Genomic DNA, 62,688 nt, shown 5'->3' with positions numbered 1-62,688 from the left:
ATATATATAATAAACGTATGGAATAATTATGTATTGTGTAGAAATTGTTACTTGTAAATATCATGTTTATGCAGATTGATTACTGATAAATGTAGGTAAGTAATGACAATGGAAAAGATGTTCACCCAAAACTTAAACTCAAAAGAATTATATCCACTATACCTTCTATCTAGAAAGCACGGGTTTTTGAATATATTTGTATATTTGTAAGCAAAGGCTATGGAAAAATATAGTTTGTCTTTATTTCGAAAATATTATTGTTTTGCTCGTTAATTTTCCTGTTGCAACAGTGTAGATTGACCGTGAAGTTTTGGTACCTATCTACCTTTGGCCACCCCTCAGTTTACATTTGTTATTGCCTGCCGTATTGTTGTGGTTTAACGACTCAACAATAGACATATGAAGTACAACACTCTGGATTACCCATAATTCCAAGTCATAGTGTGAAAAACAAAAATACTCAAATACATCGTTCTTTTAAGATCTTTATTGCAGTTTGAAACATATTATATGAGTGTATTTTTTACCAACCGTCTAATGAACTATACACAGTTATTAACATAGTAATTATAAGTACCACTGTCGGTTTTGCTATTGGTGTCGTGTTTAAACGGCTCCCCATCATGTTGAAATCTGCTATGTGTTGGGGTATAGATACGGTTCCGGTCAGTTATCACAGTATCAGGTGAGTTTAGGAGGACTTTTTTTGCACCATTACATCTGCAATCAGACGTCCTGGTCCACAATCGTGAAGGGGGCCTTCCAGGTGTTTGTGACGGGGCCCTAAGTGGTTGGGGGCCTGTAAGCAACTGCAGTCTCTGCTTACCGATATTTATGCCATTGACAGTATATACACAAAACATTTAAAAGCTCTTTCAAATCCACAGAACCTTTTGAAGCATTTATACACTCTGAACTATTATAAATAATGTTGCTTATCTGCAAAGTTATTGTTATCATTATTATTATGTTTCATAAAACAATAAAAAGTGGCGTGTAAGAGGTAAACAAGCACAGGTTTGTTTAGATCTTCCCACAGCTGGGGTGATTGCTTAGGGGGTGTGGTCCCTTGGTATTTTAGAAGATAGGAGTGTGCCCCACAGGCAGTTGGGTGAGAAGGTTTTGTCAAACTTTTCTGTTGACCGTCGTCAGTTGTAACTTTTTGGAAAATAAATACAGCTCACCAAACTTCTCTGCCAGCAGCGGCTCTGTTGTTGGATCGAAGTCTCTACATGGTGTCTGCTAAGTGATGATGGCAGGAGCATGACAGTGTAGGAGGATCCACGAGGCCCTTTGCTGGGTTCTGGAAGGTTTAGATCAGATGGAGGGTTTTTACAATTACAAAAAAGTTACCCCTTACTCTTAAACCCCTATAGCCTGGTACATTGACCATTTATTCTGAGAAGCATGCCTGAAAGAGGCATGACAACTCTGGAGGAACGGCAGAGATCCATCAGGTGGAGGAAAGAATCAACAGAACAACCAAGCTTTTTTATCCCTCATACTAGCCATAAAAAGTCCTATGTGTAGTTCTCACAAACAATTATTATGGGGGAAATTTTGCTCCTTTCAGATTAATCAAACCCTTTGGAGGAAAGTTAGCATTTTACATGTTGGAAAAAGTGTTATTAATATCTTTTATGAACTCCGAAATACCCCAAGGAGCAGCTGGATCAAAGTAAGGCCTTGTGACCTTCATAGCAGGCATTTTATCTCTATGACCTGGAGGAACAAACAAGGCTGTGACTGTTAACTGTAATATTGTTTTACTTTGATACATCGGGCCAACGAGCATATTTCAGCTGGAGGAGAAAGAGAGAGCTAACAATATTAGAAAGAATCTTTTTTCTGTATTAGTTTAGTCCATCTGAACTTAACACTCCCATGGTTAAACATAGAGGAAGCAGTATAATTATGTAGGGAGGCTTCTGTTCAGCAGGATTTGGTAGGATCATCAGGGTTTAGATGATGACTATTTATCTGTATTTTTAGCTTTTAAAATAAGGAGAAACACAGAACACAAAACACAGGGCACAGATGAGGCATTGATTTAGTTCTGTAGGATAACATTTAACGTAAAAGAAAGAATAAAATGCATAATTTCCTAATAAGAATAACATATTTCTTGTTCTTGTAATGCCATTCTGTTCAATTCAATTCAGTTTATTTATATAGCGCCAATTCACAGCACATGTCATCTAAAGGCACTTTACAGTTCACCAGATCATACAGTCAAACTGTTTCAAAGTTTTACACTAAGAAAAACCAGTTGATGGCATCAACTCATTGACTCAAATGCAATCCCTCACACTAAGCATGCTTGTAGCGACAGTGGAGAGGAAAAACTCACTTTTAACAGGAAGAAACCTCCAGCAGAACCAGTTGTAAAAAAGGAATATTGATAATAATAAAGCTTCTAAAGCTGGTTATTGTTAGTATACCACATTACCTGGTTCTTCATATAATTCCAGGGTCCTTGTAAAGGGTCCAAAGAGCGAAATGCAGCTCCAGCACCAGGTGGCAGACCCCTATGTTAGGATGAGCCACTCAAAGTCTGTTGTCCTTAGTCTCCGTTGAGTCAGACTAAGATTTCCACTGAATTGATGAGCTATGAGGGGAAGTTACATTTGACACTCCCAGCAGAAAACAGTGGGGTACTCATTATGTGTACATATTGAGCCTGGGTTGGCCCTCACAGAGGATTCTTCCAACCCAATGACCTTAGAGAGGAAGAGTCAAAGCCTCAGTTCACTATATGCACAAAAAAGGATGTGGGCTATTTTATGCTTCACAAAAAGTGGTGACCTGCAGATGTACATTTAGCAGGTTCTCATAGGTGCTCACAAGGTGCTATGCTTAAATAATCTTATAAGAAACATAAAAAAGACAGCTTCCAAAAATTACAATCTTTATATTCTCATCGTCTGCTTTCTTTGTGTTGATTGGAGCCACCTTAGGATATGGCTACACAGTGAAACTACAGTACTACCACACATCCGCACACACACACACACACACACACCTGGTGTGGCCCAGAAACACACATTTACACACATGCGCTGTAATTACTGCGGAAGCTGAGCGCCTCGTCTCCGCCCCCCTGGGCCACTTGGCAGGGCGTTGCTAGGCAACAAGGTCTTTTTCGATAAAGGGGTGTCGTTTGCATGTGGTGGCGGTTGATGGAAGGAGGTGTGGTGTACAGACGTCTCTGGTCCGTTACCGCTACTGATACGTGAGCAGCTTATTTTGTTTTTTTTTTTGTATAATTTGCTCTAACATCACTGTGAAAGCTAGACTTTCACAATAATGTATGATTTTATCTCCATAGTTAATGTTATAAGTGATGCTGCAGCAGAGAGGGGAAATCTAAGCGGAACCAAATGCGGTCAAGTTCCTCTTTAGAAAACACACCATGCTGAACCTTCTTTTGTCTATTTGCTTTGATTGCCACTAGATGGCGCCATTGCCCAGAGTTGCTTGAAAGTTGCATTTGCTTCCTGTAGATGCCATAACAAATAACAATGAATGTTGTTAAATTGTTAAATGTTGAATTTCTTCCTTATAATGATAATTAAATATCGTGATTATTTTTCACTATCTTTAGCCAACGTTTTTATTTAGAATATGTTTTCACATGTTTAAACTAAGTATGCAACAAATTGAATAATAATGCTTTATATAACTACACAATGTTGCAGCTGGTAAACACCTTTTCCTTAATTGTTTAGTGTATCTATTTTCTGCCTGTGCTTAACATGTTACTATCACAGTCGCACATGATGCAGCTCCTTAACTTTGATTATTTTCATAATCTTTGTGCCAAAGTCCTTTGAATGTGGGGTATTTAAAATGTGTTTTTTTTTTTAAAACATTTTTAAATGCTTCTTTTAATGATTGAATGTATGTGTTATTATTGTTAATATTATTATTTCTGTTCTTATTGTTTGATTAGAACCAGTATACGTCCCTTGTTGACCTGCACTGCTACTAGTTCTTCACATTGTGTTACCCTGCACTTTCACTAGACAGAATCAGAAAAAAAATCTGAATAATTGATGATCTTAAAATAAAAAAAATATTACCCATAGCACTGAACAAAATTAAGGATAATTATTACCTATTTCCTTTCCTCAACACCACCACCTGCACTTTCAATCAATCCCAGCCTATTTTCATGGGTTGGGCCCATCGCTGTAGTCATCTTTATTCAGTTATATATTACCTCAAATTCCCTGCTTCTCTGCAATTTTCCTTAGCTTCATAAATTAATGTATCACAAACCTTGAGTGACAATTGGACTAATCTGTCAAAGTTGTTTTATAAAAACATACAAAAAGTTGCCTTTGAATTATTTTCAGGAACAATGAAATGTATTGGAAGCATTGTTGTTTGATAACAAATTTGATTAAAAAAACTATTGTCAGTGGTTTCTTATTGTTAAAAGAGGACTTCAAGCTCTAGCCTGACATCCCATTTACAAAATGTTCAAATCATTGGTATTTCCAGCTAATTTAAATCTGTTAGTAAACAACAGTACATGGCGGGAGGTAAGGAGTTATATTAAAAGTCCTTCGTGCAAATACTCATACAAGAGAACAGCTGTTAATTTGCTCTCTACTCTAGTTACCACTGTGGTAAAAGCTTAATCTGTTTGGTTTTAATGTTTTTTTCCAAGTTTAAAAGATTTAAATAAAATCTATTGTAGCTGTGGTTTTGCTAGCCAGGTTGTGCTAACCAAAACACCTGTCTCTCAAAAAGCTTAAAAAAAGAAAGACTTTTGTATCTGTTGAACAACCTATGTATAAGCATGAGTAATTAAATTAATATTTCCTATATTTTTAAACCCTTTATGCTTTTGAATTTTCTATAAACTAATATTTTATATTTTTATCTTACTTGCTTTTTAACTTTTCCATTTAAATTATTATAAACATTTCACTTTTATTAATTTACAATAAAAATAATTCTCTACAGGCATTTTCTGGTAAGCGTACATCAAAAAGATATTCTATCTAAAGTTAAGCTTCTAATTTCACAATATTTTTTAATGTGATAATCCCTTAAATTCTTAGAAAAGATATGACACTAAATTAAAAGTTTAAAAGCACTCATTATGTGCATGAAATCATATAATTTGGTCTTTCATTAATGCATTTAAGCTCCCTTTTAATTAGAGGTAACTGTAGAAAACACTACCCTGATAAATTATACAACATAAATTATTGACATGTTTTTGAATTTACTCTGGATTTTTTCCTAATTTACTCAGGGTCATAATTATACAGAAATGCTTAGTGTCTAAAGTACAGACATGGTGCCATTTGTGACCCTTGAAATTATGTTTGGATTTATTTTTGAGCGGCACTTAAGTGTAAAGCCTTCAAAAATATGCATTAAAATCTTAAAAAATTGAAATAATGTAAAAATCGAAATATAAACCTATTATGAAGCATTAATTTGCCAAAATGTAACATCAAGTGACTGAGCTTTACCTGTTATCAAATCTACTAGTCATCAAGCTAAAAAGCAACATTGACCCATACTCTAACACTAATGATGAGAATGAAATCCACACCAGGAAAATTATACCCAATTTGCAACCAAAGCATAAGACACCACTGCTTAAATGTTCTCACCAAATAATAGAGTTCTTCCTCTGACAGTTGCATGGGAGCCGCCCTCTTCCTATAGCTTGCAGTGTGCATCTGTCATACCTCTGACAGAATTTGAATTAGTCTTTCTATCAGAAATGGTTAATTTTCTTTCACAGACCCACTTTAGAGCATTGTCCATATATTTCTGCTATGGGTCTTCAAGAAAACCTTCTCAAATGTTTACTGTTTGCCTATTTGACAAATTCTGAAATTAGTTTTGATGTTTACTAGGGTGATTTCTCATCTGTCAACACGCCTAGCTGTGGAAAAGTTTCAAACTCGCTGTTTTTGAGGTATTTTGTAAGGAATATAGAGGACTTCATGACTCCTCTATATATTATGGTATGAAATTTGGACACAGTTGTGTGATCAGTTAGGCTTTCTGAATGACCTCAACAAAGCCCTGACCTTAACCCAAGATGACTTAGATTTAGATAAACTTTATTGTAAATGAAATTTCAATGTATACAGCTTTTCAACAGTGAGTGAGCAGCTTAGCATTGAAATGAACATTTCCATTTATAAATTGCAGCAGTGATCAAAATGTAAACAGTGTAGGAGAGACATGGTGCAAAAAGCTTTGATGTGGAAGGTTCAGAGCAGTGCAAAAATTATATGAATAATAAACATGGTGCAAAATGCATTAGAACACTAAGCTTAATTCTTTTTATAGGGATTTGAAAATTTGCCATGTATTGCAAGTATGATGTCATCAGTGTGATGCAGATTCTTGATTTCTGACTTGATTAGATTTTTCAACAGTTCAATAATCAAAATAGCAGCGGGGAAAAAGCTGTTGCAGAACCTGCTGGTTCTGCATAGAGTAAGTAAAGAATAGAGGACAAGTCAAATATCCGACTACAAATGATCCTTTTTTTGTTAGGGTTACAACTACCTTGACTAAATAGGAAATTGTAGGTTTAGTTTAGGCCTTGTGGATTAGAGAAAACCAACAATAGATTAAAACTTGTGTAACCAGTTCTTGTTTTTAAAAATCTTTCTAATTGTTGCCTGCATCATTCTTCCACCTCATTAAAAACAAAAATATAATTTGACATTCACGCTGATGACTGGTGCATGCAAACATGACAAAAACTAGAAGCAAATCCACCTTTACAACAAACAGCTACTGAGGGCCTCATTTCACTGCTTTCTAATGGACGTTCATTTAGAGTTTACTCGCTGCTGGTTTGTTGTCTTTCGTAAATCTAAATCCTGAACAGAATTTAAGGGCTTACAATACTGGATAAATGCATGAGAGTGCATTGCAATTTCCTTTAGCCCTGTGATTGCGTGCAGTTGTCCTTCTTTGGGTGTTATCCTCAGACTCTCTGCTCAAACGTAAGCATAGGTGTGTATCTGTCACCTGCTGCCTTGGCGTCAGGAAGTCTCCGTCTCCCAAAGGTTATGCTATAAACGTGAAAAGATTAATGACTTCTGCTGGCAAATACTCATGCTCTGGCATTTGGCTCTGTTGTTCACATTTTGTTTGCGTGAGTTTGTGTGCGGAGGAGACAGTAATGGAGGTTGTCACGAACAACTGATAACTGATTCCATAGTATCACGTCACTGTTTAATAATGAAAGACAAGCTATTACAGATAGATGGATGAGTATACAGCCAGGGGTTACAGCTGGCTGTATACTCATCGCTTAACATATGTCTCATCATTATGACATTATTTTGGATGTTTAGCTATTGGCTCTTTTTCTACCGTGTGTCCTTTAGTTATAAATCTTTGGAAACGATTCAGTGAAATTTGTCTGACTCACAACTCTTACAAATTTGACATATAGCATATAAGACTGATCTGGATTAACAGGAAACTTCAGAAAAAATCTGCTAGAGTTGAACTTTAATGATGTTTGTTGACAGATGCTTTTAGCTGTCTGGATAAAGTGGAAAACAACCGGTGTGTCACAGGCTAACACTCTGCCAGCTCAGGGTGTGTTTCGGCATCATCCTGCTCTTCAGTTGGGGGAATTGTTGTTCAAATAACTTTTCATATGTAATGAATGTTAACACAACGATTAGGAAAATTAATCTGTTGACATTGTTGACATTGTGCATACTTTTCAAACCTGAGCTTTGTTGCTTTTTTTTTTTTCCACCTGTATTTCAATGGCGAGTTGTCAAACTGGTTAATGTCGTCATTCCTTTGCTATGGAACTGCTGCTTGATGTGGAAAGTTGCACAAATTTTAACGTCTCTTTGGTCTTGCCCAGTTCAATTCCAAAGGTGGATTATCGCACAGTTTTCTGTCACACTCATAAATTCTGCCATTGATCCCGTTTACTCGTATACATTCCTTTGGTTATTAAGTATTTCCAACGAAGGCGGTGCAACATGCTTTTACAAACTATTTTGAATGTCAAGAAAAGACTTCCTGAATGTTGTTCGCATAACTAGATGACTTTTCTGTTGACATTTATAATTGCTTTCAAAGTGCCTGGAGCAACAGTGGCGTAGAATGTAGGAGTGGCGTAGGATGCAGGAGCTCTTCCTGCAACTGGAGGGGTTTCTTGTTCAAGCCCCAGCTCTGAACATCTTATTTGTTGGGTAAGACACTTCCCCACATTGCAAACTATTGGTGGTCAGCCTTAGCTGTAGCTTACTAAAGTGCTAAAGTATCTAAAGTGCTTTGGGGTCTTGATAAAGCACAACACAAGTACAGACTGTTTACTTCGCTAAGTGGCAAAAATAAATTGTAGCATGCAAATTTTTTACAATTAAAACACAAGAGCTCATATGTTTTGATGCTCCAATGACAGCTTTAAGTCAGTTGCTCAAATTCAATGGATGGAAATGTGACAAATTTTATTTGCAAAAATCTGGAGCCCAGTCAGATTGGACTGAAAGTACCTGTGAACTTCAGCTCACAAAGACAACCACATGTTCTCTGCTGTACGCAGGTCTGGACTTTGTATTGGGCATTCTGATAGAATACATTTTGTGACCCAAACCTTTCCTGTGCATTTCTGGACATAAGTACAGTATGTTCATGGCCATTGTAAACGTCTAGCTCAGTCTTAACATTAAGCGGTTTATAACAGATTACAGAACGGCTTTCCCGTTTCTCTGACCAATCTTTGACTGAATAAAATGGTTTCTAAATCCTGACACTGTCATCACCCTGGTTCCAAAGTTATTTTTTTCCTGTCTTTTTCAATTACATTGTGTTTTTGTAAAGAAGAAAGCCAATGAAATCCATTCTGTGTGAATTTAACTAGGGCTTTTTGGGGATCTGAGCAAAGACCAGGAAAAGATGCCCTGGCTAGATATCAAAATTAAACTTTAAGGCCAACCTTTAAACCACCTTCTGTTGCAGAAACATATCACTGCTCATAACCCTGAACAACCCATAACGGAGGCATTATTTAGTGGGGATACTCCTTTTAAGCAGGCAAATTGATCTGAAGCTTAACACAGGGAAATCTTAGAAGTAAACCTTTGAGGGGCTGTAGAAGGCATGGACATGACTTTATAGTTCACTTAACTGTCAATAATGACCTTAAAATCTCAGCATATTCATGTGTTTGAATAGACATAATCAAATTTCAGAGGCAGATGAAATTGAGAAACTGTAACATAACTAAATAAATGCTGTTCACAGATGCTATTGTTCAGTCTGGCTCAAATCTGACTATTTTTGCAAAATGTACAAAATGATGTGATGAGTGGCATCTTCTGAAACTATCTATATAGGGGATGAAGCAAATACACACATTGTACTTTCAGGTTTTTATTTACAGAAAATACTGGAATACATACATGATTTTCCGTCTTCAGCTAATACTGTACTTTGTGCTGAGCTGTTAGAGAAAATCCCAGAGCTTTTAAATGAAGTGCACTTATGTGATTTCACTACTTGAAAGTAATCTTTAGTGGGCCTCGTTGAGCTTAAACAATTTTCTTTACATTGATTAACTATGTATGTTTGTGTTTGTTACAAAATAATCCTCATAATAAGCAGCAAGTTATGTCCTGAAATTGCAATAGTGTCAACTTTTACTGCTCCGCTGCTACCCTTCTGTCTGGCAACGACCCTTAGGCCCAAACGGCCCAAACTATGAATGAGCAGAATGTACAGAATGTGTGTGCTGGTGACATGCTGTTGAGTAATAAAGTCCACCTCGGTGTCATACCTTCATCTATCTACGAAGCTGTTTAAATACATGAACTTTTCTTATCCCTAACTTACAGGTCAAACTGTTTCCTTTTGCTTCTTTTTTTCATGTATTCAAAATTTACACTAAAGACATTAACCTGCGGGTTTAACAGACACCAAGAGGTCACAGGTCATAAGGACCAAAAAAGCCACTGTCGTACAGGTTGAAGGCGGAAGGGGGACCTTGAGCTTAGATGTGGATAAAAATATGAGAATTATTGAATAAAATACCTATTGTTAGAGTAATGCTAAGCTATATTTCTTGCGTAAGGTCACAATTTATAAACAATCAGAATCAGAGATCTAAGATCTAAAGTCAAAGTTGCAGAGTTAAGATGAACCAAAAGTCTGTTAAGAGGACGGGACCCCTGCTGCGCCGCTTTCAGACTGCAAGCAAGTATGTGTTCAAACAGTCTCTTTGAAGCTAAATTCGAAATGATTAAGCTCGCTTAGAAGTCTGCATGGATCGTTGTTGTGTGTTGCCCAGTGCGTGCATGTACCTCTTTGAAGATGGTACTCTAGAATAAGGCAGAGGAAGACCTTTACTGCCAGCACTAAGTGGAGGGTGCAGTACTCTATAAAGATCCAAGATAACTATGTCAAGTGTGTGTGTGCGTGTGTGTGTGTGTGTGTGTGTTTTCACGAAAGTGCGTATTTCAGGCAAGACAAGACATGACTTGCAGACCTGGTAGAACTGACGCCAACTTCAACTTTCTGAATGTCTGTGTATGTCAATGACAGCCCAGAGGCAGTGGATGTCTATGTGGTTAGCAAGGGAAAGAAACGTTTCATGTTTGACTGGAACCATAAAAGAAGCCATGGAATTATTGTGGAAACCACCTGAACCCGCCTGGTCTCAGAAAATGTGCAGGGAGTTGCATATTAGCCTGAGAAAGAGGACGTTTCATACAACTAGAGGAGGAATACTGACCAAACGCATTTTAAAACCCTCAGCTTACCCTGTTTGATAATCCTGCTAAGTTAGGTCTGAGTATTTTTCTTTTCAGACACATGACTGTCACATGCACAGAAAAATGCAACGTTTTTCAGCCTGTTTTGCATTTCTTTTTGGAATAAATTAACAATTTGTTGCACTGGCAATTAGCATGAAAATGCAAGAGACTTAATTCCAGTCAATTTAACATAAAAACCATGTCTCTGTGCTTTTCTTAACCCCCTCACCTCCTCTGTGCCCCCATCCCCTTAATTTTAGGGCAGGCATTGTGGAGAGGTGAAGCGCAATGAGAGGGAGGAGCAGTTGTTAAGCAGGAACACAGAGTAAAATGCGCATTTATTCAAGAGAGTGCATGTCTAAGAAATTACATAGGTGATATATCCAGGGCAGCAGACTTTTTATTTTCCTCTAATGATAATCTCACCCAAAATGAACCGAACAGCATTTAGTAGAAAACCAGATCAGGTCACGGTCTTTTTTTATGCCTTTATATGATTTCCAAAATCAAAGCTTAAAGACGTTATCTAATGCTTTCAGCTACCTTCAGAGATTTGCAGCGGGAAATACAGATTCATTATTAACAACATTAGCATTCTGACTTTTTTTTAGCTTTCAGTCTAAATTGCCACCATTGGCTCCAACTTCATCTTTATAAATCCAATGATAAATCCTGATGAGGCTCAACCCAATCAATTTCTAATGAGTCCTGATAAATTTGGGAAATTTAACAAAACAACACCAAACATTCCTAAAGTTCTTTAATTTATTGGGTCCATATCCTTTAAAATGTGCTCTGGACAGAGAGTGCCATAACTACAAAAAAAAAATAAAAATAAAGATACAGGACATCATGACCATCTGTGACAGATGAAATTGTCCAGTGAGCTGTTTCCAAACGAAATTTCTTTTTGTTTTACACTTGTGTAAACAAAATGACAAATAAAATCTGTCTTAATCTGTCTGTCTGTGATTTAACTATCACTGTAGGCAAAGTGAAAATCAAACAACATAAAGTATTAAACATTAAACCATCATAATAGCTGTATCATTACAATTTTATTTTACAAGCACTGATATGTCATCTGAAGTTGTGTGTGCACGTCTGTCGAGTGTTTCATGTCTACAAGCTCTGGCAAACACTCAAGACCTTTTAAAAAGTGTGTTTCAAGCTTTACTTTAGGAAGTGTGCGGCTGCCTCTGTGTTATCTAACGGATTTTACAACTTAATGTTACTGAAATGTACACAAGCAGCAGCATATCATGTAATTTAAAGAAAACTGCTTACTGTTGCCATTGTTTATTATCAGAGGGGGTCTTTTTAATCAAACTGGCAACAAAACAGATGGCTTAATGGTCAGTAATTCACAATACAAAACCAGTATGGACACGCCCACTGGTTGACCTGGACCCTGCACTGATCGGTGCCGGAGTCAATTCATCAGTTCTGAAAGTGAAAAATGATGCTTGGAAGTGTATGATTAGGCTCCTGGGCTTCTAGGCATCAATCAAAGGACACACCTACATTAAGTACAGGAGAGACACAAAAACCCTGAAAAATGAACAGCAGTAAATTAATCTGTTCGTTTGAAAGCAGTGTGTGGCTGTGTGTGTGGAGCCAGAGAGAGATGAATGTGAGAGTAGGATATAATCAAGGACACAGAGTCAGAATAAGTTACCTGAATTTGGGTTTAGTGGAGGTTGCTACACTATATTGCCAAAAGTATTTGCTCACCTGCCTTGACTCACATATGAGCTTAAGTGACATCCCGTTCCTAATCCATAGGGTTCAATATGACGTCGGTCCACCCTTTGCAGCTAGAACAGCTTCAACTCTTCTGGGAAGGCTGTCCACAAGGTTTAGGAGTGTGTTTATGGGAATTTTTGACCATTCTTCCAGAAGCGCATTTGTGAGGTCGCACACTGATGTTGGACGAGAAGGCCTGGCTCTCAGTCTCCGCTCTAATTCATCCCAAAGGTGTTCTATCGGGTTGAGGTCAGGACTCTGTGCAGGCCAGTCAAGTTCATCCACACCAGACTCTGTCATCCATGTCTTTATGGACCTTGCTTTGTGCACTGGTGCACAGTCATGTTGGAAGAGGAAGGGGCCAGCTCCAAACTGTTCCCACAAAGTTGGGAGCATGGAATTGTCCAAAATGTCTTGGTATGCTGAAGCATTCAGAGTTCCTTTCACTGGAACTAAGGGGCCAAGCCCAGCTCCTGAAAAACAACCCCACACCATAATCCCCCCTTCACCAAACTTTACACTTGGCACAATGCAGTCAGACAAGTACCGTTCTCCTGGCAACCGCCAAACCCAGACCCGTCCATCAGATTGCCAGATGGAGAAGCGCGATTCGTCACTCCAGAGAACGCGTCTCCACTGCTCTAGAGTCCAGTGGCGGCGTGCTTTACACCACCGCATCCGACGCTTTGCATTGCACTTGGTGATGTATGGCTTGGATGCAGCTGCTCGACCATGGAAACCCATTCCATGAAGCTCTCTGCGCACTGTTCTTGAGCTAATCTGAAGGCCACATGAAGTTTGGAGGTCTGTAGTGATTGACTCTGCAGAAAGTTGGCGACCTCTTCGCACTATGCGCTTCAGCATCCGCTGACCCCGCTCCGTCAGTTTACGTGGCCTACCACTTCGTGGCTGAGTTGCTGTCGTTCCCAAACACTTCCATTTTCTTATAATACAGCTGACAGTTGACTGTGGAATATTTAGGAGCGAGGAAATTTCACGACTGGATTTGTTGCACAGGTGGGATCCTATCACAGTTCCACGCTGGAATTCACTGAGCTCCTGAGAGCGACCCATTCTTTCACAAATGTTTGTAAAAACAGTCTGCATGCCTAGGTGCTTGAATTTATACACCTGTGGCCATGGAAGTGATTGGAACACCTGATTCCAATAATTTGGATGGGTGAGCAAATACTTTTGGCAATATAGTGTATCTTCAGCGGTCAGAGTTGAATCATCTTACTCATTTTTAGCTTGTATAAAAATGAGTATAATAAAATAAAGTATAACAAAATCTTTAATAGTTTTAATAGAACCAACAAATATAGATGTGTTTATTGTAACACTGGATTATCTCTTGCTCTATTGATTCTCTTCTTTGTCCTGTTTTTTGTTTTATAAATGCATTTGTTTTCTTGTTCTTTTGTTGTTTAGCCAAAAAATAATATTAGAATAAAAACAAGGCGTAGAGGAATAGGTCTTCCGTAGAGGATAACACAGAGACTTGGTTGCGCATCATCCTACCCAAAAAAAAAAAAAAAAAAAGAGAAATAACCTGTCAGGTGGATCCTAAAGAAGTTCTTCATTCCTGTTTAGTACTTTAAGAAAATATGGCTGTTAATTCTGTAGTTGTCTACTGTAATTTGCAATGTTCAGTTTTTTTCTTTAACAGGAATTGTTAAAACTTAACTTAAATTGTATTGTTCTTAACTAAACAGAGATTAGGTCACAAGGCCATTCAGGGTTTCCTTTACTCTATTTATATTTCAATAGAGCACCTTAGATGTAGGCAAACTTAAAAGAGAAACTTTTACTTTGGTTATTAAGAAAAAAGCATTTTTTTACTCATTTTTAGCTTGTATAAAAATGAGTATAATAAAATAAAGTATAACAAAATCTTTAATAGTTTTAATAGAACCAACAAATATAGATGTGTTTATTGTAACACTGGATTATCTCTTGCTCTATTGATTCTCTTCTTTGTCCTGTTTTTTGTTTTATAAATGCATTTGTTTTCTTGTTCTTTTGTTGTTTAGCCAAAACATAATATTAGAATAAAAACAAGGCGTAGAGGAATAGGTCTTCCGTAGAGGATAACACAGAGACTTGGTTGCGCATCATCCTACCCAAAAAAAAAAAAAAAAAAGAGAAATAACCTGTCAGGTGGATCCTAAAGAAGTTCTTCATTCCTGTTTAGTACTTTAAGAAAATATGGCTGTTAATTCTGTAGTTGTCTACTGTAATTTGCAATGTTCAGTTTTTTTCTTTAACAGGAATTGTTAAAACTTAACTTAAATTTTATTGTTCTTAACTAAACAGAGATTAGGTCACACGGCCATTCAGGGTTTCCTTTACTCTATTTATATTTCAATAGAGCACCTTAGATGTAGGCAAACTTAAAAGAGAAACTTTTACTTTGGTTATTAAGAAAAAAGCATTTTTTTTAAACTTTTAAAGCATTTAACAGATCAATATTTTTTTTCTTTTTACAGTTTTGCCAAATGTTGTTCATTAGAGTAGCAGATGTGTGTTTGGGGATCACAGGACTAACTACAGAACTATTTAAATTTCAGAAGGTTTTTTTTTTCCCAAACACAAAATATCTGTTTGAGGTATCACAATGCCATTAGGGTAAGATAAGAGTCCAGACTTTGACTAGGCCACTCTGAAGTTTCTGATTAATCTCTTGCTTTTGTCGTTTGAATCATTTTCCAGCAGCACTTGCTCAGTTTTACACACTGAACTCTGGAAACATTTGTTTTAGTTAGTTATAATTTTCTGCCAGAGAGGGACATTTATAGTTCCTGCAACAGAGATGGGAAATGTGGAGTCAACAAGTCATCTCCATGTCATACATTTGATCTACCGACCCACTGAAGCAGGTGAGTCCAATATTCACAGTGAATCAACCTGTGCAGATTGGACTCACCTGGCTAATTGGCTGGTTAGATTAAATACATGACATAGAGATGACTTGTTGACTCCACATTTCCCATCTCTGTCCTGCAATTACAGCAGGTTGTCAAGATTGTGAAGAAGCAAAGAAAGCCCAGAATCATCATACCACACTAAATCTAATTTCTTTTTCTTCTCTTTGTGAATTCTTAGTTGTGAATTAAAAAAAAACAACAGATGTTTGCTTTGTGGCAAATAAAATTTACAAGATATATATTTACAGTTTTATTCTTAGAAATTAAATCATAATTGTCTGAGAGGGATTAGTGTATTTATCTTTTCTCTCCTTAGGTGTATTAAGATACAGTATATGAACAGTACCACTTTAAGGCTATTGATGTAATGCAAAAAACAATACAGAATTAAGAATGAAAGCATATCCATCCATCCATCCATCCATCCATCCATCCATCCATCCATCCATCCATCCATCCATCCATCCATCCATCCATCCATCCATCCATCCATCCATCCATCCATCCATCCATTCATTTTCTGACATGCCCATCCCAAGTGGGGTCGTGAGGGGTGCTGGTGCCTATCTCCAGCTGTCTACAGGCGAGAGGCGGGATAATGAAAATATTATAATATAAAATATACAAATTTGTGGCACAACTGTGTATTTGTGTGTATGTGTGTGGTAGAAACTGAATGGAAACCTTTCATCCACTCCCCGTACTAATCACAGTCTCATTCTCTCTGGCCCTGCATAATTCTACTCCTCATCTTTATAAATCTTGCTTCACACTCCACCTCTTCCTCTACTTCTACGGGCAAAGAGAGCAGATGTGTTGGCAGCTTAAATGACCTCTGTGATGTATGACTTAACAAACCAAAAGCATCCATCAACAACAACCAAAGTGTGTGCTTAAGTGTTGGAAAAAAGGCCCACTGCTACTAAAGCGCAGTTTGAATTCAGGTCCAGCCTCTAATTTGCAAAGGTTTTAATTCTACATTTTTTCTCTCATCTTTTCCTCTTTTTCCATGATTGGGTTCATAGGTATGTGCTGCATACATGAATGTGAATGAAGCGATCCAGGGATGTAAATGAATTGGCCTCACGTCCTCATAGATGAATGAGAGATGCAGTACATCACCATTATAGGTATGTGCATCTGTGAGCAGCTACTAATAAGAGCAAAATATCAACAAATAAACATATTGCTGCAAAAAAAAAATCCTTTACCTCAAATTGTTGACCACAATAATTAATAAAATGCTGCAAAAATTCCCTTTTTTCCCTCCTTATTTTAGATTTTAAATGAATGGGAATCCATGGTTTCATCTGAGCAACCACTGTCGCAGTCGTCCATCAGCTCTTTGCTGACAGAGCCCTCTCAGGGAAGTAATTACAGGAAGCAAAAGAGGAGCTGCTTCAGGCACATCCTGGGACTATCTTCACCTGGAAGACTTCCTTCAACTGTTAAACAAGATCAGTTTGTTTTAAGGGTTACAAGTTAGGAGAAATGAAAAGACAAATTAGACAAACCGGAAGTACCTCTTCAATCAATATTTCACACCCAGCAGCTAAACATTAGTTGTCATTAGTGGGTTAAAGACGCTTAAATAATAATACTTCATAAAGGTACCTGGCTGTATATTTATACTGATATGTACATAGAAAAAGTGTTGTTTTTAACCATCCATTCCTTTCTTTTTACTTGCTTGCTACTCGCAGGGTCATGGAATCAATGTCTGTATCCAGACTGGGCGTGCTACACTCTGGATAGGTCACATGTGTCATCTCAGGGCAACCCAAACCAGTCAAACTAACATGCATGCGCTTGGATCCACTTAGGACCGAAATTATCACCTGGAGAAAACCTGAGGGCTTCCCCCTGTGATTCAACAGTGCTATAAAATGTTCCCCTATACAACACCTTTACAAAGTAGCTCAATGTGAGTCACCATGACAGCACCATCTGATTCTTAAAACAATCTTTAATTTAGGTCTGGGCTTTGACTTTGCTATTCTCAGTTAGGTCTGATGTATACCGTACAGTTGTAGCTCTGGTAGTTACAGTAGTTAAATGCATTTCTATGCAAAAGTTAGCGTCACTCTTTTTCATAGGATTTCCTCCGGGGTTGACTTGTGTTTAGCTCAAAACAGCTTCCCTGCCCCTCTCAAAGAAAAGCATCCGCACAGCAGGATTCTTCATACACCGTATTTCACCTTGAATATGGAGAGCTCCAATAGTGTGCAACATTTTATGAATCAAATAGGGTCTTATACACACACACACAAGTTATGTTTTCTGACTACACAAACTTCTTCTACAATATTTTATGACATTTGACAGACTTCAAATGGTGTTTCCTCTATCTGCTATTAATTTTCTTTTTCTAATAACAGAACTAAGCTATGTATCAGAATGCATATATTTCTAGGTGCAGCCAAAGGCCAAGTGGTTTTCTGGTTTGCGGACCAGCGGATTTAATCCCTGGGGTCAGCAGTGTCAGAATTCTCAATATCAGGCAGAGGTTTTTGATCTGATAAAGTTGATCTACAATGGAAGTTTTATATGAAGTGAAAATATAACCCTGGGTTAAATTATGATGTAATCTGGCTTCAGTTCCCTTTAGTCACTATCTGTGTCGCCAATTTCCCCTCTCTCCAAAATGTGCGTACCCTCTATGGGTGGGTCAGAGATGATATGAGGGACCGCACATTCTTCCACCAAGTTTTTTTTGGCGTGAAAATCCCCTTTATTAATGAGATTCCTTGCATTTTAAGAAGATTGACTGAACAGTAGGCCATCGGGTTTGCTAAACTTGGAGTATTCTTGTAATAGCAAACCCTGCTTTAAAAAAAACAACCCAAAACTAACCAATCTGCTGTGTTCCATGGACTTTATGATACAGCTTGTTCTCTGATGCTCTCTAACAAACCTCTGAACTTAACTCATTAATTCACTGACTGATCAAAGCAGTTGGTTGCACTTGATTTTTTAAGGGTTTCAGTGAAAATGCAAGCTTTGACTTTCTTTTTATGCATTGATCTATCACAGAAAAGGCGGGTAAAATGCATAAAGGTTAAGGTTGTAATGTGACATGTGAAGCACCTCACCTAAGAAAAGCACTGTAACCCCCCTTTTTTTAATCCCCCAACCATAATGCATTGGACCAAACACCTGACCACCCTGAATATTTTTATGTTGAGCTGAACAGATTGTCTTTTGACTCTTCTGATTCCCCTGCTAATTGTCTCAGCAGGACAGCCAATCAGGATAGCAGCAAAAAGTAACCCAAGGGACCAGGACAGTAGGACGGGGGGAGGTAACAAGAGGAAATAAAATACTTTACCACCCCTCTCCCTGAGAAGTGCCAGATCTTTATTTCACTCTTTTCTCTCTGCTCTTTCTGTCTCAGCACCAACAAAGTGATTGGAAAGCTCCCAACAACCTTTTTTGTCAATGTTCGATGGCGCGTGATAATGTGGTCATTATCATCGCCAAAGGAACAGGTTGAGGCTTTAGACAGGGTTTCATTGGGTGCCCTTTAGGCGCACACATGCATGGTCTCACATGCACACACACTTTCAGTGTGGGAAAAGAATGCTTCCAAAAGAGAGGGACAGCTGTTGGGCTAGCTTTTCAGGATGGCGATCAGGTTAAAGGGATGATGGCCTACAGTAAACTCCACCTGTGCACACAGCCATGCCTCAGGCTGAGAAGGACAGCAGGCGCCAGAGTCAGGGCCTCTCATTTTGACAGAAAAGTAGACCTTCTAAGAGTTTCTCCTTGTAAGAATTATTCATTTTTGTACATTTTTATACAATCTCTTATCATAACCAGTTGCATTTAGCCAACTATTTGGATACACTGAAAAGAAAAAAGATTATTTAAAGAAGCTAAAACAACAGTTAATGCTCAGAAGAAGCAGACTTGCTTTGTCACATTGCGTACAGCACTGTGCTACTATAACAGCTTCTAGAATCAAGAATTTTAATAATGTAATCAAATAAAAACTATGGCAAAGACTGCTTAGAATGTGCAAAATTTATGCAATAAAATGTTTGTAAGAAAATAGAAAACAGAAGATACTAAACTTCTTCATACTTAAAAAATATGGGATCTAGTTTGCAGTATGCACAATGGGTTGTAGCATGTAGTGTGTGCATAAAGTGCAGCTAGTTCCAGTCCACTTAATAAGATGGGCTGATAGTCTGTTTGATTGCGTGTGGTATGTTTGAAGGTGGGTGTGGGTTCTAATGTTAATATTTTACTTTCTTTCTCTGTCCAGTTGTTGAAGTTGGACATAACAGCTAATGTTTAGTGTGTTTTAAGCAGAACAAAATTGGAAGCAAGCAGCTGCAGCACCAGGGAAGCTTGAGTGGATGCTACAACCAACCTTTAAAAATGTATTAGAGGCAATCTGTGGTCATAGTCAACCAGACATATTTACTTTGGTGTTTTCCCAACCCTCTGCTGCTGCTGTTCTCAACAACCCAACCCTGATTGGTTGGTTCTGGGTGCAGAGCAATCAATTAACATGCTTTTATTAAGTGAGCATGACATTTATAAAATAAAAAAATGAGCCTCTCCAGTAAAAGGGACTGAAACCAAAAGGTTTTTTTTTTTTAATCACTCAAGAGGTTTTATACTGTAGCCTCATTTACCAACACATTAATATACAGATCAGCAGGCAAGAAAAGCACTTTAACCGAAATGCTGCAGTAGTTGTTTGTGTGGTTTATGGTAAAACATAGCTTGCATCTCTAGACTTCAGTCTGTGCAAATAATTAAAGAAGGGAGTTTCTAAGAGGTGATGTCATCTTCTATACCACCAATTTTCAGTCTGTTCTGTGCAGATCGATCTCTGTCTGGTTTGACTCATCTACAAAACAGAACAGGTCCAAACTGCATGCAACAGATAAATATGCAGAGAGGGTGATTAGGCGCAGATTTACTGCAGGTCCAGGGTGAAAAAAAAGATAAACTGACGTCTCTGCCAACTCAATGAACACCTGAAAACCAGGGTTGTCACACACTCTGCTATACAATATTTAAGACTGATCACACTTCTAGAACTTGTCTTTAGCTTACAAAAAACAGGATGAGATGCTCACTTGCACATACTGTTATTATCATGTTTTTAAATTGTCATATTATTTCTATATTGCAAGGTTGTTCAAGCTGTTGTTTTTTGATGAGACATTTAGACTTAGCAACTTTTATTGTATATTTTTATTTCATTTTATACAGCTTTTCAACACAAGCAAGTTCCTGTTTAGGAACACAAACCTGGCCGCTTGATTTTGATGCTGATTCTGAGATTCTGTTGCGCTTTTAGGTTTTAATGTATCATTTAAAAAATAAAAAATAATCCTTGTGGCTCACTTGGCTCTTTTCAGCCAGCCTCTCAAGACTTAAACAAGAGTTAAAGTAATAATAATGACAACAAAAAAAATAATAATAATCTACCTCACACAGGACTGCAGTGGAAAATCCAAATGAAGTTTTATGTGTAATATCAAGCTAACAGAGCATCCTGGTGTTGAAATGGTCTTTTTCAATTAAAAGCCTTTTAGATAGGTTTACACAGTGAACTAAAAATCCTCTTACAATGGTAAGAAAAAAGCTTGGAAGACATTCAGAAGACCTGAATAAGCATCCCGCCTTCTTAAAAGGAGAACAGGGAGAAGAAATATTTAAAAAAGACATTTACCTGGTAATAACATTACCTGTAGGTAACTGTAGGTAACTATCAAACAGCATCACAGGATTCAGGTGATACCTGCCCTTTTTTATATGATATAAAGAGTCTATATGAAATAAAAGTTTTGATCATGTAAGCTTTATTCTACAATAGATATACAATAACTGACTTACTGACACAATATTAGTCTGTCTGAATTGACTGAGGCAGAGAACAGACCAGAAAAACAGAAATACCTTGGTAAAATCTTCATTATGTATTATTAAATTAATATAATTCAGTGTGTTTCTCTGGGTTGTTGGTGCTGAAATCTAGTTAACTGTGTCCAATTTAAGAATGTGATTACCCATTTATCCATCCATATCCATAATAAAACGCATAATTCTGCGTGGCCTGTCATAAAAAAAAACATATTGGGTTTTAGCTTTTTAGAATTTCCTGACGAAGCCAACCACCTACAAATCAAAACAAACCAAAAACACACATGAAAAGAAAAACTTTAAAATACAACACCATCAACAGTTTTTTATTCATAGGTTAAAAACATAACTCTTAATGTAATATATAGATTAGACCAGACAAAGCTCGCTTATAAAGGTTCTATTGTACAGGGCGTCTTAAAATAAGCTCAGTTTTCAGCATGAACGTAATCATATTTAGTTACTTTAACACTTTTTTTGTATGTCTCACCCTGCTAACATGAAATAATTGTGCAAAGTAACTAAATATGATTAAGTAAATGCCAAACACATTTGCATAATTTTTTTTTAGGAAAGATTTACAATGCTTGGTAGAAATACCAGGTTCTTTGAATGTTGTGTATAAACATTATAAAAGTTTTTCTACCTTCAATGGGAAATTCAATGTTCTTTGATTGAAACAGAAACATTTATTGGTGAAAGGCATTAAATAAATCAAATTTGCATGGTTCCATTTCTTCTCTATTTGAGCTGAAAAAAAAATATCTAGTTTCCTTGCAGGGGGTGTAATGTGACGTGGATTAAAATCACCCAAAGTCATTGTTTATCAGGTCAAGCTGTCCCTCAAAGCTCCTCCTGAGTATGACAAAAATAAAAATAAAACTTTGATGAAACTCAAAACCTCTAGAAATGTTCAGTATTATGCATCGTTATTGATTAAACTCTTTCCTGGTATTTTAACTTTGAGGCTGAATTATAGACTTATTCTTATAATCCCTTTTTTATTTATTTTACCTAACATAATCTGTAATTTAAAATGATTATCAATGTCACCAATTCTTCCTAGGAAAACTAATCAATGGATAAATATATTTTCCAGTTTCAATCACCTGCTTTTTACATTTAAATTGCTCACTGGTGCAGAAAGCATTCCTCCTCAAAACTTATTTTTTTATAGTTTTGTTTTTAAATATTAAAGGCCAGATGTTTTTCTTTATATAAAGGAGTAATAAAAAATGACTTTAATCTCAGAATTCTGACTTTTTTCCCAGAATTCTGACTTTAATCTCAGAATTCTGAGTTTATTCTCAGAATTCTGACTTTAATCTCAGAATTCTGGATTGTAATGTAGATGGGCACCATGAAGGAAGAAATGTGGGAGCACTCAGCTTCACTGGTGCCGGGTCCCTGGTGATGCTATTTCATTTATCGAGGAGCAGAAGGTGATTAAAACAACAGAGCTAGTTTAGTCTCTAAAACAGACATTGCTAAAGCCTGATGCTAACTTGTTTGTTATCTGTCAGAATTAATTTTGAATTCTGAAATTGAAGTCAGAATTGTGAGAAAAAAGGTCAGAATTCTGAGATTAAAGTCAGAATTCTGACTTTTTCCTCATATTATACAGAAATAAAATTTTAAAACCAGTTAACTTTTTAGATTTTTTCAGTGGTCCTACTCCTCTTTCATAGGATTTAGCAAGTTGTGCATGATACTTTTTATTTCAGAAATGCACGTCACCCTTTTACTTACGTAAAAAAAATATTTCTTATGTTAAGGTATAAGTGTCTTAGACTGTGTTAAATCTTTTAGAGATATCAATGTTTTTTATTTCTTAAAGTTCTGATTCCTTGAAAGGACGAATTTAGCATGAAGCAATGAAACTCCCTGCTTTAAATAAACTGTTAGATCTCATGTGATTGCCAGAGCAAAATAAAAATGGGCAGCTGCACTAGGATTATGCAGTAAACACTATCCTAAAGCCATGGCAAGTTTTTTATTTTTATTTAGATGTTTAATTGCTGGTAAATTACTTTAAAGCTAAACTCACTTAAAAGAGTTGACGTTTTGGGATTTATGATGACCTCCATCAAGCCTGTTGGCGCTCAGATGTTTGGAAAAGGTTTGCGCTGCTCTTTGATTGGCCATCAAGCTCCCAGCGACACTTCAAAGGCACAGAGGAGCTACAAATACTCAACGAAACGGAGACGAAACCTCAGACTGATTGGATCCAGAGAGGGCAGCAGACACACACCCAGAGACAAACTAGTTAGTCCCCGTCAGAAGAACAATCACTGCGCGCTTCATGGCTGCGCTGCTGCGCGTAAGTTCGGCTTTTCTTCTAATATGTGATGTTTTTTTTTTTTTTTTTTCCTTTGTTGTAATTGACTTACCTTAAAAGCTTAGTTTAATCTGAAACTTTCTAATTCTCAGGCGCATCATAACTTATATGGAAGTTTGTGTTTTCTTCTCCACAGGAAGAACCCAGGCTGGGCAGCACCCCGCTGGCAATGCTGGCCGCCACCTGCAGTAGGATCGGGGATCCGACATCCTCCTCTTCCCATGTCCTGTCGGATGGGGCCCCAGGACTCTCCAAAGGGTTCCACCCCTGGAGAAGGAGTCCACAGGCCAACAGCAACGCGACTGCAGTTTCCTCTGGACTCTCAAGGAATAACAATGATCCAGGATTTACATCAGAGGCCTCCAGCGCCTTTACAGTGACACTTCCAAACACTTCAGGGAGTGATTTTTCCCTGTACCAAAGCACCAGACCTTCCTCCGATTACAGCGTTTCTGATTCTGCTCAGCATCCGGTGTTTGTGCCCAAACTTTCTTCCCCGGTGGATGGGATCGCAGGGATTTATCAGAGGATGCACCCTTATGATTCCTGGTTTAAACCAGCTGGAGAGGTCAGTAACGGGTCTGCTGTGTGGTGGGACATGGGGACCAGCTGGGTGGACTCGCAGAACTCAGCCGGGTTACAGTGCGCCTTCAGCGGCTATAGTAATGACTACAGCCCCGCATTCAACACCGGTGCCACTCAGCTGCGCACGGGCGCGCAGCACCGGTTTGACGGTTTCCTGCCTTCTCCGTACAAGGAGACTAAGAGCGCAGCACCTCTTTCCACGGGGACCCCCTCTATTTCACAGCCCACGCCATCTCAGCCATCATCGCGCAAATATTCTGCTCGAGCAACCTGCGATTGTCCGAACTGTCAGGAGGCGGAGAGCCTCGGTCAGGGGGGGTCGAGTCCGCGGCGGAGGAGCGTGCACAGCTGTCACATCCCGGGCTGCGGGAAAGTCTACGGCAAGACGTCCCACCTGAAGGCGCACCTGCGCTGGCACACTGGAGAGCGGCCGTTCGTCTGCAACTGGCTCTTCTGCGGGAAACGCTTCACGCGCTCGGACGAGCTCCAGCGGCATCTGCGCACGCATACGGGCGAGAAGCGCTTTGAGTGTCCCATGTGCCACAAGAGGTTCATGCGCTCTGACCATCTGAGTAAACACCTGAGGACGCACATCTCGGAGGGCGGCACCGAGCCGGGCTCCCAGAAAGAGAGCGAGGACAGAGACAGCGGCGCTGGACGGTCACCGGGCAGCCAGAGCGCCAAAGTCGAGAGATCAAGGGAGTGAAAGTACCTTTAATGATCCTGAAACGGGGTTTCTGGACACTGAAATATTGAATTAGCACTTTATGGTTAATCTTAGCTGTGAAGTGTTTACACACTGTCTGCTTACCTCATCTGATAATAAGAGCCTAATATGAAATGTGTTTACTACACTGCAAAAAATCGAAATCAAAATTTTTTCTTAAAATAAGCGCATTTTTTCTTGAATTTAGTCGGTAAGTGAGACACTTTGCCAGTAGAACAAGACAATTTACATTCAAAATAAGAAAAAAACAATTACATTGTTTTATTTCAAGTGCATATTATCTAATTATCTTATTTTAAGAGCAAAACTACTAATTCTATTGGCAAATAATCTTATTAACCTGCTCAAATTAAGGGGAAATACACTTAATTTAAGAATATTTTACGTATTTCTAGATCGTTTTTGCAGTGTACAGTTGGACGTGTTTTATACATACTCCTAATTTATTCCATAGTTTTTTTTTCTTATTCAATTGTTCTTTTGAATCATCTTGATACATTTAATAGTTAAGCACATATTTAAGTTTATGTCTTTTTTTTTTTTTTAGAATATCTCACTTTGAAAAACTAAATGATTATAATTTATCAATGCTTGTACTTTTTATTAATAAAACAGGAAGATTTTGTACGATTTCTTATGTTGAGTTCTTTATATTATGAGATGTCCGTCCTTTTTTGGGAATTATGCAAAAAAAAAAAAACTCATTTTGGTATAATTGTAAATGCATTAAAAGTACCTTTTAGGAGAACAATAAAAATAAAAATGAAAGTGTATTTGACAAAACTCATTTAAGGATTAATAAGCTTCACATCAACAGAGGAATCATCCATCCATTATTCCGCAGTTTATCCATCAGGGTCACAGACAGTCTGGGCAAGAATCAGTCAAATGCAAACTATATATTCGTATTTTCTTTTCTTTTAAGAGATTAATTGGTAGATATTTAATTTTATATCGACAAAAATGATCAATAGCCAATATGACTAGATTAGAGCAGCTGTGCTCCCAGCATGCTGTTTGGTTTTTAGCCTGATTTGGTCAGGCTGTATGTTCATTTCTAACCATTTCTTTGGGAAAATAAACTAACTTCTCTATTATTTGCATTTAGTGGGTGGAAATTCAAACTTTTCAAATTACTGATAATGTAAAGTTTTTGTGAAAACATAAAATGTAAAGTTTGCTCTTTCGTCGTTTAAAACAGTAATGTTTCACAATTTAAGCAAAAATGACCAAGAAACTAGGAAATTAGGAAAATATCTACTATTGGGAACTTGGTAAAATGTATTAAGAACCACAAATTAATTTCTACTTTTAGATTTTGTAATAAAGAGAAAAATAAAACATGTAAAAAAAAAAACATTTTCGTTAATGGGTTGTTGATATGAGGTGAGATACATGTGAACAAAATGGTTGTCAAAAGAGTCACATAAAAAGAATCCCCAAAAATATCACTGGTACATTCATGTGGACCTTCAATACAGTAATTTCATTTAAAATGGTTGAAACCTGATTCACATAAGTTTAAACCTGATAACATAATAAAGTCAGTTACAGCTCTAGAGCCACATCTGTGCAGATGCCTGAGCTAAAGGGAGTATGTGGATATTGAATAAAAATGTTTTTTGCAATGGCAACTGGAGGAACTCAAAATGGGGATTTTATTTTCTTAGATAAATGACAAAGAAAACACACAAAAATATGGGAAACTGATATAAATCAGGAAAATAAAGTCTTGCACCCCCTCAGTCTAGTTCAATGTGTGAATTGTAGAATTGAGATCTGCTAATAGTTTTAGAGACCTAAATGTTGTCGTCATTGATAGCCTCGATGGTACATTGTTTTGCTCATCTGTAATCAGAGCCAATAGGAAAAAATACCTTTTAAATACAATATCACTTATAATCTTTAGCCTATTTAAGGTGTTTATCTAAGACTGAATCCCTAGCAGAAAATAAATAAAGGAAAAATAATTAAAAAGACAATTTATCACAAACTTTTTAAACATTTCAGATGTTTACAGGTGCTGGTCATAAAATTAGAATATCATGAAAAAGTAGATTGATTTCAGTAATTCCATTTAAAAAGTGAAACTTGTATATTATATTCATACATTACATACAAAATCATATATTTCAGATGTTTATTTTGTTTAATTTTGATGATTACAAATGACAACAAATGAAAATCTCAAATTCATCATATCAGAAAATTAGAATATTACTGAAGACCAATAAAAACAAAGGATTTATAGAAATGTTGGCCAACTGAAAAGTATGAACATGAAAAGTATGAGCATGTACAGCACTCAGTATTTAGTTGGGCCTCCTTTGGCCTGTATTACTGCAGCAATGCGGCGTGGCATGGAGTCGATCAGTCTGTGGCACTGCTCAGGTGTTATGATAGCCCAGGTTGCTCTAATAGTGGCTTTTAGCTCTTCTGAATTGTTGGGTCTGGTGTATTGCATCTTCTTCTTCACAATACCCCATAGATTTTCTATGGGGTTAAGGTCAGGAGAGTTTGCTGGCCAATTAAGAACAGGGATACCATGGTCCTTCAACCAGGTACTGGTAGCTTTGGCACTGTGTGCAGGTGCCAAGTCCTGTTGGAAAATGAAATCTGCATCTCCAAAAAGTTGGTCAGCTGCAGGAAGCATGAAGTGCTCTAAAACTTCCTGGTATGTGGCTGCGTTGACCCTGGACCTCAGAAAACACAATGGACCAACACCAGCAGATGACATGGCACCCCAAACCATCACTGACTGTGGAAACTTTACACTGGACTTCAAGCAACGTGGATGAAGTGCCTCTCTTCTTTTCCTCCAGACTCTGGGACCTTGATTTCCAAAGGAAATGCAAAATTTACTTTCATCAGAGAACATGACTTTGGACCACTCACCAGCAGTCCAGTCCTGTTTCTCTTTAGCCCAGGCAAGACGCTTCTGACGCTGTCTGTGGTTCAAGAGTGGCTTGACACAAGGAATGCGACAGCAGAAACCCATGTCTTTCATACGTCTGTGTGTGGTGGTTCTTGAAGCACTCACTCCAGCTGCAGTCCACTCTTTGTGAATCCCCCCCACATTTTTGAATGGGTTTTGTTTCAAAATCCTTTCCAGGGTGCGGTTATCTCTCTTGCTTGTACACTTTTTTCGACCACATCTTTTCCTTCCCTTCGCCTCTCTATTAATGTGCTTGGACACTGAGCTCTGTGAACAGCCAGCCTCTTTAGCGATGACCTTTTGTGTCTTGCCCTCCTTGTGCAAGGTGTCGATGGTCGTCTTTTGGACAACTGTCAAGTCAGCAGTCTTCCCCATGATTGTGTAGCCTATAGAACTAGACTGAAAGACCATTTAAAGGCTTTTGCAGGTGGTTTGAGTTAATTAGCTGATTAGAGTGTGGCACCAGGGGCCATCAATTTTGAACCTTTTCACAATATTCTAATTTTCTGATATGATGAATTTGAGATTTTCATTTGTTGTCATTTGTAATCATCAAAATTAAACAAAATAAACATCTGAAATATATGAGTTTGTATGTAATGTATGAATATAATATACAAGTTTCACTTTTTAAATGGAATTACTGAAATCAATCTACTTTTTCATGATATTCTAATTTTATGACCAGCACCTGTATTATCGGACTAACCAGACATTTAGGGTCAGTTGATCTCCATCTGAATGAAACTTCATAATGACTCCAACTACCAGTATGTCCTACACCTCTGTTAGAAAATAATCAGATCTATTCAACAAACACAACAATTTATTTTAAAATAATGCAAATATAAATGCAAATATCCACAGATATTTGAAGAAGTCAAGCACACCTATCTAACCTGAACTGGCTGCATGCTAAAGTTAAAAGCAGAAGAGCATGAGCATCATCATTTTTGTTTATTACTTTCGGATATTTAAACTTTACATTATTGCTCTTTTGAGACTAATGTGTTTTACAATCCAAAAAAATGATAAGTAATATTTCAATACAATTATTCATTGTAATAGAAATATAATAACTCAAGTAATAACTGATACATCTTGCACATTTTATTTTGATAAAAACAGACATACACAATAACTTACAATAAGGCTATCTTGAAAAAGTGCCATTTTCACTAAAAAACTTTGTACCATGTTAAATGAGATGACTAATAATGCTACCTTATTGCTAAAACCTTCCACAGTCCACATAAAAACGACAGTATCCGTCTTATTGCGCAGCACTCTTATGAATTATGGAAAATCTCCTGCAACGTAATCAAAATAAATAGTTATTAGTGTTTCAAAGTCACAAGAAAAAAAGAACAGTTTGTACCAAAAAATCACTTCTTTAAAACAATCTGAGAATTTGAGCAGGATCAAGCTAAATCAAAACTCTCAGGTTATCTCCAATAGTTTGTGAAGACTAAATTCTGACTCCGTATCATCTAAGTTCATTCGTACCTTAAAGCCTTTAGATTTACAGACAGCTCTGCAAACGGATCATGAGAAAGAACATGATGTTACGCCTTTAATGTAGAAAGGTAACGTCTCACATGATCAGGTGACAGTTGTTATATCACTATAAATACTTGTTGATCATAAATATTTCAAACATGAATCTCAGTCGTGGTTGTTCCAGTGTTAAGGTGGATTTGTTACATCAGCTTCTAATGCCCAAAGTTCACAGCTCTCCGGTCCCAGAATGCCCACAGTTTTCAGTAGTATAATGCAGCTTCTTTTAGTGCAAAGTTTACATTGTAAAGAACAGGCCACTGATCTTTTACAAACACACCCTGTTAAATTAATCACCCACCAAATGACTGAAAAGAAAAGTTCATAAGAAAAACAGCCATTGGTGAAACAATCAAAGGAGCAAGCTGAGGTCAATAGTGTTTTTGTTGTTTTTGTTTTAGAGAGGATGCAGTACATTAAATTGACCACACGGGGGCAGATAAGGACAGGGAGATGCTGCAAGTGGAGGAGTCGCCTTCAGAAACATGACATTTCAATATGTAGTGTTTTCATTTAAGTCACAGATAGAAAGCACAAATGCCCACATCAGCAAACAAACAATCAAAAAAAAAAAAAAAAAAAAACTCTCACATTAATCTAAATTTTAGAGGAGTACCTCTGAACTGTTAAGAGGAAAGAAGAGAAAAACCATCACAATCACCCTTTGATTGGCCTCTTAAATGAGCAGAGAAAGAAGAAGGTGGGCGACTTGTACTCTTTTCTTCATCTTGATTCAAACAATACTGGCCACTGTAGTCGCAAAGTCTCTCAGGGTTTGGTCAGTTGATTAAAAAAAAAAAGAAAAAAAATCAGGTTCATTGAGGTTTTGGAGTCAAGTTTATCATCTTGTCCTTCACATATAGTTAGTTGATGCCTGGGAGTGTTATAGGAAACAGAAAAGAAGATTCTAGTCCAACTCTTCCTCTTTGTTTGCCTTTGATGCATTCTTTCAGACTTCAATATTCATGTGTTGTTTAGAACTGCCAATGGCCATCGAGAGGCATCTTGGGAATCTGTATGTGCATCTCCACGGGGTGGTCAGGAGGACGGTCCCTTCTGTAGGTAACTGTTTTCTCATTGGCTGTAGGAATGTATGAGTGATCCTGGAGGGCGACAGAAACATGCATTCAGCAAAAGCAGCATTCAGCAAAAGCAGCATAATAGGAGGCTTGTACTTTTGTAAACTTGAAACTGTTAAACATTTTGTCACATTAAACCCATGAGCTTCAGAATAATTGAAAAGGGAAATAATGGAAATTATAGAATTTTGTGTTTTTACTTTTCTTTTAAATAAACAACTGAAAAGTGTGGCATGCATTTTTATTATGTCCCTCCATTTGCATCCTGAGCTTTTGGTTAGCATCTCTACCAGCTTTAAGTATCCATCCATCCATCCCTTTTCCGTCACGCTTATCCCAAGCGGGGTCGTGAGGGTTGCTGGTGCCTATCTCCAGCTGTCTACGGGCAAGAGTCGGGGTACACCGTGGACAGATAGCCAATCCATCACAGGGCAACACAGAGACAAACAGGACAAACAACCATTCACACACACACTTACACCTAAGGAGAATTTAGAGAAGCCAATTAACCTGACAGTCATGTTGTTGGACTGTGGGTGGAAGCCGGAGTTCCCGGAGAGAACCCATGCATGCTCAGGAAGAGCATGCAAACTCTATGCAGAAAGACCCCTGGCCTTGGAGCTTTAAGTATCTTAAACTTAATTGTTTATGCATTCTTCTCTGTAAATTAGCTCATGATCAGTTAGATTGTGAATAATAGTTGTCGTGTTTGTGATGACCTCTTGGGGTCAGCATTGAGACCAAAACAGTTTGTTTTCAACTTAAATACAAGGTTTCATAAGTATTAGATTGTTTTTTTTTGGAGATGATAACATTTTTTGAGAGGTTGACAAGTGAGAGGTTAGAGCAGCTCCTAAATGATATAACATCAGAGATAAATAATTCAAAAAGTTACCTATTTCACAAAGAAACAGTCCTTAAATTTGGAGAAAACTAAGTACATGTTTTTTGGATATTATAAAGAAAACGTAGATGTGAGTCATAATAGGTGAAATGTTGAACAAGTAAATGAAATACATTTTTTATGTGTGATCATTGACTACAACATCTACTGGAAGTCTCACATTAAACATGTACAATTCTTAGTAAAGCAGAACATTTTCTAAATTATGAAGCACTAAATATTCTTTACCTTTCGCTGATTTGATCATATCTGAGCTATTGTGTTAAAGTCTGGGGCAGTTTATCACTCAAACCGCTATGCACTTTGCAGAAAAGAGCCATCGGAGTAATTCATAAAACTGGCTATCATGACTACACTAATCCATTATTCATTTATTGCCTGTTATGATTAGGCCCAATATTAAACATGAAAACTAATGTGTAAAGCTAAAAATATACAGCATACAAAAAGTGATGTTTAGAGAGAGGGAGAGCATAATTGGAGGGATAATATAAATTTTAAAATCGTATGTGCTCTCACAAACATGAAGATGAAATGCATTTTGATAAGAATTGTGGAAGCATGGAACAGACTCAGTGTTCAAATAAAGCAGTCCAAGAATGACACTGACATACAGCATGATACTGTCACCTGCCTACTTCACAGCGGACAAGATGTTCTTAGCCTGACAGAATTTTTTCACAGAATGGTCCAGTGGTTGTTATAGCTCAACACATGGTATGAAGTCTCATGATACCGCAGGATTTGTTGCATATAATTAAGGTATTTGCCTCTTATTGTAGCCTCACATAGGAAAGGAAAGTGAGTAACATACCACCAGAACTGTGAATCAAATTCCCCACAAGGTAAAACTGAACATTAAAAGAATTTGTCAACATGCAAGATTTTAGTTGTTACCAAAACAAACCTATGCATCTAAGGCTCAAAACATGGAGTTCTATTAAGCTGTTTTGCAGTGGTGTGAGGGGGTATATACATGATGATTCAAATCCCCCCAGAGTCACACAGCAATTTAAGCCCACACATCCTGAGAACACATCTCTGTTGAATCTACAAACCCATTTTACTCAAAGGTGCCGTATGTCAGAGTAAGGTCAAAAATCTAGCAACCGTAGATGTTCAGCAGGGAGTTGAGAGGAAATGTTAAAAACAGCTGTACCCCACAGGGCACACTCAAATTTCTCAATCTTCAGTAGAGAAAAACTCGTTAACATACATTTTCTTTAAATTGAAGGACTTTTTAATGTCTCGGAGGACACAAGGCTTGACCTCAATTAAAAGCTCATGAGAAGTCATTTAAGTACTCACCTTTCCAGAGCAAGAGAAGCCTATATCTGCAGCAGCGCCCCCACGTGGCATGACTCTCCTTTGCAGAAGCAAGCGTGACACGGCTACCACAACCAGGCCGCACAGCACCGTCAGAGCACACACACTCAGGAAAGTTCCAACCAGCCGCCCGCAGCTGACACGCTCTGTGAACGCACGCACAGTATATTAACATTCAAATAGTTTCGCAGAGAAGAGCTGGGACCAGCAGAAAAAAAGGAAATAAAACTTCTATAAACGGCTACACTACATGGCAGGATGTTAAATATAGACACATAATGTGACATTCATTTCACTAGAAACACTGGTTCTTCAATAATATGCCAGTTTATGGTAGGCTTGAGCCATGGTGGTTTCTGAGTTAATGTGAAACATCCAGGGCAGTTCAGTTTAACTATTACACAGCAGGGTGCACAATTAGAATATGATCCCAAATATGTTTTGAAGCTGAATTTTAAAAGGTTGAAGCAAAATGCAATTAAGTAAATGTTCTGTAAAGATCCAGATAAAAAACCTATTTGAAATGTATGGAGTTTGGTTAAAGAGTGTTGTTTCCCCACAAAATTGATACAAATGTTAGATGGGATGCATGGACACATTTGAGCCTTTTTGGATACATAGAAATCTCAATTGCTTTAAAAATTCACTGAAGCTTTTTATTATTTTTATCATTAAGGTATGCTGCAAAAACAACAGTATTAATTAAAAAGACAAGCTTCAAAACATAATAACACCAATTCCTCATTAAACTTTTAAGAAAAGCTGTATTGAGAATATTTTATGCTATAACCCTGTATTTTCTCTAACTGCTATTTGAATAAAAACAACCATAGTGGTTGCATACCCTAAGAGCATCTTTACAACACAAAACCAAAAAAAATCTAAAACATGTACAAACTCCTTGATTTGCGTGGGTAAATAAGATATGCAGATGGAATGAGTACTTTAATTCCAATAAGATAATTTTATATTGTGCACCTGATATAGGACAATGCAAATTTTGTTCTTATTTTAAATGTTGTCCTATTCCATTTGCAACGTATCTCTTTGACATGCTGAATTGAAGATAAAAATTGCAGTTATTTTACAGAAAAATTTAATTTCTTTGCAGTATAGTGCTCAAATATCAAATTCAAGAGCTTATATTTAGAAATCATAGATTTTTCCTCTTTACCTTTTTTATTTCTAAAAGTCCACATCAAAGGGATGCATTTGGTCCCAAAGAAGAACCTACTTATAAATCCCTTAATATTCCAAACTTTTATGATGATATACTTGAGTATGAAAGCTGCTCATACAACTATTTCTGACAATTTACAAAAGGTAAAATTAAGTCTGTCAGTTAATTAAAATATGTATTGTATATAGACCTCTTCAGGCAAAATCTTAACTGAATGACAAGTATAATACAGAATTTTTTGTAAGAGAATGTGAAAAAGTATTAGAAATTGATTCATCATCCTGTTCATATTTATTCTGTCATAATAAATAAAACTATACTATTAAGGAGCAGGGTATGTATACGTATAGGTGTAATTATATATAATTATAATATATAATTGCAATTAAATATAATGGTAAAACTTACTTTTTGTTAAAAGAAATGAATAACATCAGCTCTATGTGGTTATCTTTAGTAAAACACTAAAGATATAACCGAAAACAGACAGACCTACACTCTGTTCAGTCAGAGGCAGCTGTGCCAGCGGTGCTTTGCTAAAACACTTAGCTGGCTGTGTATCTGCTGGGGACCATGTGCAGATGACGAGCTGATCTCTCCGCACAAAGAGTCCAAAGAGTGCTCTGACATTTTCTAACAGCGTTTCCATAGAGACCTGGCTCCTACTGCACCCGGGGAGCAGTGGGTGTGAACGGGAAGCAAGTGTCCCGTTGGGCTGGGGGGGAAAAATCACAGGGGGGAGGGGGACAATGAACGGTGCTGTTCCAAAAATTTAAAAGGCGGGGATGAACTGTAACACTTGGACATGCAACACTGTGCGTGTGCAGATTAGGTGTGTGTGTGTGAAAAGAGAAAGAAAATGTAAAATACAGCTGTAACACTGACAGCAGGCCTGCTGACTCAAATTCACTGGGGTGTACTGAAGCAGCCATGGTAGCAACGGAAGTGACCTTGCAGGAAAACATGCATGTGTGTTTACATTGTTCTGGTCTTTTGCTAATGTGAAGCCGAGCCTGACCCGCCTGCGAGCGAACCAGAAACTGATACTGACAGCTGTCATTGCAGAGCAAGCTCAAGTCTAAGACATGTTAAAGGTTCAGATCAAGAAACAAGCTGAAAACATTTTCAATATCCTTGAGTCCTGCATATTATGTTCGGTGGTGTTGTTAGTAACTTAAGGAAAACAGGAGGTACGAAAATTGCTTCCCAGTAGAAGACGTAAATTCAAGTAACATTCATCCACATTATTAAAAAAAGTGCATCTTAAGTTAAAATGATAATCTATTCAGTAACGCAAATATTAGCTCATAACATTTTAGTTAGACTGAGCTTACCGAGGTCATCATGTAGCGAAACAAGCCCAAATTATCACTCACCACCCCTGTGCTTTGCAACTGGCTTTGCAATTGTGCTGAATTACTGCAAAGGGCTTAGGCTTTGAAAATTGAAACATGAATAATATGGGGTAGTACTAGTTTAGAAGCTAAGGAAGAGCTTGAACTGTGTTGCCTTGTTTGTATTATTGATGTTTCCTTCTGAAAAAGAACACATAGTATATTGTATAGATTTCCCAGACAGTCTGTAGCAGGGATAATCTGAAATGTAGCTCTTCTGTCTTTTGTATTCCTTTGTCTGACCTCTGGATGAACTTGCTGGGATGACAGCTTCTGGAAAGATTGGCAGCTGCCTTGAATGTTTTTCACTTGGGAGATATCTTTTTCCTTCAATGATAGATTCCACCATTATTTTGCAGATTGTCTTAAAATCCTTCCTCAACCTAAAGAGCAGCCAAAGATGTTTCAGTAGGGATATTGCTGATGCCTTTCCATAATGGGATTGTGTTTATACACGTCCTCAATACAGTAAAAAAAAAAAAAAAAAAACATATAAATTTTTAGATCTACACAAATTAACTTTAAACATGTTAAACAACTGTAGTTGGTCAGCAGCATAAGCCTGCTGCTGATCTTTTTAGTCTCCATAGTAACTAAGCTTTCAAATGCTGCTTTTGAGTTTTAGACAGAAAGATTGGTCACATGGTAATTCTGTTCGTGACAGCATAAAAACTATTCATTAAGATTGTATTTTAATACTTTGGTCTTTGTGCAAATGAAAAATGTACTGTTTTAGTTTGACAAGTTGATGAAACAAATTCAGGTTCAGGTTTATTTTTTACTCATCAGCACTTTGAATCCAACCCAAACTAATGAAATAATACACAGTTAATTGTTGACCACCTTTTATTTTCCACATACATGTCTAAAAGCTTTGCAGAAATTTTGTGAATGTTTTTCAAAAGCTGTAGGTGCACTAATCTTTGAAATCTGCTGTTGTTTTTAATCTTTAGCAGGAATGTCAGACGAATAGGCAGTTAAAATGTGTTCACACAAAACAAAGCTGTTCTGTCCAGCCCAAACTCAGAACATGATCCCACTGAGTCCACCATGTGTTTGGAGCCAAAAAAGGTCTCAGTAAGGATAAATGAATTGCATTTACATATGCATGCTGGGGAATTTGTAAATGTGGACACGTCACTTCTATACACACAAAACATGTACGCAAAATTCTGATATTCAGACACAAAAAAAAAGAAAAAAAAAAAAGATAAGAAATCTAATTCCGGTGCCCATACAAATATATCTTTGTTTACTAATAGCTTGAGGTCTGTAAACTTTATTACAGTTGTGTAGGTTTTAGACTCTTTTGACTTGGCTAATCGAACAGAGGCCTTTTATTTTAACAGGGAAAGGATCCAATTATCTCCCCTGTCAGCCAATCAAAGGAAGGCCCCTCATCTGGAGGATGATTTACATCCAATCACAGAACACATTGGCATACCTCTATGTTTATGTGGTGCCTGTGCTTATATTAATAGTTGATAATAAAATGGTTAAAGATATTAAACATCTCATATTAAGGGACTGGTATGCTTCACTCACATTTTAGATTCAGATATATTTGTGTTCATCAAAAAATTATTTCCTTATTTTTTATTTCACATTTGTGAAATTTATGCGTATGTGAAAATCTGCTTTACCTTTTAATTTTTTGTCTGAATTTGTGAACTTTATGTATGTGTGAATCTTGTGTGCTTATATTTTAATTCTGAGAATCTTTATATGAATGCAATTTGTGCTTTTTTTCTGCATTGTGACTCTTATAGAGCTGCACATATGATCTGAGTGAATTCACATTAGTACACAAAGCCATGTAATTATGTTCTAAAAAGTCAGTAATCATAATACCCGATCTCTATCCTGTGATATGCTTTGAGTCAAATTTACTCTCACTTAGACCATCTGATCCATGGGGAGGCTTTATCAGTCGGTTTTCTAACTTAGTAACACAGAAAATATTCTCGTCTTTAACCATCTACAAATTGGTGAAGCTTTTCAAGAGGAAATAGGAAAAATGACAAGTTGTGTTTGCAGTACAAAGCTATATTTTGGTAGACTATAGCAATGTGACATTTCTTTTTAATCTAAGTTGGTGCTTTTACCTGAAACATCTGTTATGGAGCCCATATACAGTGCGCAGGTGGTGTTGCATAATTCTGCATCTTTTTGGGAAAGACCTTGAGAACGAAGACAGTCCACACTCTTGCTAAGAAAGAGGAAAACACTATGAAAAGATTATCCAAATTAACAGATCAGCAATCTATCATTTTTAAAAAGATGCTAACTGAGTTAATTGTGTGTGTTGTTAAACGAATAGTAATTAATAAAGTACCAGGAGGATTTCTGGGTGTGCTGGCAGGTAGGACATCTTTCACAGAAGTCTCCAGAGTGTTGGGAGTCCTCACACACACACTTGCCACACACACACTTGCCCCACCCACTGCAAAGCAAACCATCTGGGGATTGGCAGATGGCTGTGGAGGTGGGACAACCACAACCATCACCTGTCCACCCATCCTCGCACAAACACTCGCCTAAAACACACGCACCTCTGCCTGTGAGAAAAAAAAAAAAACAATTTAAAGGGATTAGGAAAGTGCTTCTTCTCTATGATAAAACTGGAGAAAAATCAAATATTCAACCTTACCTCCACAAGGCAGACCCCCTTCATATGGGCAGGAGAAGTCATCCTTTTCACAGTATTTCCCATATACCATCCCAAGCCTGCTTTGCTCACAAACACACTTTCCACACTCGCACACTCCCCGCCTACTGCAGTTCACATTTGACCCATGTGCTTTGCAATGTATATTTGGATCTGAGCTGGAGTCCTCCATGTTTCCATGATTTGGCTTTGGCTCTTGTTTGACACCGGGCTGGTTTGGTCTGCAGGGTGACTGGTCATTGCCATCACAGCGGCCCGTCGGCCCACATTGACACCGGCATTTAGAATGGATCCTAATGAGAGTTGACTCATTGTACCCCAGTGGACGTACCAACATCGTCACATCTTCATCTTCACCATCATCAGCACAGGAAAGTTGACCAACTGTGATATTGAAGTAGACCTGCGAGGAAAAAATAACATGTTCTTAGTTTTAAGAATGCTCGACACATGCTAATGTACACACCTTTATATGGCTCTAATAATGGAGAGCTTCAGCTGCTCCTTACGATTGTGCAACTTTTGCTTTTTTGCAGTCTTTTCTGAGGCCTCTTTTGAATTGCATCATCCATGTGAATTTCTGCTGCGTATTAAAGGTTGGCTTGATTTGGCACAGAAGTTCTGAGATCCTTTCCTACCCATGATAGTGTTCTTACTTTTGACCCCACAAAAGATAAGAAAGACAAACTTGGAACAGGAGCTAGGAGATACAATTTGCATAATTTGGGTAGACGGGACTCATAACCGCTCATCTTGAAGCTGAGGGGCTGGTCCCAATCTGAAGTGGTCAGTGGGATAGGGTGGGTAGGACCAGCACCGACTGTGATAATCTGGCAACACAGGAAGACGGAACAGACAGCTGTTTACTTTTAGGATCAGCAGAACTTGACTGCATGCGGAAGAGGAAATCCAGCCATTTGATTCAGGTGTTCTGGGTATAACTAAATGTTGGATGATACCGGCTGTCGAGGACTTGAGTTTGACATCTCTGATATAATGAAGTCACTAAACATTATCATAACCCTACTGGGAGCATGCTATTACTAATGAACATTTGGGTTAGTAACAGTGTACACAAGAGTCTGTTGAAGCGTGTTTAGTACTAAAGCTTTCAAAATTAAGGTTTCACTCTAAACCTTAAATACTATCTAACAAAGCAAAAAAAACTTAGAGTCTGCATGTCTTAAAATAGATGAAAACATGTTTTTAGGCACAGGGCAGATCGTCAAAAAAGGTGCAAGCTAGCGTATTTTCACGACTATAAGGCGCACATTAACGTCTTTTTTTCCCCTCAAAATGTGCGGTGCGCCCTTTGGTGCGGTGCGCCCTATGTGTGTTGTAACTGCGACTTTTGAGACCACCCTATTGAGGAGATGATGAAAGAGTGGCTGAATGTAAGGAGACCAGGTGTTTTTTTCCCACTCATCACCATCGCTGGTAATCTGTGACTCCATGCTGCCCATCTCACAGCTGATGTGAAAAACATGGTGAAACAAATGAACGCTGTGCTCGCTGTTCAACCGCTCGACATCGGTGTGAACCGGACCCAGCAGGTGCAGCAGAAGCAGCGAGTTTACATGCAAAGTCAATGGTTGACGCGCGTATAGGCGCAGCAAAAGGTCCCGCAGCGCGTTTTGAGCAGCAGGCGTAGCGCGTCGGGAAAGTTTAAGCATCTGACGCGCCGCCAACGCGCTGCTGCTCTAGATGGAAAAATTGAAGTTTTGCTGCTGGAAGCGCCGCATCAACCAATCAGAGAAGCTGATCTGGGAGCTGACAGCGAGACAGACACAGCGCTCTGATGACATATGATATTAACGCAAATGAAAAAGGCTGGATGGATGAGGAGATGATGAAAGCGTGGCTGAGGCAGGTGTATGTGAGGAGACCAGGTGGTTTTTTCCACGCATCACCATCGCAGTTAATCTATGACTCCATGCGTGCCCATCTCACAGCTGATGTGAAAAAAAAGGTGAATCAAATGAACGCTGTGCTCGCTGTTATCCCGGGCGGTCTGACAAAGGAACTTCAACCGCTCGACATCGGTGTGAACCAGCCGTTCAAAGTAAGGCTGCGAGCGGCATGGGAGCGATTAATGACAGACGGAGACCACAGTTTCAAGATAAGTGGAAGGCAGCTTTCGCAAAAGCCGGCATTATTTCTGAGGAGCCGCACGGCACGGAAAGTGACTCTGACAGCAAAGAAGGGGAAATTGGCATGTCTGATTAATCGCAGCTGTTTAATTCAGAAACAGAGGATGATGACTTTGATGGGTTTGATTAATGCTTTGTAATAAATACATAAATAAAGCACAAACATACTCAGTTTTGCTCCCGCTCTATTTTTCTACCTGAAAACTTAATTCAACAGCAGCCTCTGGGCCGGGCCACCTCCGGGTTCACCGCGGCGGCTGGCAGGTGTTTTTTCATCTAAATAATCTAAATCTTGCAGCTATATTTGCTGTGATCAGTGGGAATAAAGTAGTTTTAATATGTTTTAAGTGAGAAAGTCCACCTGAAAACTTAATAATTGCTGTCAGTTCATCCAGATTATCTATTTCTGTCGGAGGCGCTCAGACCCCCACATACCAGCGGTGCACCGACAGTAGAAATCCCTTCAACAGCAGCCTCTAGGCCGGGTAGCCTCCGGGTTCACCGCGGTGGCTGGCAGGTGTTTTTCATCTAAATAATTTAAACTGCAGGCACCAGGATACCGGTAATAAAAGCGAACATATTCTGTCGGCAGGTTTCAGGATTTTAAGTTAATTTAGGAGTGACCACAGCGCTGTGTCATCTGCGATGTGTCTGTCTCACGGCCAGCTCCCAGGTTTGATTAATACTTTGTAATAAATACATGAATAAAGCACAGTCATACTCAGTTTTGCTCCCGCTGTATTTTTAAATATGCAGTAGAGGTATTTAAACATAGTAGAGGACATGTACCTGTATATAAAACCCGCGCCCTATAGTCCGGTGCGCCTTATGTGTGTGTTAAATACAGAAATGGCACACATAACTGAGACTGCGCCTTTTAGTACGGTGCACCTTATGGTCGTGAAAATACGGGTAAATGATTTGCGTTTGCATATTCGACTGCATGGGCAAATATTTCTTGTTTGTGTCTTCATCGATATGGAGATCATATTCTAATTACATTTGTCAGTAACACTTGCAAATAGTCTAAGAGAATGATTATAGTATTATCAAGTTTTAATTTTTTTTTAATAATTATTCATATTACTTCCATCACTATGGAGATGTATCTCATCTTTCTCTTACAACCCATTTCAAACTAGCTGTAAGAAATCTGCGTATTTTAATGGGAGGAATAAATCCAGTTTGCATATCTTAACATTTGCACATCAATCTTTGTAGATCACCTGCAGCACGCCCACTTTTTGCATGTACTGAAAAAAAATTGCCATGTGCTCAAAAAATATAATCTTTGACAATCAGGCCTTTAAGGGCTGGTTATACTCCCGCAGCAGTGTGTCGCAGTGAGCTTGTCGCAGTTATGACTGAGATATTTTTGATTATGCCCAATTTTGAAGCGTGGTCTGAGCTATGTTATTCCACGCCACAATGCAAGTGGGACACTCATGAACTAGCTGTGGGCCTAGATACGGCCGAGGCGGTGACGAAGTGGAAAAAACGCAAGGGGCAAGTTTGTGCAACAACGAAGGGAGAAGAGCGGAGTTCCAGGTGGAAAAAGTGTCCCAGCGTTCTCACGCACCTCGTTCTTCAAGCTGGTCCATCTTCATGAGTCTATTTCCACAATGGCGGTCATACACACACAAAACAAGCCGGTAATTTACCGAAGAGTAAATATGCATTGTGTAGAGCGGATGCAGATTTTACCAATCAGAGGCCTCCTGTTTTCTGCGCTGTCTGCGGTCACCTACAATTTTGGAGAGGTACAAAAGGGGCGGGGGCATATCAGCGTTAACTTCAGCACACACGCCGGTTTCTGAGAATAAACCAACCTATTCTTGGGCGACAGTGGCGTTGGATGTAGGAGTTTGCCCTGAAATCGATGGATTGACGGTTCAAGCCCCGGGTCTGACTTTCAGTGTCGTTGTGTCCTTGGGCAAGACACTTCCCCTGCATTGTCTACTGATGGTGGTCAGAGGGCTCGGTGGCGCCAGTGTACGGCAGCCTTCTGTCAGTGAAGCAGCTGTGGCTAAAATGTAGTTTGCTACCATCAGTGTGTGTGTGAATGGGTGAATGACTGAATGTAGTGTAAAGCGCTTTGGTCAAGTCTCCTGACTTGAAAAAGCGCTACATAAGTACAGGCCATTTACCATCTATACTACAGTATGTAGCTCTTTTTGTAGCACAGGATCAAGTACAATGTGGAGTTCACCATACAAATTGGTAAACATAAAACTCTCCTTTCTTGATTTGGAAGTATCTCATAAATCCCAAGTACAGACACAGCCATACTCAACTGAAAAATGACACTGCTGATGACTGTACAAAACAAAGATCTCAATCTACAGTCAAGCCCTTGCTTCATTTTATCTCCCATCTGGTAAATTTGGTACTTTCCATAATACAGTTTAATCTGCCCATGGATGAAAAGCTGGGTATTAATCTATGCACAAAGGCGTTACTATGAGGCGATGAGTAAGCAACTTGGTGTTTCACAGAAAACACCAGATCTCTCAGTAGGAATAAATCTTGGGGAGTGGGTAGTAGAATGTTTCTTACTTCAGTGAATACAAGTTGACCTTTTCTGACAGCAACTGCAGCAGCAGTAAGTACTGAAAGGACCTTTCTGAGCAGGAGGACATAGATCTAAATATAAATGTCCTACCTGCAAACATGCAGGCTCTCATTTTGGGCAAGGTAAAGGTTTTAGAATGAAAAAAGGTCACTGAATCACAAGGGAATGTTTTCTTGTTAAATACAGGCTTTAATCCGCTCAGCTTGGATTATTTACCAAATCTTTTCTGTCACGTAAAAACTCTCACTGATGTGTTTCTATGTGCTACAGTAATTCGATACATTTAATACATGCTGTATCACCTCCCTGGTGAAGCCCCTTTCTTCAAAATGTTTTTTTAACAAAATGTTGTCAAAAGCCCCTTTTACACTACCCTTTCAAAACCACGCCAAGAGCGCTCCGAGCACAGTAACTGAGATAACTGTTGAGTGTAAATGGCAGGCAAAACTGAACTAGATATTGCCAGACACAACCAAAAACACGCTAAACTAGTACTAGTTCAGCATTAGGGCTCGGCCAGGATCAGTTGTGGCTCGGTTCTCTGATAACAAAGCATGAGCAGACCACGTCATCTCCTTTTTACAGTCAGCTTGCAGTAGTTGGGGGTAATGCACATTAGTGAGTTGCTTGCCAAACGCCACAAAACAAAAGAAGAGGAACTGTAAAAAACAATCGAAATCTTCTTAACACTACCTTTATAAAATGGCTTTAAAAGAGCGGGTGCAACCAGATGACACCGAGACTTAGGCTCTTATTGCATTTTGGGAGGAGGATGCTATCCAGCTGATGTTTGACGGAGCAAACCATAATCACAAAGTTTTCCTACTAGAGAGCAGTAGTACCGTAGATCGTCACTAGGAGGCGAGGAACCACGCTAACGTGATGTGTAAATGGCACAGTTAACTGATCCAAGCTCGGTCTGAACTTGGCATGGATCGGTTTCAGAGGTTAGTGTAAATTGGGCTATAGACTGTTTTGTGGTTTACCGTCTGGCCTGGCTGCACCCCCAAGCAGCGTTGCTCCTCAGCAGTGGATCCGTGAGGGCAAAGAGGGGAAACGGACACCCAGTACCTGCTGGCCGCCTTGTCATCCACTGACAGGGACACTGCCACCTCAGACAGTAATCTCTGTGGAAAACAAACACAGATGGTTTAAGGTTGGAAGCTTCTTTCTTTCTTTCTTTCTTTCTTTCTTTCTTTCTTGAAGCTATTTTCTTTCTTTCTTTCTTTTTTTCTTTCTTTCTTTCTGTCCTTCTTTCTTTCTTTCAGAGGACAAAGAGGTGGGGTTAAAAATAGCATCTTTGTATTGGTTTGAAATCAGGACACATGGTTTCCTTAGGGATCTGATAGCCATTATAATAGAAGCTTCTGTTGAGGGGCTGCTGCTTGTGTGTGTGTGTGTGTGCACAATGGTGTGTGTGTGTGTGTGTGTGTGTGTGCACAACGGTGTGTGTGTGTGTGTCTGCATGTATGCGACACAGCACATCCAGATCTGTGGGTTCAGCAGACTCTCAGAGCTAACAATGGACCTCTCTGCCGCAGGCAAGCTTCTGGCCCAGAGGCCAATGGCAATTGCACTAATTCCTAGTTTCACATAAACACAAACAAGTTCACACGCAGACAAAAAGTCCTCACTTCCCTTAACCTCTTCTTCTCATGTATTTTTTCTTGATCATATTTTCTGATTTATCAGCTGGCCCACAACCACAAACTTGTCTGGATATCTGATTTCCCACGTTCGGAAATTGGAGTTGATGAAAATGTATAGAGCATCACATCAACCAACGTAACTTCCTACTACTGTACTTTTTTACTTCTTTTTTCTAAACAAAGGCCACATTTTTTTTTTTTTGGTTGGGGGTGGGGTGTTTAAAGAAGAACCAAGGTTTACCTTGTATCCATCTACCACCAGGTCTAAGAGGTTTGGTGCATGAAAGAGACCCAACTTTCCCAGGGAGGAACCAGGTAGAAGCTCAACCAGTTTCTAAAGAATGAAAACACAGATAAAACTAATTCCTTAACCAATCCCTCAGTCAATGCAAAATGATATTTTCCAAGGTAATTATATATCTTTTTGCAGATATGGTACAGATTACCTCATACCACTGGTACTGCTCCTTGTCCACAGCAAAGATGGGGTAGATATGGTTTTCAAGCAGCTTGTCAGAAAGTTGGCCCAAAGTGGGATGGTCCTGTGAGGGCAATGTTTAAAAGCATGAGGTTAACTGTGATCTTGATGAAGAAAAGTTTAACTGCAGCTACATATTTAGACATGACTTTCTCACCATCCTAGTGCTTCCAGTGTAAACGTTATTGTCCAGGTGACACCGGCCATCGTGTGGTGTTACAATCCCAGCTAGCCTGCTGTCCAGAGCGAGATGAGACGGTTGGTCTGTCATCAGGAGCAAGAGGCGCTTTGCGTCTGGCCGCCAACCGACTGCCTGCTGCCAAAGTCCAAAAAAACAGGAGTCATGTTTAATTATATGCTTCATATTTTTTTTTAAATACTGCCAACTGCCACGTTTTGAAGAGGAAATCTTTGCATTGAATTAGATATTTCACATCCATGACTTTATATGGGCCAGGACACACTGCATCTCATTATTTTGAGGGGAAAAAAATGCCTGCTTTATGACAAACACCCCATTTCTGGAAAGCAGTTTCAAAAATTCCACCATTGTTAAATTCTCTTAAATCACTTGTTATCAATATAGTTAGAGCAACTGATGTGGAAAACTGTGCATGCTTCCTATTTTAAGGATTTACAAGTGCGGTTGAAGAAAAAATGCATACTGAAGCACTTAAATCATCTGAACTGCATTAGTTTCTCTGATGATCGGGTCTTTCTGCAATGCCCAATTTAAGCAAAAGCAGCAGAAACTCCACCCCTCCGTTATCAGTCAGAGTGGCTCCTTCTTAATGTCTGTAAATCATCAGAGACAGTGTGAGAAAATTGGAGCATGTGTGGATGCTTGTGTATTTAGGGAAACTCACTGAGTTTATAGTATGCATGATGTAATGGAGAATCTATTTCTGAACGTGACCACCACAGTGATTGAATTCTTGCTCCAGCCCCTCCTGTGTTGCTGTGACTCAAAGCCCCCCTGCTGTAGTTTTGCGAGCCTTAACGATTATGTGTGCCATGCCCCTGCTATGGTGTCATTACTTAAACGGGAATCCAGCAGCATCACGCAGTGCTGAGTCAGAGCGCTTCCAATTATTCCAACACAAATGCCACTGTCAGTGTCTGACGGGTTGCTCGAAATGGTATTCACCTTGCAGACAGCAGCTTGCAGCATCGCATCCAGTCCTCCCTCGGGTGTGTCTACATTACCGGAGATGCGCTGGCGCTTCACTACCCGCGTGAATTCGCTGATGTTACCGGTCATGCTGAGGACATGGTGGAAACCGTGGGCTGGGCGACATTTAATCTGGTACTCACTGGGTAAAAAATGACATATACATTTTTGATTTGCTACTTTAATGACAGCAAAATATCACACACACTCATGTTAACATTAGGCTAAAATACAGATAATGTTCATTTTGACTTTAAAAGTGGGCCAGTTTAGACTTTATTTTCTTGCGGCAGTTTTCTTTTTAATGACGATCAACACACATTAGCTTTACACAAATGGTATGTTTTCCTGTGTTTCCTATTTGGCATGCTGATGGTATTCAACTTTATCTATAGCGCAGTTCTAAGTTAGTTTAATCAAAGTATGTCTTTAAGACGTTAAATCTTGGATGGACTGTGTAAAGTAGACCAGTCAATGTTATGGTTCTCCACTTTTGGGACTCTAAGTTTTTAGTTTTCAGTTACTCTGTTTTGTTGATCTTTGGCTTATTTTCCATTATATATAAGCAGTCTTTAGTTACCCCCCGTTGCCCCCTTGTGCTTGTTTCCTTTTCCCTTAGCTTCCTTCTAGTTAGCTCCACTCAGACCTGCTCCATATTCAGCTCATTAGCCCATCCTTTGTTCTCTTCCCCTTATATACACCTCCTCTGCAGTCACCCAGCACTGATTCCTTGTTGCTGTTTTGCTGCTTCCTCATCTCTGGCTCCCCACGTGAGTTTTCCTCAGATGTTTTCTGTTTTTTTAAATCGTTTCTTTGTATTTTTTTACTTTGTATTTTTGCCTCAGCTGCCTTTTCAAATCTGTAAGACTCACCTCTGCCTCTTAATCTCTCCATTGGGGTCCTCAAAAACCCCCACACAACCGCGACACCCAATGTAACTAATCTTGCTTCCTTGGAGGCAGAACTGGCTGTACATGCTGATTAGTAGGTTTGTCACAGTCAGGACAAGACCTGACTGTGACATTTAATTTAATGTTTCAATGTGAATGGGGACTTTCTGCATGGAGTTTGCATGTTCTCCTTGAGACTGCGTGGGTTCTCTCCAGGTACTCCTGCGTCCTCCCACAATCCAAAAAACATGACTGTTATATTTATTGGCTTCTCTAACTTCTTAGGTGTGAGTGTGAATGGTTGTATGAATGGTTATTCTTTTTATGTATTTTCATGTTATATGATTGTTAGACCTGTATACTGAAGAATGACTTATCTAAACTTGCCAAATTTGCATCAGATTTTACTTTTCTATTGATCCAATGTACTTTAATCAAAGGAGTTTTGAAAAAAATTTGAGATTATGCTAATGCAGTAAAAGTTATTTTTTTGCATAATCACCTCTAAAACTCAATGTACCTTTAATAACTGAAATCCTCCTATTACTCTCTATATATCATTAAATAGAAAATGTATTGAGAAATGTAAAAGATAATGAAGAGAGTTCTATGTATGTGATATATTGTTAGCTCAAAAATAACATGATAAACTAGATTTAGAAGTCAGACATTCATTTTGCCAGTTTCATTTTCCAAATAATGGATATTCCTCTTTACCTGCATGGGTTGTCGATCTTAGAGGGATGCACACTGATATAAGGGGAGACAGGTTTGTCCACAAATGAGCCAAAACCCAGCCAAAGGTCTGACGTGTACTGCGCCATCCGGAGGGACAAGGCAACGCCCACTGTCTTGAGCTGCAAAACAAAAGGGTTGAAATAAGAGAATAGACTCAAATGCAGAAGTAGATATTACTGGATCAAAAAGAACAACAGAGAAATTTAAAGACAAAAGAGGAAGAATAGGTTTGCATAAGAAGTGGAACAACTTAGTTGTTTCCCTAGATCCTCATTTCTTATGAAGATTTTTTGGAAAATAGCCTTAGAATTAAAATCTTGTTAATAAATAGTTGTTGTTTTTTTTTATCCCTGAAAGACCCCTGATGAAGTGATAATGCACAGTCCAAACACCTACATGATCAAGGTTGGCCTGCATGGAGGCTGATACATCCACCAGATAGTAGAGATCGACAGGATAGCGCTCCAGTTGCTTCACAGCCACAATGAAACTAGCCTCAGAGCCTAGAAATACAGAGACATGTAGAAAGAGAAGTATGAGAAGTCTTTGGAATGAGGGGTAAAATCCTGCGTTTCAGCTTCTGTACCTTGTCGGAGTGTGATATCGATTTCTCGCGGGGACACTTGCGTGCTGCTCAATGTAGCGTGGACCTCCACTTTGACATCGGACTGCTCCATGAACTCAGGTCCACAGCCTTTTCTGCGAAGGTTGTCCGGTAGATCACAGCGATGGCTAGACCCCACCCCATGCAGAAAGTCCTAAGCACCAAATGACAGAAAAAACTTCATCAAGGATTTTTCCTTATTTGCATAATAACTTGAATGTATAAATTCAATCCTGGCTGTTTCTAATTTTAGTAGAAACCCATGACAAAGTTTAAAGGTATTGTCAAGCAATGACAATCAAGCAAACAAAAAAAAAAATATAGGGGATCTCCGTAATACAGTCACCATGAGGTTGGGCAAGGTGAGCTCGTCAGAAACCATTGAGTTCCTAACAAAGAGCACAATACCATCATTTGAAAACAGTGTTGTGGTTCACTTTTGGTTTTGTCCGGATGCAGTGGAAAGAAACTGAAAACACTTTTACTATCACTTATTTTGGTTTCATTTTCTATTTCTTGCTCATTTACTGTCTTTATATTGATTTTAAGACTGAGGGACTTGGCATTAAAAAAAACAGCTAATCCATTATATAATCCCCTAAATTGCTCATCTCAGGTCCTGACAGTTTAAGTTTTATCCCTCATCTCTCCTCAAAGGTAAAAAATACCTGCTTCTTGTTTTCAAATCTGTGGGAAAAATTAGCCCAAAACAATGTAAAAAGCTGCTTCAATTGTTAATTGTTAGCTGTGTAAACATTACAGCAGAGTCACATCTCATAGCTTTGGATTAGGGATTATAGAAATTTCGTAATTTGGCTTGTTGAGAAACTCATGGATATGCAGTACAGTGGCAGCAGAGGCATACAACTTTGTTGCTGTATATATGCTACCAGTGAGTTATTAACCTCTCATGGGTTTGATTTCAAGCGTGTGATGAGGCCAACAAGATTGTGCAGGCGTGTAGTGGAACAGCTTAATTACTGGGGGATTTCTACTAATGTAAGACAGAAAACCCCACCAGAGCAAAGCGTCAAACTGTCTAAGACGAAGGTTGAGACTTTTACTAAATTTATGACCCGAAAGCCAGACTGCCTTCTGTTTATTTTTAGCTAATACTGTGGTAACTGTTTGCCCCTGAACAGCTCTTTCATACCTTACACTTTCTGATGGACTTCCTGGGACTTTCCTTCCTGATATAACTCTCCCTGATTCAGATTTACATGAGCACCTCTCAGGCTTTGTTTTCAGTGCTTGTCCAAGCGTGCCTATGTGTGCTTGCATTTGTGTGTAGGAGGTTTTGGAGGTGATGTTTGAAAGCATTTGGCCCAACAACAGGAGTTTAAAAAAAATTGGCATGAGAACCCGCCTGAACACACACTTGTTGACATTATGCTTCTAATACTGTGATGTCACTGCATCTGTGTGTGTGTGGTAACTGGTGTGGCACTGAGAGGGAATTTCTCAAAGCTGGTCCAGGGGTGGGTTTTTCACAAGAAGGACAAGACAGGGACAGAGAAAAAGATAGATAAAGACAAACAGAAAGGCAGATGCAGCGGTATTCATGAGCACAGAGACTAAACACACGGCTAGAGCGTGGCTCCAACTCTGAGAAAATATTCACACAGAGGCTGACGTGCTCTCACAGGTCACAGAGCAGACCGCTTTGGTCTCAAACATACACATTATATTCTCATTTACGAATGCCACTAAATCTTTGGTGCGTGTCATCTGAAGGAATGCTGTGAAAAGGCTGCCACGTTCCCACTGTTTGCTTTATTTCCTTTCTGTCTGTTACAGACAAGAGCGCACACACACAGGCACACATACTTATGTACACATTCCCACCTCCTGAAAACACCAAGCACATTTTGGTCCCCGTCTGAGGCAATCTGCGCAAGAGGTGACGTTCGGTGACCAACATAATCTGGCTCCTGCGGATAGACGAAAACAAAAAGGAGCAGAGAATCTGTGATTAGCATATGAACAACTGTGAGTCAGTACTCATTAGTCATGCGGCAGAACCTCCGTGGATATTTAGGATTTCACATCCACTCAAGAAGTGGGAAGCACTACTCCGGCACCTCGCATTAAGCTATTTAGCACAAATTAGCAAGTGCACAGCCGTGTGGGAACAGGTGCCTGAGTTGTTCAAGTGGTTAAATTGACCCTTTCCCACACATCTTCACAAAGAAACTTTAAACAGGTTTTTTTTTTTTTTATTTAAAAGACATGTTGGTTTAGACGGTGAAAAAAGGCCCACCATTCATCTTAGGCTTCTTGTTATCGGATTAATGATTTATTGCAGTAATTTATCAGCCAAAATCCAATTTCCCAGACCATTACTGTTAATTACAGAGCCTAAATGTGGAGCAGTGAAAGAATGCATTCTCAGCATCACTACCAGGCTCATTATCAGGCTGCTCTGACCCAATTAGGCACTTTGACCTCTATTCAACCCAAATCAACGCAGTGATTTAACTGCACATCTAAAATGAAGGATGAGGATTTTCCTAGCTACTGATTCTTGTAAATTTAATTTTGAAATTTGTTTTTCTATTATTTGAACACCTAAAATGCCCTAAATCTTTGCAGATTGATTATTGCGTCCCATACTGATGTGATATTTAGAGCTGCTAGGTTGGGGATTTCCACTCATATGAACAAGCACGTAGGCATGGACCCAGGTGAAACCAGGTGTGGTTTGAGGTCATGCTGTCTGACAGCAGACAGAAATAACAACCTGCAACTAGCTACTTATACATGCTCATGCTCATAACTAGTCGGAATAAATGGTTTATCAGGATAAAAATAAGTTAACATATTTTGATCAGATTTGGAAGGATAGAAATGAAATTGTAATTCAAGTGAGGGGGATGTTTATTCTTTATGTCAGGTTCAAATTATTCCTAACAAGGCAACCTGAGCAAGTATGCATGTGCAGCCCATATCAATGTGACATATTTCTGCTTTTAGTGGCTAGATGCTATTCCAAACGACACATGACATATTTTTAGTCCAATCAGCTGTTTATTTCTGATTTCTTATGTCCATACAAATGGTAGACCAACAACACAAATATTTTTATTTTGGGGTCTTAAGGTTTCAATATGATGCTAGAAATTTAGGCATGTAAACATAGCTTTTGTTGCAAGATACGTGAAGGATCTTTTTACCTACTTTTTACTTTGTTTGCATAAGTGTGCAGATTTTGACCTGATTAGCCTGGCCTGTATTATGTGTATGCAATACAGAGCTTATCAGTCTAGGCAGGTTCAGACTATTCCATGTAACTCCTACCAGACCAATCACAGCGCAGAAGGTGGGAGTGCACTCTTAGCACTAGAATTACCCCCAATGCAGCAGAACTTTTCTCAACCCATAACATTCAAGAAAGCAGCCCCCGCGCAGTGATCTTGCAGTGATGCCCTTTATTATGTCATGAATTAGCTAAATATATCTGTAAAACTCTAACAACTGGATGGTCTAAGGGTTTTCCTTGAATAAAAAGTTTCTACATTACATTCGTATTTTTCTGAGCAACTCTAACCATATGGTTGTTCCTTTCCACTGTTGCCACATGCTTGATCAAGATGAGAGAGCCCTGTATGGCCAGTGACTTGAGTGCTCTTCTGTTTGAATTTAACCTTAATCTAACTGCTTCCTTTTACTATACTCATCTTTAGCATGGTTTATTTTAGGTTGTTTTTTTTTTTTTCATTTGGTTATCCTGTTTTGTTTCCTTTTTCATTTTTCCATAGACCTTTAAATCAAGTCGCAGCCAAATGTCCAGCACCGCAGCCTTCTGATCCAGATTTTTCATGTGAACCTTTTTTACCAGCTGGTATTTTTCAATAAACTCAAACAGAAGAAATATACCGCATGTCAGTGGAAAAGAACCGGTCAAAGAGATTGCAATAAATTGAAACGAACCAGAAGAATCTGGACCATATTTGGACCGGATTTTAATCCCATAAAGCAATACAGCAGTTTGACCTTAGTAAAGGGACATTGGCTACTATTTCTGTCCGCATCTTTAGGTGATCTCCAGTAAAATGAGGAGCTCTATCAGTCTTCTACAGAGCTGATAATTTGTGCGCAGCGGTCGCAGGAGAAGACATCCCTAATTGCTGTAATATTATGTAATTAGGTCTTAATAAGCCTCCACTCACCAGTTCTGGGGTCTTCTGAGCAGACTGGGAACGCCACGCAGAGGAGCAGGAAGACACGCAGTGGAGCGCTGCGTTGCCAGGAAGTCATCCTCACACTCCGGGATGTCCGACCGGAGAGCAGAGACAGGACAGCCCGCTACTGGAGATGGAGGTGGGGGCGCAACCGGTGACAATGAGCTCCGTGCGTCCGCCGCCGCACCAACAATAGCCGGGACTGCCGGAGCGAGCCGCGGGACATTGTCTTTCACTCAATAACCTTCTAATCCCGCAGGCTATTCACAAACCCCGACTCAAATGAGCTTACAAGCGCCCTCCCCCGTGGACCACAGGAGAAAGGTGAAGTGCGGCGAAAGCTGCGGCTCAGGTCCCTCCATTTATCTCCCAGGTGTGTTGCCTCTATATCTGTCAGCTGTCAGAGGTGTCGGGCCACGCTGGGGGTGTTGGGTTTGGGGAGGAGACAAACCGGCGCTTGGTTCAGCTTTGCGCTCCGACGCAGCTGACTGAACACATCCCGCAGTGAAATCCAGGAGAAGGAGCGCGTTTTAACCGCTGCACTGACTCCTCAGGCGCAGGATGGCATGGCAACGCTGTTACTCCGAGAGGGGAGGGAAGAGAGACAAATAAGGAGGCAGAGGGGAGGGAGAGACAGGCTATAAACTGTTTCTACAAGGAATTGTGATGGCCTTGGACAGAACGTTGGTGTTTATGCTGCTTCTAAGGGGAGCCATTTATGAGCACCAAGAGCTCCTGTGGTAGTGGGGGGCTTAAGCCTGGTGGGTGGATGAATGATGGAGCCAGAGCTCTTGCAGTGGGGTTCGCAACCTGAGGAGGTGGGGGTTCTTTTGTACTGGGATTCCAATGACTCTGAGTAACCTCTCCTCTCCAGCCAGATACTCACTAACAGGCACACCATTTGGAGCTGGAGCAAAACAGAAGAGGGGACAATAGTTTGCCCCCCCTTGTGTTATTATCCTGTTTGGTTCTTTTAGAAGTATTCCAAATAAAACAGACAGAGCCAGTCCAAGAAATAAGCAAACTTAGCAGCAACTTCCCCTGAGCCAAAAGAAGCAGCAAACCTTCAGGAGCAAGCGAAGACTGAAAAAAAATTAAGTATTTGAGAGTGGTCTGCTTCCAGGCTGTGATCTGCACCAATGGATGTTTATTCCTGAATTCCTTTGTTGTATTTTCTTGTTTTTCTTCAAGTAGGTTATATAATCTGAAAATCACAACTCACCAGCTATCAAAGTGACTGGAAAAAGCACAAAGCTTTGAATGCCACAGACGTTTCCTGTGATTTCATGTGATTAGGCCTCCGATGTGACCCTCCTAAAATGTTTGTCTCGTGTTTTTATGTGCTTTCTTTGTGCAGAAGGGACTTTTGATATCTCAAACTGTATCCCATCAAGGATAATGTGTGAAATATATCCCCCCCCCCTTCCCCAATGTGGCTCCATCCACAGAGATAAAAGGCAGCGCTATAGGTAACCTGGGGAGCCAGGTAACTTTTGGGAACCTGGCAAGCCATAAGAATGCGCTGTTCCGACAGGCAGCATTCTGTGGCGTGCATGGCCTCAGTCAATCCATTTACCCCCCCCCCCCCCCCCCCCCCCCCCACACACACACACACACACACACACACACAAACACACACACACACACCACCCAAATGTATGAGTATTGTAATGAACGGTTGTACTGAAACTGAAATTTCGATTGCAATGTAGATTATTGTTGACAATAAAGAAGTTTGATTGATTGATTTGATTGATTAACTGTTTAAATTTGAAATAGTTGCACATTGTTTTTAGAAAATGAAATGTCTAATGATTGAGTTAACCAGGGATGTTTTGAAGTAAAAAAATAAAAATCCTAGTTAGGGTGGAAAAGGACTCCCTTAAGTCAGAATTCCCAGACCTAAAAGAATATGGTTGCAGTGTGTTTGGAACATGCTGATACCTGCAGTGACAAACAGTGTATTTGCACTTTTGGCAGTTTATATCTTATTCAACCATATACATAAAAGGTGATTGAGTACAAAAGCTGGAAAATGCAAGTAATTTTCCATCTTGCATAGAACCTTAAGTTGAATTTGGATTTCACTCTTTACTGGTGGGTTCTTTAAATATTCTGGTATCTGACTGAAGCAAAAGACTTCTATGGAAAGCACTACTCTTTTGGGCAATTTGGGGCCTTTAGTCCAAGCTAGGTTATTTATTTTAATAGTTTAAATCAAGATAAATTCTTTCTCTGCCTTACAACTTTTAGATTTATATTAGATCAGTTTATTCTAGACTCATCCAATATAAATGATTATGCTCAATAAACCATAACATAATATCTATATCACCTAGTTAGTTCATAATTTGATACCATGATTCATACATGCCAAATGCTATCAATACAAATCTAATTGAAAATACATGTATTGTAAGCAACACATATGTGTTGAATATGTGGTTGATATTACTTTATAGTAGTTAACCTTACAATCTTAGATGTAAAAAGTAAATTAAATAAAGTTTCTGTTGGTTAAGCTGATGTGCCTGACAGAGATGCTAACAAGTTGTGTTAAAATTCTAAGTCAATTTTCTAATGGCATAGATAAGGATCTTCTTAATGGAAACATGCCCTCTAGTCCAAAGCAGCCAGAACTCAGCACTCAAAGGCCTGATCCCTGCAGGTTGTAGAGGTTTCCCCGTTTCAGCACAGATTTCCATTAACAGCTAATTATGAAGTTTTTCCTGAACTGTTCTCATCATAATCTTTCAGTTGTTAGTCAATTCAACAGTCAGTGGAGTAAGAATGCATTTTAGGATCTTATTACGATCGAAGTCTACACCTGAGTCTTGAGCCAAAGATTCTGGTACCTGATGGTATTTGGAAGGGGCTCCACAAATCGATGTCTGTTTTGAGCCACATACAGCCTTGGATAAGCTCTGTAGACAGTCATGTTTTGCTTGGCATCAAGCCTAAACAGAAGATTAAGTGAGAACTCGCAGTGAGTTCCTCACCCTTTATCTACGGTGTTTGACCCCAGCTGCTCTTCAGGGTTGTGGAGCAGAGCCAAATACGCCCCTACTCTCAATTATTCATTTGTCAAAAGAGGCTTATTTGGAAGGGGGTGAGGTGGACACCTCCCCATCTACGGTCTTTGCAGTCACTCTCAATTATGATAATGATGAAAACACATAGCACACTGTTTTCCTGGGTGTGTGAAAGATCCTTCCTTGGACTGTCTTTATCCTGACGAGTTTTGTCCTGTGCAGGATGACAGTGGGGGTTTAGAAGGAGGTCTGCAGGGCAAAATATGGATGTATTCTCTGCTGTGCAAACTTGATAATGGACTGTAGTGTAAACAGATCCTTACCTCTGTCATTGCTGGTTAGTATCAGCATCCTAATGACAGCCAATGTAAACTTGACACAAAACATTCCTCCACTGTAATCATTCCTCTGCCCCCCCACCAACCTTTTTCTCTCTACCCGCTGTGTGTTTGTGTTAGCAGTTGGCTTGGTTTTCCATCAAACACGTCTGGTTTCATTGCTTTCCAACCACACATGCAAATATGCACCCATACATAAATATACGTGTACACCACAGTAGTTCTTATCCTCTTTTCAAACAAACACCTGCCCTTTTTTCTCATCCCCCTCCCCCAAATCTCTTCTCTATATCCCCTCCTCTTGCTGTTTTTTTAAGTGTCTAAACCTCTTTTCGAACCTCTATTCTTTTGTGATGGAGTATGGATCAAAGGGGAAATGGGACAGAAATGGGAATTCCCAACAGACAAATGCCAACTAATAACTGCAAGTGCACACAGTAACTTTAAAGGTTTGAGACATTTAATTTGGGAAGATTTTGCACTTTTTGTCAAAAGTTAGGTGCTTAATTAAGTTTAACACATTCATTTCTATATGTAGGCCAAATTTACTCTGATTCAGATACCGACACAGCAGTCTTACTTCCCTCTGTTGTGTTAAATGTCAGTATGTACTGTGAAGTGACTCGAATTCCCCTATTGAAATCAAAATATCATCCTCCTCCCACTGTTACCACAAAGCGTCTTTTTCAGTCTAGATTTGTATCACTTCAGGGGAGTAATTTAAAATTTCTTTTTTAAAAGAAAACTGCCTTGTTCTGCAAGTCAGAGAGTCCCATCGGTAGAAACTGAACACAGAACTGAAATCTTTGAGGTAATAAGACAGTCCCGTTGGCTTATTTTAGCCGTCCTGTTTCTAACGGGGACACTTCACATATTTTTTTTTCCAACAGGAACCAAAAATTGCATTAACTTGATCTTCAATACTTCATGAATTTGAACATGTGCAACTGAGGTATCATAATTCACCTTTTTTTTTTTTACTTTAAAACGAAGCCAACACAATCATAAGAGAATTAGACATGTTAGAAGGGCTGAAACTTCACACATAAATAATATTGCCAGTTGTCCATTTTGTTTCACTGGGTTTTTGATACATTAATCTTTACTGTTGTTTCCTATGTCTTTCAATGCTTACTTGTTCTTCTTAAATATAGCCAGGTTTTGACTTCTTTTATTATATTTTATACTTTTTCTAATAGTTTGTTTTTTATTGTAAAATGTTTTCCTTGTTTGTAGTTGTTCTGTGCTAAATGGGTTTGATTTTTAGCCATTTCTTTATATTTGTAGGTTTCCAAACGCTTTGACAGTTTTTTGGCAGTTTTTGTCCATAGATGTGGTTGGTTGCAGAGTTTTGGTCATAAGTTCATCCCACTATAATTCTGTGATGTTAAAAAATATATCTTAGAATTTGTTAAAAACATTTTCAGATTTAAGAATAAGGGAAGGAGTCACATTGTCTCTGAGTCTAGGATATTTATTTGGAAAACAGTTGGATTTACATTTGGTTTTGGTGCAAGTGATTCAAGCCAGTCTAGATAGGTGTCTATAGGTTTCTGCAACTTTGTCCATCTGAATTCAGCAAATCGATAAAGTCAATTAAGTCATAACGAAAGTGTGCTATGGGTCACGTCGTAAAAAGTCATCTTACATTTAGGAGGGACCTGCTGACTTTCCTAGCAACTGCTAGGAGCAATAAAGTTACCTACAATCCTTTTCCGTGACAGGATACATAGGCACAACCCAAGTTTAACAAAAGTACATTATTTCTTCACCTAAAGAAATTATGTAATTTTTTTTTTACATAATTTGTTCTTTTGTGACACATGAAAAAGTATGCATCTTCTAGTTTTTTAGGTTTTGTAATGGAAAGCTTTTTGTAGTTCCTGTTTCCTACCAGCAATGACGTCCTGCTGAAGGCTGTTCGGATTCAGAAAACAGTCCAAAGGTTCTTTCCTACCCAAAATAATGTTCTAACTTTTAAAACCAAAAGGTGAAGAAATAAAGCAACAAATTCAAAATCAGCCAGTTAAATTCACGACCTCCATATTGGATATGAAACTTAGAGGTGATCTGCAAGCCATGGCTTTGCAAGGTTTGAAATCTGACTTTATGTGTGTTCTTGGCATGTTTCATACCAGGAACTTAAAAAAACATTGGACCAGTCTTTGCAATGAGAACATAACCATAATATCAATGTTTTTTAACACTTTGCACCTAGGTAAGGAGAGCCTGTTCAATACAAAACTAAGTAAACCTGTGATTTATTAGCTGCTTATGGTAACATATTTTGAGTTTTATTTATTTGCAACAGCAAAATGCTTGATAGGCAAATACATGGAATACGTTGTGATGGCCAAAGTTTTGAAATGAAAGTGCTACTATGGAGCTGTATTGCAAACTGCTGAAATCACAAAATTACAACAATTAATGTGTGTACTTGTATTGGCTCCTGTTATTACTTCTTGGCTTGTTGTACTGCAGTAGCTACTTTGATATTTCCTTGTCCTCTATTTTTAGTTTATTGTCATGTGGTGCCCATGTCTACATTGTTTGGGTTTTAGGATCATAAAGTTGCATAACTTTTCATGTGAATCTTTTATATTTGCTGAGCTTTTCTATTTGATGCTGCATCTGCAGAACCTAAAATTGTTTCAAACAAATGTCCGTACTGGTATGTGATGCATACAAAACAATATCTCAAAAAACATACACGGCATCCTTTACTGTATATTCATTGGCACTCCTGGCAAACGTGTGAACATACACTTTAAACAAATCAGTCATTTATTGCAGTAAACATTATTTTAGAACAAAAAAGCTTAAACTTTCCCCCAGTTGTGCACTGTTTTAGCCATGACTTTGTGAAATGTTAGTTCATACTGTACCTCATTAATATGAGCTGATGCTCAGATAAAGAATATGGAAATTCTCCTTTAATATTTCGTGGAATTGTTTGTATGGGAAATTATTTTCAATTTAACCACAGAAAGCAGTAACCAATGCAATGACTTTTGAATGTTCCTTTTGTAGCCATAAATAGGAGCAACTTCCGATCTACTTCCATTTATTTTCCATTTCGCTGAAAGTTTGAGGTTGAATTTTATCAGGTTAGATCAGTTGGATACGTATTTATGGACATAAGAAAAATCATAGAGAGAATAACGTGTATTTTCAGCTGAATTACAGATAAAAATAACTACATTGCTGAGTCACTTTTCACTTCCTGATTTTCTGCATCATTCAATATGAATCACCATTACAAAGAGTTATATATTGAAGAAAATGGTTGTAATCCCACTTAAATAACACATGATTAGATCAGTAATTTAAAAAATCAAGAAGTCAAGAATGTTTTGTGTTTCAGCATCAAAAATATCCTTTGAGGTTTTTACGGCTGAAATCCCATATCTTTGACGCATCACTTTGCTGCTTTCTGGACACAACCAAGGAAACCCCGCGGTTAAGATGACCATCGGCGGTCTTGCGGTGGGAGGAAATATGCACATCAGCTTATACGCACCTCCACTAGTCCCAACCACTGGCATTACTGCAAGCACATAGTTTACCCTCTGAACCCACAGTGACCCATGTTTTCATCCCTTTCCCTCATAAAATGCACTTTCAGTCGAAGACAATAAACAATATAATACTGGCTGAATTCTTTGTTTTAACTGTCTATCATGTTTTTTTTGTTTTGTTTTTTTTTGTCATGTCTTACTAGCCTTTTTTACATTCAATTTCTATTTTTACCATATATTCACTTGAAATTGAAATATCTCATAAAATATTTGGAGAAACACTGTCTTTAATTTCCTGTGATTTGATTTAATTTGTTTTATAAATGCATGAATAAATAATTGTATTTCTCACACTGAAGATGCTTTTACACATCTTATAAAACCTTTACTTTGTCACATCTTGCTATATTCCATATATGCAAAGTTAGAAAACCTTTAATAAATGCAAGGTGTCAGAAAGTTTTTGTGGTATCGCTTTATTGGAGTTTTGTCATTTTGGACTTTAGACTGCAATTGGCAGTGTCCTTTACTCTTTTCACATTGTCTGTTCTTTGCAAGTACTCCTGGGTTAAGCTTACTGGTTTTTAAATAGCCTTTTAATTCAAATATCTGTATGTTTGTTTTTATTGCACAGTATGTTTGCCTGTGCTAAGCTGCTGACCTGAGCAGGATGTCCCCTGCATTTAGGCAATGGATGGATGAACTCTCTAACCCTACAAAAATGTTGTTGCTTCAGTATGTTCTCTATAATGTCTATCATTATGGGTATAAGGACCATTTAGCCACATATCTTGTTCATTTGATGTATTTCAGAAAGAAATCATAGCCTTCAATAAACATCAAATTATTATTTTAGGCATGTTTTCCTCTGAAAAGATATAGATCAGAAAAAGCAAAATGATTTATTCTAAATGTAATATTAAGATATATGTTTGTCAAACCAAAGGTTTAAATACCCCATTGAATAACAGATAACAGTAATCTTTATTTTTATTTATTTTTCTAATAACTGTCAGGATCACCTGATATATTCCTCTTATCTTTCTAAATAAACCCACCTGTTTGTCCATGTTAAATGGTGAAAGTGAAAGAAACGAGAGAGGCTTTGGTATCTTTTCTCCTCATTGTTCTGTTTTCCCCTCCCCAGGGAGCAACGGAGAGTCCCGGGTTTTTCTCCCTCTCTCCGGCTTCCGGGGTGCCAGCTATGCTGCACTTAATTGCTGTATTCTGTGTAGGGCACCAGAGCTGAAACCTGGCTCCACTCCAGCTTCAGTCTCGGAAACAGAAAAGGAGGAGTAAAGAGTGAGGTCATTTCTCTCAAGGACACTCAGGCACCGTATCATTCAGGGGAATTACATACCCTGGGCTACAGGGAGAGGCAGGATAAAAGTGATATGGCATCCTGTGGTTGTGTGCATAGTACAGACCACACTGAAACACCAAAACTCAAAGGTTCCTCTAAGTTTCCACCCAGGTTATATTTCTCTGACACAACTGTGTGCCTGTGCTGTTACTAAACTGACCCAATCATGGGAAAACTGGCTCTGTTTCCCAGATAATATGACTACTTATGCTATAAAACAACATTTTCACCACAATGACTTACATAGCCTCAGTGTTACCACTAGACCTCACGCAGCAGGGGACATTTGTCACAAAAAGCTATTAAAAAGTCAGTTTTACGTTAAGGAAACTTGGCAGTTTTAATCTGTTAAAAATGAATTACAAACAAGTATTTTTAAAAGTTTTCAATTTTTTTATATTTTTAATCAATAACATTTTGTAAAATGTGTGAAAATTCATCATCAGTTGCTGCAATTAAATCTGCTGCTCCTCCTGGGTTACTGATTTCCTTATGTCCTTTATTTTACATTTCATGACCAACAATATAATAATCGGAGTTGTTTGACTGCAAAGGTGAAGGACAAAAGATCTTACTGCTCCAATGCTCTGCTTGATATGTATACAAAAAAAAGCAGCTATCAGAGTTTGCTTTGGCATTAATTGACTGCAATGGACACAGGCACGACATGGAGACAGAAAAGAGGGAGAGAGGTGGGGTAAAAAAAATTAAAAGGGAGCAAATTAAAACACATAAAAGAAAGAAGGATGAAGAGAACACAAGATACCCTAGAAGTCTATCTGAAGAAAGAGAGAGAGCAACAAAAAGAAAAAGCACAGCAACAAACAGGAAATAAATGTAAAAAAATATATATAACTGAAAAGCATATAGTACCGTACTATTGGAACTTTATGTAATTAACGGCAACCACAACTCTATGTAGATTATTTCTGTATATCTGTGTATTTAAGCATCACAACTGTCGGATGCTTAAACTGCCGGGATCCCATTTTTGTATATAAGGTGTCTCCAAAAATGTTCAATAGGGGGCGTGATGCTCCTCAGACCTGCCCCGATGATTTGAAGAAGATGCAGAGGAAATCAGAGCCACAGACATTTAAAAAGGACCCTCAGAACACAGAAGCCTTGGGAGGACCATAGTAAGGAGATGCCCTATGTGCAGAGCCCCCAGAGCAAGGAGCCCACAGGCCCAGGCAGAGAATATCTGGTCACTGACAGGATATATGATTAATGTTATCTGGGATGGCCTCCGGTTTCATTTTGTGTTTATATATGAAGATTGAATAAATATGAAGGACACACTTATTCAGTTTTTATTTGTGAAAATAATGTGCAACTGATGTTGGTTTGGTAAAACAGATGCAACAAAAACTGCAATAAAAGAAACTGATGTTTGTTTAATGTGACAAAATATGTAAATATTTAGAAGGTCTAAATATTTTGCAAGCAACTTTAAATTTTGAGTTAGTTCACATGGATGATTTGGATTGTCACAGTTATCTTTCCATATACTGCATATCGTTAAGGATTGTTAAGGTTTTAGCAGGAAAATAAATCCTGAATGGTAGAAAGATAAACATGGCAGATCAATAACAAAGCATTCAGTTAAGAAAGGAGATCATTTAATCAGCTAAATAACAGAGAAGAAAAGAATATCAAAATAAAGGAAAGATTCCAGTAACTTATCATTCTGTGTGTAACCTTCCTGCATGGTTCCTCCTCCCTTTAGATAAGTCCTATAGTTACTGGCTAGTATCAAGGACACTCAGTACTGTACACATTTAGTAAAAAATCTGAAAGATGAGTGGCAAAGCAGAGATAAAAAGGTTAACCCACTCTTATAGTACACTGATATTTGAAGAAAAGCTTAGTAAAAACCCAACAGACAGTTGAGAAATGTCAGTCTGATCTGCTTAGTTTGACTCAGATGTCCTTTAAAATCTCAGATATTAAAACAAGACTGCAAACATCCTCCTGCAA

General features: G+C 38.5%; 2 protein-coding genes and 1 long non-coding RNA gene across 6 annotated transcripts; 2 read left to right on the top strand and 1 right to left on the bottom strand.

The window, feature by feature from the left end:
• The first annotated feature begins 8,114 nt into the window (after positions 1 to 8,114).
• LOC119785841 lies at positions 8,115 to 17,922 on the top strand. The gene is made up of 4 exons (XR_005281099.1): positions 8,115 to 8,213; positions 16,474 to 16,578; positions 16,728 to 17,058; positions 17,152 to 17,922. It is a non-coding gene; the product is annotated as an uncharacterized LOC119785841 (long non-coding RNA).
• A 5,573-nt stretch (positions 17,923 to 23,495) lies between these two features.
• sp8a (sp8 transcription factor a) lies at positions 23,496 to 25,227 on the top strand. Its single transcript, XM_038288677.1, has 2 exons — positions 23,496 to 23,651; positions 23,806 to 25,227. Exons 1-2 carry the CDS (start codon positions 23,634 to 23,636, stop codon positions 24,958 to 24,960), a joined length of 1,173 nt encoding a protein of 390 aa, XP_038144605.1. The 5' UTR covers positions 23,496 to 23,633; the 3' UTR covers positions 24,961 to 25,227.
• Positions 25,228 to 29,001: 3,774 nt separating this feature from the next.
• On the bottom strand, positions 29,002 to 53,168 carry itgb8 (integrin, beta 8). 4 transcript variants are annotated; one of them, XM_038288846.1, is made up of 15 exons: positions 52,446 to 53,167; positions 50,122 to 50,207; positions 48,259 to 48,430; positions 48,069 to 48,175; positions 47,652 to 47,791; positions 46,021 to 46,186; positions 45,031 to 45,186; positions 44,842 to 44,937; positions 44,637 to 44,729; positions 43,733 to 43,873; positions 38,007 to 38,427; positions 37,692 to 37,914; positions 37,462 to 37,565; positions 32,765 to 32,928; positions 29,002 to 30,576 (listed from the first exon to the last, which is right to left on the bottom strand). In XM_038288846.1, the coding sequence occupies exons 1-15, from the start codon at positions 52,531 to 52,533 to the stop codon at positions 30,448 to 30,450; spliced, it is 2,286 nt and encodes a 761-aa protein (XP_038144774.1). In that variant the 5' UTR covers positions 52,534 to 53,167; the 3' UTR covers positions 29,002 to 30,447. The 4 variants fall into 4 exon arrangements, 3 of the variants coding, with proteins under 3 accessions (XP_038144774.1, XP_038144775.1, XP_038144773.1); XM_038288847.1 differs by having other exon boundaries at positions 44,637 to 44,726; positions 45,031 to 45,189; positions 52,446 to 53,166; XM_038288845.1 differs by having other exon boundaries at positions 45,031 to 45,189; positions 52,446 to 53,163.
• Between the last annotated feature and the right edge of the window lie 9,520 nt (positions 53,169 to 62,688).

This window comes from Cyprinodon tularosa, unplaced genomic scaffold (assembly GCF_016077235.1).
Source record: "Cyprinodon tularosa strain WSP-4 unplaced genomic scaffold, ASM1607723v1 ctg26, whole genome shotgun sequence".
In the NCBI taxonomy this organism is placed as follows: domain Eukaryota; kingdom Metazoa; phylum Chordata; class Actinopteri; order Cyprinodontiformes; family Cyprinodontidae; genus Cyprinodon; species Cyprinodon tularosa.
Note: the sequence above shows the minus strand (reverse complement) of the source record. Positions and strands in the feature narration are given on the sequence as shown.

What these genes read in the sequence shown, in the direction of transcription:
- itgb8 (XM_038288845.1), bottom strand. Translation starts at nt 52,533, where the DNA reads ATGACTTCCTGGCAACGCAGCGCTCCACTGCGTGTCTTCCTGCTCCTC. An exon ending in TGGTGGTAGATGGATACAAG is followed by an intron (nt 43,874 to 44,636) that starts GTAAACCTTGGT and finishes TGTTTTCCACAG; the next exon opens with AGATTACTGTCTGAGGTGGC. An exon ending in CACACCCAGAAATCCTCCTG is followed by an intron (nt 37,566 to 37,691) that starts GTACTTTATTAA and finishes CCTCTTTCTTAG; the next exon opens with CAAGAGTGTGGACTGTCTTC.